Raw genomic sequence first — 72089 nt, forward strand, 5'->3', positions numbered from 1 at the left:
CAAGCCCGGCCAACAAGTTTCTGCCGCAACTGGGCCAGTATGTACATGCCGGCTCGATGCCATATTCAGGTAGTCTTCAATTGGCCCAATAATGGACCAAGTACGGCACAGCTTATCCTGATAAGAAAACGGCGGCCAAACATTAACCAATATCGGATTTGTACTGGCGTCATTCCGTCAGCCGTGTCCGGTATTGCCAGAAGTAGACCGGTTTAAGCCATTACTGGGCCAATATTACAATGTTTGCTGGGATAGGCCTAGTATCAACATCAAGTTTGCGGGTTTTAGAAAAGGACATCGTCAAACTGCAATATTTCACTTCAACACAGAAAATCTCAAAAAAATTCAAAAAGTAGGCCTACTATAAAACATTGTGTTTTTAGAGTAATTTTAGAGTAATAAATAATCATAAGCATGGTCAGCTATGGTTGATGAAAAGGATGTCGACCCCAGACACGGAAATGCCAATTTTCACTGCCGTCGTTGGTGGCGCGCTGTATTTGGAATCGCGAGAATTGCCAGCAGTATTTTCATATCCCAGATGAAGTAACAAGTTATGATCTAAAATATTATTTTAACAAGAACGTTGCAACATCTGCACTCTAGCATCTTTTATATGTCGGGTTATGTATCATTTGTATAGGGTATAAAACGTTTTTAAAACATTTAGAAAACATTTTTGAAAACGTTATGCAAAACATTCTAACAATGTTATTAAGTGTTGACAAAATATTTTGCGAAAATATTTGCCAAAAAACATTTTGCAATTACATTTTGACAACATTTACCAACATGACCAAGGAGGAACCTTTACAATTCAATCTTTTTAATGATTTTCAATAATAAAATGTTATGAATTTGTCAAATGTTCGAACAAAATGAAATGGGTCAGCACATTGTATGGTAGAGTGTATGCGATATTGTAACCTTATTGTTAAAATATTTTTTAGACCATAACATACATCTTTTGTCAATGAAATGATGCCAATTTACGAATTTGTCGCATTGTGACAACTAAGGTATATAAACTTGATTTTTTCATTTTAATGAAATATCAAAAAACTTAAATTTAATATAAACATTTTAAAACAAAAAAACACAATTAGAAACAATTAGAAACACACATAATTAAATTACTCACAAAATTACACTTTGAAATATCATGAGTTATTCAGTAAAAAATGTCCAGCCAAATAACCCGATTGTAATGTTATTTCCTTGTTACTTCACTGAGTATGCATAATTTGTTTCTTTAATAATGATGACTTGCCAAACATATTTAAGGAATACTTTTGTAAAAGACATGAAATTCATAGCCACAAAACTAGGAAAAACGATGATTATGATATTCAGAAAAGAAAAACAAACTTTGCGAGTAAAGGTGTCAGGACATCAGAGCCTTCCCTTTGGAATTACCTTAAAAAAAAAAAAAAAAATGCTATGAATGTTAAAACTTTCAGAAATCAATTTAAGAAATATTTATTGAATCAAACTTGGTTGTAAATTTCATGTACATGCTTCTTTAGAGCGATTAATGTCTTAATTTATCTACAAATTTTGTATGCTAATTCTATATTTATACATTAATGCTTATGTCATTTCAATGATGTTATATTCATTGTGGTGACATAAACATTATTTAAATCATGTTTGTTTATATTCTGTCTTAGGGAATGATCACTTCTGGCCTTCATGGCCTTTTGATCATCTCCTCCATGTCATTTTACTCGTCTTTTTTTGTCTTTCGTGTTTTTTATATATTCTTGCTTGTTGTTTAATGTTGTTGTTAATGTAGATGATGTGGAAAATAAAGACTTATTATTATTATACTTATTATTATTATCTTATTATAATAAGATTAATATGAAATACTTATACTTTAATTTAATATGATAGACAAATAAAAACGCTATTATAGTATTAGAAACAATTACTTAAAGGACAGTAACATTAAAAAAAAACTTCTGTAATTAAATCACTCTCAAAATTACACTTTAAATAATTATGACATCCCACCAAACACAAAAACGTTTTAAAAACGTTTTAAATAAATTATATTTTGGCTTTTGGTTAGGTAAAACGTTTTAATAACATTAAAATGTCGGGTTATATAAAGGTCATAATAATGTTTTAAAACGTTTTGTATGAAAACACACTACAACAATATTTTTTAAATGTTTTCAAAAAATGTTATTGTAAACTATTTTTGCAAACATTTTTGCCAAATATTGCGTCAATACTTAAATAACATTATGTTAAAATATTTGAACCCAGCAAACACAGAAATGTTCTTAAAATGTTTCTTTCAAAACCGTCTAATAACATTTAAATGTCGGGTTATATAAAGATCAGGAAAACGTTTTCAAAACGTTATTGAAAATATTTTGGGCAAACGTTTTTCGCAAAATATTCTTTCAACCCCAAAATAACATTCTGTTTAGAATGTTTTGTATCAAGTTTTCAAGAATGTTTTTGGAATGTTATTAAAACGTTTTTATACCCTTTATATAACCCGACATTTAAACGTTTTCTGTAAAACATTTTTGTTTGCTGAGCAGTAGATTATCAAAAAATGTTTTTAAGGTTATGAAAACGTTTTATACTCTTAATATACCCTTTATATAACCCGACATTTAAACGTTTTCTGACAACCTTTTATAACCTTTTGCGAATAATGTCGAAAACGTTTTGTGTTTGCTGGGATATTCAGTAAAAAAAGGTCCAGCTAAATAACACCAATTGTAATGTTATTACCTTGTGACATACAGTGACATTAAAAAACTCCTGTAATTAAATCACTCACAAAATTACACTTTAAAAAATCATGAGTTATGCAGTATAAAAATGTCTAGCCACAAACACCAAAAGTATAATGATATATCACTGTTGGATAGTCAATTATTATGTTTATTACTTCACTGAGCATGTATAATTTGTTTCTTTGATAATAATATTAAGCCAAGTCAAGTCATATGTCTACTTGATTAGATCCACCTGCAAGTGCACGACCTTAACCTAACTTGTGCTGGGAACAGAACCTTTTCAGTGGCTGCTCCTGTAAGTTTTGGAATAACCTTCCAATTAATATTCCAAAATGATATCAATGTAGAAAGTTTTAAGTCTCAAAATGCTTCTTTTCCTACCGATTACATGGTACGGAGATGCGACTGACACATATGCATTGACATTAGCTTATATTCTGATATTTATGACACATTTGTTTTAATGAGTTGATGTTCTTTTTCCTTTTTTTTTTTTCTTCTTTTTTTTTTTTTTTTTTTTTCTTCTTTTTTTTTTTTTTTGCTCATAAATGTTTTGTGTTCATCGGGGGGGGGGGGGATACACAACTTTTGAAGTGACGATATGTACCTGTCAATAGACCCACTTTTTTTGAAATTTGGGACTAGAAATAGAATTTTGCTACATTTTTTGTTCACAATTGTCTACCTGGACCTGATGACCTATTTTTTGACATTTTATACACAATGAGTAAAATGACCCCATTTTTTCACTATATTATACACAATGACCCCTTTTTCACTTTGTTTGAATTCAATGACCATCCTTTTTTAAAACAACGTTTTGTACAGATCGGCCTCCTATATATCATCGTTCTCCTCGAAGATGCTCACAGAAATGTGTGGAATATTATCATTTAGAGGTCTTTTCAAGAGCAGAAATTATCAAAATCATGGGTCTTTCAGCGCTCTGTTTTGGTAAATTCAGTGGTCTTTCGGAGCTGCGTGGTCCAAAAACAGGGGTAGCCTATAGGTTTTCCGGGAAGGATGTATACCCGTATATACATAGTCGTTTGTGTTAAGTGACAACCCCCCCCCCCCCCCTCCCTTGCCGAGCAACTTATGTCAATTATACGGGAAATCTGCAGTGTCCATTTTGCAATCAACAACAATACAAAACAAAAACACAAAAACCCCCCCCCCCTCAACTTTTCCAAAAACGTGTGAACGTGAAACTTATCTTTAATTTTGTGTTGCCTAATAGAAAAATACTTTACTTCATATTTCAGAGTTGCATTTACACCAAATTCCAAAGAACCATTGCCAAATTGTACAAAAATCTTCAAAAGTAAACAGTCGCATACAAATATTAAATTTTATTTAAGTTTAAGCTTTAAGCTTAATTCTGTTCAGCTATCACAATCTCAATAATTGTGAAGCCCTACAATGACATGTACTGTTCTGCGTTTTATGGAAATGGTTCAGTGGCATATAGTCAAACTCAGTTGTGGTCCTGACACGTACAAAATAACAAAGTATGACATACCTCAACGTAACACACGTTAAACCAACCTTTGTCTAATTAATAATTATTGCACTTAATGGTTCAATAAATTTGCCCTTAACTTTTCCTTTGTCTCCAGTCCACCCACTTCAAGGTTCGTGAGTAATTTTGGTGGCTACAAACTTCCATCGCTACAATACGAATTACCTTTATTTTGCTTTCAATAATTAAGCAAATTCTCCAACGGGCACTAAAATCAGTTTTCTATCAAATTTGGTGGTTTTCGTCAAACTTTGTAGCAATATTTTTACATTAATAAAAGTTTTAAACGAAGCAATTTTTGACGACGAGAACAAAGTACCAAAGTTATGAATAGGTGTACGAACCATAAATAATATAAGTTCAGATTTTTAGTAATGGCGGAACGAGGATTCAATCCGTAGCCAACTTGAAATGTGGACACCGCTTGTGTGGTTATAACACCAGCGGTGTACCAAGGAATTATCATCATGAAAATTTGGAAATATTATCGACTTATTTTTGTATTATTTTTTAGTACACTTTTTACGCAACAAATCTGCGCACAAGGTAAGAATATAAAATTACTATAATTTATGATACCGTACTTTAAAGCCGGATCTAGATTTACACATTATATACATGATGTACCAGCACATACCAATAATACGACTACTACTAAAAATAAAAATGATACTAATATTGTATTACAAAAATACGGGATCTTGGTACGATGATTATTATATATCATAGGCCTTTATTAAATATCATAGGCCTACACTTTCGTCACATAAAAGTTGTTAAACGATAGTGGTGGAAGTACCTAAGTGCAAACAAAATACAATGTAGTCTACAAAAATGTAGGTCATTTTTTACAGAAACGCCGAGTGGGTCAGAATTGTCAGTGTTTTGTGTATGATTTTATTTTATTTGATATGATTCAGCGTGTCAAAAACTGATATAAATTATATATATTTTTCCACTTACAGGTATAAATACATACAAAATGTTTACATCCACAACACCATGCCAAGAATAGCCCTTTAAGCTTAACAGAAACTTATTGTTAAAGAGGGTCTTTATAATAATATACAGAGAAAAGATTTTAAAAGTTAAGACTGATAAAAAACACCAAAATAGAACAGAAACAAAAACAGCGAAACCTACCAATTTATTTGGTTTAAAAGTTGAGCTTTGACATCACTCTTAAACTTGTGTACAGGTTGTTATGGTTGTAGTAGTGGTATTTAGTAGGCCTACACTAATTGTTATTCAATAAATCTGCACAATGTAAAATGAAAGTATGAAATAAAACATTGTCATTTTAATTGATGCCTATACAAGTATATTTGGTATATTTAAAAGCAAGCATGAATGTTTATGACTTTTACATTTAAAAGCTATTGTATTAGGCCCTTAAAACCCCACTAAAGGAGTACTGTAACAGTGAACCATTTTTAAAACCACTTGTTTCTGAACGCTTACATATAGGCCTACACTTCTTCCAAGTACTACATCTTTGCACTACAGCCTGTCTCAAAAAAAATTGTGCAAGTGAAAAGCGCCCTCTTAGGCAATAAGAAAACACTGTTGTGACATGATGCTTACATCAACATCAAGGGCGCAGTCTTAGATCTCCAATGCCGTTTGTTCTGTTCAATTTGCTTGTTTCAATCTCAAGATATGTTTATTTAACAACGAAAGAGCAAAATCACAATTGTGCCACTTTTACTGTACATCAATGATAGCTGAAGTTGATGCGTCTAATGCACTCCCCTCGGGGCTCGTGCATTAGACGCATCATTCGCATCAACATCAGCGCGCGTGCATTATTTTGTCTAATTTCTCTCCCAACATGTAATATAAACCTGGGTCTAAAGTTAGACCTGGTCTAAGTGGAATTTAATACCAAGAGAAAAGACATTTTCCTTTACATTTTCTTAAGTTCTTTTGTATTATTTTTGAACTTTGCATTTAAATCTTTAAAATTTGCTGCTACTTTAGGAAGGAAATGAGAGTAAAGGTCCATTCCTGGTGGAACTAAATTCTGCTTAGACCAGGTCTAACTTTAGACCCGGTCTAACTCTTTTGTGCATACGGACCATAAGGTCCGAATGTACAAAAGTGTTAGAACGGGTCTAAAGGTACATCTGGTCTATTTAGAACAATGAGAAAGGACATTTTCCTTTACATTTGCTTAAGTTGTTTTGTATTATTTTTGAACATTGCATTAAAACCTTTAGAATGTGTTAGCTACTCTAGGAAGGAAATAAGAGTAAAGGGCCATTCCTGATGGAACTTAATTCCAGGTTAGACCAGGTCTATCTTCTTATAGACCCTGTCTCACTCTTTTGTGCATACGGACCTTAGTGTGCAATATTTGTTTGTCTTTTAAAATGTCTTGAGTGACTAAGAACAGTATTTAACATGATAAAATCATTGACGAGCACATGTATTTAAATTTACAGCAGAATGTGAAATATTTATTCTTTTAATCTGTAGAAAAAGAGAATCATTATTCCTGCATCATGATAAAATAGTAAAAACAGTAAACAAAACTTATATTGTGTAATTGATGCATTCTTTTGATTTCTCGAAGGAACCTTTGATAAACTTGATACTTATCAGTGATTTACATGTAAAGCCCTCTTCCCTAGTAAAAGTGGCACAAATGTGATTTTACCCTTTCGTCGTTAACTATGCATATCTCGAGATTAAAATAAGCAAATTGAACAAAACAAACGGCATTTGAGAGCTAAGTCTACGCCTTTGACGTGGATGTAAGCATCATGTCACAACGGTATTTTCTAATTGCCAAAGAGGGCGCTTTTCACTTGCACAATTTTTTTTGAGACAGGCTGTAGGCCTATACAAGTTTATTAGATAGAACGTTGGTCCTAGCACCATAATTTAAATCAGGGGTAGCGCTAAAACTAAACACTCTAGGTGTACGAACCATAAATAATATAAGTTCAGATATTTAGTAATGGCGGAACGACAATTTAACCCGTAGCCAACTTAAAATGTGGACTTGCAGAAAATTAAAAAGTAGGGGTCCGGAGGTAGAGTTTGGTGAGTTCGAGTTGCACAAAATATGCAGCATAAATAGTTTGTCTGCAATAGCGCTAGCGCTAGATTGAAAAACTGGGGGTCTGCAGGGACCCCTGAACTTGCAGAAAATTTAAAAACAGGGGGTCCTAACTCTATTTTGGTGGGTCCGGACTACTTTAAACTGTTGCGATTGTAGTTCACAGCATCTTGCGAACGGTAGTGAGATTTGGCAAAAATTGCATTGATCATTACATAGCGAGTGTGCAGAGGGATTCAAATATCATCACATACTTTTGTAGGTCCTGTGGTTCTTGAGTTATTTTGAAAAGAGGGCTGAAACAACAACAATTTTGACAAGATGTAGGCCTACATATAACTCATTAACAACAATAAACCAAGCAAGTTTTCAAAGTATATGATTAGTATATAGAATGAACTTTTGCAAAGCATCAAAATGTAATTTTTCAATACTACTAAATACATTGATTTAGATAATGAAAATCGATATTTTTGCTGCTTCGACCAACAATACCGCGTCTACCCTTAAGTTAAAAGTCATATATATATATTCAGGTAAACTTCGTAATTTAAGGTAACATTCATGTTAAATTCGTGTAGGCCCCTACATCAAAACTAGTCTTTAATTCAGTCTCGGATTATCATTTCACCTTGACGAATCTATATATATTAATTCATTCTGAATTTCTACACTATATAACTTTCTACAGTTATTTGTGCTACAAGTGTGTCACATGCTAATGCTACTACAATGCACATCACTGCAAAAATTGTGTGTAGTCTGCAAACGTGTCCTAAGTGACATGTCTTAATTTTGCAATCTTAATGTAAGTAAAAACGCACTCTCCAAAAGAGGAGAACAGTGATTTAATCACTCCTAAAACAATGCCACCCCTAAAAGAGTGGAAACCAATCCTAAAAGAGTAGAAACCACTCCTTAAAGAGTGGAAACCACTCCTAAAAGAGTGAAAACCATTCCTAAAAGAGTGGAAAACACACGTCAAAGAGTAGAAACCACTTCTAAAAGTGCATTAGTAATGACTTCATGTATAGATTAGAGACATATATGAAACTGCTTTTTATATTATATAAGGCCGGCACGTCTTGATCAATAAGAGTAAAATAGTTATGCAACATTAAGGTGGTACTACACCCCTTGATAAATTTGTGACTATTTTTGCATTTTTCTCAAAAACTAATAACACACTGGTAACAAAAGTTATGTATGTTATAGGGGCAAGGAATCCAATTACTACACTGGAATTTCATGAGTGACTCAAGACAAGTAGTTATTGATTTATTGATCAAATATTGGTTTTCCCTCATTTTTTTTTTGTAACACCACAACTGTTGTCTGTGCTGAAATAAATTTTCCAGTGCAGTAGTTGTAGTTCTTGCCCCTATAATATACATATCTTACTTGTCACCAATGCGCTATAATTTTTGAGAAAAATACAAAAATAGGCACAAAATTGGTCAGGGATGTAGTACCACCTTAAGGGAACTGGAATGAGCGTTTCGACAGCATGTTTTGTGGGACATGAGAGCACATCAGACCTATCGAATTGCATTCTGAATACGAAGAATGTCTTTCTGATATCAAATAATTTTCATTTTATGAAATTCACGATATAATATAAATTTTATGACAAATTATTAAAATTTGATATTTTTCACATTTGGAGATATAACAGTCCTCGACGTAAATTTTATAAATTTAATGATATAGTCTTAAAGTGTATGTAGCTGGGAGGAAAAGCCGACGATCAATTGAAAATTTTGACCTTTTATATTGAAGATATGGATTTTTTTCCCAAAAAGACCTAATTTTTTTTGGTGTTTTGGGGAAAAAATCCATAATTTATCTTCAATACGAAAGGTCAAAATTTTCAATTGATCGTCGGCTTTTCATCCCACCTCCATACACTTTAGGTAGAAATCATCAGATTTATAAAGTTTACTTCGAGTACTGTTAAATATCAAAAAATATCAATTTTTAATGATTTGCCATAAAATGCGTATTACATTGCGAATTTCAAAAAATCAAAATTATTTGATATCAGATGGCCATTCTTCGTATTCAGAATGCAATTCGATATGTCTGATGTGCTCTAATAAATACTGTCCAAACGTTCTTACCCTCCCCTTAAGTCACTTGCAAGTGTTTTTTGAGGCACTCTACGGTCTAGCCCCTCATAATCCGTGTTGTTTTTCCTCGAAGCTGCTTAAAACTACTAACAAAGTCAATTTCACGCAAAAACTGCTGTATCAATGTCAATTTTGCAACAAAAAACAAACAAAGAATACTTTCCTCCTCCTTACTCTCAAAAATTGTATGTGGTCTAAACATACAAACGTGTTTTTGGTAAAAATATATATCCCTATATTATTGGCTCTTTCTTCTTATTTCTTTAACTAATATAATTATTATGTGGCCCGTTCCAATAAAATCGTTATAAATATGTTATAAACATGTTTTGGAGTTGGTCTAAGCATTAAATGTCGGGTTATATAACATGTATAATGTTATGATACGTTTTAAAACCTTTTAAACGGGTTAGTGTAGTGGTCTTCTCACTCGCTTCTCACCACTGTGGCCGGGGTTCAATTCCCCGCGGCGCCACATGTGAGTTTGGTTGCCGATCCATGCTCGTCCTCGCAGGTTTTTCTCCGGGTGCTCCGGTTTTCCTCCTGCATCTGAAATCGGACTTCTTTCCATATCCCTGTCCCGTCATATCCGGATGGCATCCCTTGAATTTATTAGCCTCTGAGCACTATTGGGATTAGCCTGGCTTCGGCCGAATGTTATAAATAAATAAATAAATAAAATTTTATATGAAAAACACTACCACAACATTTTAAAATGTTGCTGTCAAAAGAGACAAAATTTTAATTTAGTATAATATTTTTAGGCAAATATTTTGCAAAATAGTTTGTAACACTTATTGTGACATTATGTTAGAATATTTTGCAACAAGGTTAAGAAAATAATTTTGAATACACGTTTTATACCATTTATATAACCCGACAGAATTAAGTAGTAAACAAACATTATAGTAGAATACCATGTCTGAATACAGTTGCTTGCTCCAATGTACGCTTTCCACTTCTCAGGTCAATTTTTTTTTCAAACCTGATTTTTTTTTTTCATATTTGTAATGTTTAGGAGTGTTCATAAATACTTCGGTGGGGGGGGGGGGGAAATTGGAGCCTCGGACGTCAAAATTTTTTTGATCCCCCTAAAAAAGAGTGGATTTTTTTGATACCCATTTTAATGGTCTAAATGTTTTTGACCCCCCCCCCCCCCTTCATGTCCTAAAGAGATACCAAAAATATGCATCATTAACAATGGCATAGACTTCTTTTTGACATTGGGGTTAATGCCAACTTCTGAATTCAAGTTCAGGGAACTTAGAAAATAAACAAGGTTCAAAGAACCAATTAGTTGAGTTATTGTAACTCAACATGTAAGTTGATGTAACTCGTTCATATTAAGTTACTGGTACTTATTGTTTTGAGTTATTCCAATTTGGTATACTTTGTTACTTAATTCACGTAATTGGATCATTTTCTGCACAATTAGCAGTATTCAAATATTTATTTTTGTAATCAGTGCAAAATTTTGTATACTATAGCACACCTCTAGAAAATTATGCTAACCTAGTTTCATTTTCTGAGTTGTAACAACTCAATAAAGTAAGTGCAAATGAGTGCGACCAACATAATGATATCGAGTCAGCGTTACTCAAAATTGTACGCGTTGGCATTACTCGGAAAGTTGACGCAACGACTTACATCAACTTACTGAGTAATGCCAACGAACAATTTCTATGAGTGTAGGCTACAAATGCGCGAGAAGCGCGCAAAAAATTTGCCATATAATATAATACAAAACTGGAATTAATTTGCGCGAAGCCCAAATTTTAAAGTGCGCACATTGTGTGATTTCTAGCTTGAGATTACAAAATTTAATACGTAACATATATACTAAGATACAAAGATATACTTTTGTAGGTCCTGTGGTTCTTGAGTTTATGTTGTAAAGAGGGCTGAAACAACAACACTTTTGTAAAACGTATACATAACTCATACACAACAATAAATTAAGCAAGTTTGCAAAGTATTTGAATTGTAGAATGAACTTTTGCAAAACACCAAAATGTTATTTTTCAATAATATTTTGATGCAGTTTAATTCGCCCGTCGAATGAAACATAAAATTATCTCGCGACTGAAATTGCCTTCCGTAGTGAAGTCACGTGATAGTTTCACTATTTTCTCTATCGTTAGATAGTGCATTCCCTGTCTGTTAAGGGAACTTTTGGTTTATAGGCGCAACTGGCTTTCGAAGTAGTTGTTTGGGAGGCTAGGTCGGGTAATTACTCCGAGCGAAAAAGTTGACCATAAATCAATAAATATTAGTTGGCTGATTCCAATGAATTTTCTCAAAGCATTGCATGAATAAATTATGCGTTCTTTCTGAATGACTGACAAGATGTCCAAAAATTGGTGTGAGGCATTTCTTTATTTCAGTGTCTAGGGATAATTCAGATAATAAAAATCAATGATTTTTGGCTGCTTCGACCAACAATACCTCGTATACCCTTAATATAGTTTTACTATAGCACCTGCATAGAACACCGTGCGTGAATATTTGTTGCAATGTAAGCTTTCCACTTCTCGGGTCACGAATTTGGTAAAGTTTTATACTGCTTGAGAGGAGGTTGACTTGTCCTCATTTTACTTTATATTTATATGAAGCATTAGGCCTACTTCATTATTTATTATTTCAGTTTTTACTTTTTCAACTAGCAGTCATCGTGTCTTCGCAATAACGGTGATGTTTAGATAAATCACGATAGCTTAGTAACCGTATAGTAGTTGTTGGACCCTGGATAATGTATTTTAGGTTTTTTTGCACATTTTTGGACTTTTATGATTTGAGCAGCTTTTAAGCTGCTCGCCTAGCTAATTACAACAAGAAGTCCACGATCAGCAGCCGAGAGGTACAGACTACTGTCCGTCTTCTTCTACCAAACACCGTCTTCTTGGCCAAACACGCTGTCAGCGAAGGCACAAAGGCTGTCACCAAATATACAACCTCCAAGTAAATGTGCTTTGCATAAAAACAAACGGCTCTTTTCAGAGCCACCACAAGTTCCAAAAAGAGATATGATTATTGTGTTGTAAATGTATGACCTATCATTGCAAGAATGCAATCTACAAAATGCATCTCCATCCTTCGAGTTTTTATCGCGAAAAGTGTTCAATAATAAATTTATTATATAGATTTGGGCAAAAAAGTTACATTATCGCTACAAAATTGATATTCAGACACACCACAAAATGATACCGGTACTTGCTTTTCAAGTAGCAAAGGAACCAAACTAGCTCCTGTACCAATCGCATATGGTACGTGGGTATTTAAACATATTCTGTGTTCAATGAATCTCCTTTCGGCTTTTTGTAATTTTGTCCATGTTTTGGTAATTTGTTGATTTTCCGTATTCGTAGGCCTATCAATTGAATACCTGAGTGGAAGAAGGGCCCAACTCCAATTTTTTACAAAAATGAGTTAGACCCAGCATTTTATTGCCAGCAGACTGATCTTCCTTGTGTGTGAAAGATGAGCCAAAATCCACTCTCTAAATAGTCTTCCACGTACACTTAATCATGGTTTTCATGGAAGAAAGGCCCAACTCCATGGAGTTGGGCCCTTCTTCCATAAATATTGGATTAAAGAGGAATTTTGTTCATCCACGAAATCTGTTTTTCCAAACAACAAACTTTCTTGCTAACATATTACATACTTCTACTTATGCAATAATGGATAATTTCCAAATTTCTGTAGCTATTTATAACACATTTGCTAGCTTTTGCTTACGGAACTGGCACTTGCAGTATATTAGTGGAAGAAGGGCCCAACTCCAGCTCGTATAAAGACCTGTACCGTTGCCATGGAAACATCATATATGATTTCGAATGTATGTAATACTGTATGTTCATGCATTAAAGGTCCCCTGAAGATGAAAACATTCTATCTATAAAACTTTTCCAAATATTACGTTTTTTCTTAATATCTCAAAAACAGTTTTGATGGAGTTGGGCCCTTCTTCCACTCAGGTATTCAATTGTAAATTAATTTTTGCTCATTTTTTCGCGTGTGTATTCATGCCAAGTTGTGTGTTCCTTCGCCGCCCCTATACACCATGTGTACTATTTAGTTTATGCTGAAATATTAGCAACTTATTGCCTGTATCGGAAATTTCCCCAGGAATTATCACTCTGTTCTTGGTCTTTTAAACAGATATTTGTCAACAACCCTTAGTGACTGGACCATGCGAAGCTCTAATTAAGCGTTGGGGTTATGACGAGCAGCAAGGAAACTGTGTCGAATTTGTATATGGAGGGTGTGAAGGAAATCACAATAACTTCCCTAGTCTAGTTGACTGCCAAAGAAGATGTGAAGCCAGTGAAGGTACGTTCTAAATTATTTTGTAACTATAGACGAATCCAACGAGCCAAGTCATGGTCAGGATTTGGTCGGCCATTATTGGTTCCCTGCACGCACCAAACAGGTGTTGTGAGTGCCCAATTGGGTGGATTAAATCCGCTTAAAATTCGGTGTTAGATTCTTTTGTGTTGTAAACTGTCATCATTCGTTTGTCTACGTGTAACACGGGTGATAGAATGCAGTTTAAAATACCCTTCAAGGCCGCATCATTTCACATTTTAGGTGAGATAGCTGGGTCCCCGTCGCGGCTATGGCTGCCATTGAGGTGTAGGAATGCGTGAAATTGGATTCGTCTATGATAAAAATATGTTATTATTACCGGTATTTAACCATGGTGAACGCATTCCGTTGAACTCAAAATTATACTGATGTTTATTAAACATGTTAAAATTAAAGTGTTCAATAGTAAAATGGACATAAAGAGTTTATATAATTAGATGATAAGTCATTTTAGTGACTATAAAAGTTATCGAATTCAACATATCTTGCATAATTATAATAGCTCACTTCAATACTAAGCAATTCTGATTTTGGAATCTACCAGTTTATTGATCGCGAAAACCCGAGTGAACATCCGCCACCTAGGAAGCTAACAAACAGAGGAATTATGGTGACTGAAAATATCAGATGTGAAAATCTATCAATTGCACACAAATATACAAATCAGCGTTTTATCCTTTAAAATGTAATATAGCCAGAGTATGCAAAATGGGCAAGTGGACTACGGAGAAGTCCAAACACTTAGTGGCATGCATGCGCAGGATTTTTTTTTTACTGGGGGGGGCACAATCCTGTTCCCCGAATGACTGCGCCCAAAGATGATTTTGAAGCCCCTTCATCAACAGCCTAATTGTTTTTTAGACGGTTTGCAAAAGTGAAGAGCAAAAAACAAACAAAAACAAACAAAAAACAAAGAAAACACAACATCTCATCTTTATTTTCTGGATTTTATTTTTGGATGTCAACCACAAAATAAAAACATGATATTTATAATAACTTTTGTAACCTACGAATAGATGAACCATTCTAGGCGATTGATTGATTGATTGATTGATTGATTGATTGATTGATTGATTGATTGAGTTATTGATTTATTTTTATTTATTTATTTATTTATTTATTTATTTGTTTATTTTTTTTATTTGACAAAGGAGCTATTAAAAAGGCCCCGCCAGTGGCGTATAGGGGTTGTGGCGCCCAGGACTAAGGATACATAATGGCGCCCTCCCAATTCTTTAAACAATTACACGCGGAGCGCGAGAAAGCCGAGAAAATTTGCACAACCACTAATAATTAATTTTGAAATTATAATGAAGTTTAATTTCGGTCTTGAATTGATCTTTCAATGACTATTTGTGCTGAAATGCGCAGAATTGATGCTAAATTGGTCAATTCGGCGCCCTGTAAGGTGGCGCCCAGGGCACGTTCCCCTGTCCCCTCCCCCCTCGTCGCTACGCCACTGGGCTCCGCACTGCTCCATGTCCAATTGCCGCCCCGAGGCTCTTACTGCGCCCCTGGTTTTAATAATGTTAAAAACAAAACAAGAAAAATTGTGCAAACTTGCTGCAAAACATTATAACAAAATGGGTTTTGTTTTAGTTTTTTTATTTGCTCCACTTTGAAACACCTGTTCAATTGTTTTTTTCGCAACGCTTCGCGCGCATTTGTACAAACTTATTCTGTATACTTCAAGAATGTTTTCCCAACCACATCCCACTATGATTTTGCGTTTTGGAAGATTTTGTTTTTAATTTTCCTGAAATCAGCCGTTTTGGGGTCAACAAGTTTTGATTTTGACTGAAAAATATTTATGTCAAGACATATCAAGGCATTAACAGCTGTTATCATTATGATAAAGCTGACGGATTGGTGCCTAGATAGCTATTAACCTCCTTGCAAAATATTGTTCAGATTTTTCACAACTTTTAATGATATTTCAGGTTCATTTGAGCTTTCCACAAAAAAAAATGCGAACCGACGACCAATCATAGGCCTACTTCAAAAGTTTGTTTGCAAGTAAAACATACTGCATAATGCATATAACCTGTCACCATACCAGGTGGTGTGCGCAATGCATTCTCTAAATTCAGTAAATTTCCTTTGTCGGCCGTGTAATTGAATGGGATTATTTTGAAATTTTTAAACACTTAAAATATTACAAACAAGTAGGCCTATGTTAATAAATAATATAAATACAAGCTAAAACCGTCGGGGTTCTACAATGAACCCCACCAAACTATCCTTCAAATTAATTAAATACAGTAAAAATTTGATTATTATTGGGAGAGTTGCTGTGACGGTTTCAAATTCGCCGTGTTGGTTAGGCTCCGATCACTCAGTGTGCAAATTTAATGGCGCGTACCAGTGATCACGGCAGCCGCGAAATTCAGTCCACATTTACTTCCGTGTTCCGATTGTGTGGAAAGTGCAGTGCCAGACGGCTGAGCAGTTTTGCCGTCTCTCTATCATGTCATCCGCCGCCTGCACCATACTGCATAATATAACCTGTTTATGAAGTTTGAAAATCATTTTTGTGTTTGTGTTACGTCACTCAGTTGAATTACAATGATTGTTATATTACTTGAATATGATAATCATATACATGGTTTTGAATTAAATCAAATACTGGAACTTATAGCCTATGTTTTGTAACTTGCTACGTTCTTCTGAAACCATCATTTAATTCAAAATCTTGTGATTCTAACGACTGGATGACTGAGAATATTCACTATTTTATAATCATATATTATCATTATTAATAGGGTGATCAAATAGACGAATCCAATTTCATAAATTCCTACACCTCAATGACAGCCAAAGCTGGGTCCCCGTCGGCTCTATCTCACCTAAAACTGCATTATATCACCCGTGTTACACGTTTACAACACAAAAGTGGCTTTAATCACCCAATTGGGCAGTTATTATTATTATTATTATTATTATTATTATTATTGTTTAATTGTGTCTTCTTGTTCTTTATTATTAGGTTACATTCGCCTTATAGGTGATCAGCCATTACAAGGGAGGGTGGAGATTTTGCATAACAGCCAGTGGGGAACAGTTTGCATTGACGATGGATGGGGTATAGAGGAAGCCAATGTAGTATGTAGACAGCTAGGTGAGTATGGAACAACAGTGGGGTAGCCGGGGGGGGGCAGTTGCCCCCTGTGGGGCAGGAAATCCGAATGGTCAAGTAATAAACGATTCAATGACATTTGGCACAATGCGAAAGTTTTGGCGCGATTTAAAAACATTTTCCCGGTAATCCTTTTTTGAAAAGAGGTCAGCGGGAAAACTTTCATTATGTCGACGTATCCGTAAAGTGTTCAAAAGATTTGACCCTCAATTAGCCAGTAAAGGGGGTAATAAATTTTCTTTTCACTGTGGGAGAAATGTACCCGAGGTCATGGGATGTTCATATGTCCCCTCCACCTGTTGTTAACTGGTCAATAATGACATTCTGTATGATTACACCATAGAAATTCTAGCTGTCAACCTTTGCATTAAAAGTTTTAAGGATAGGTACACAGTCACTCAAAATTATGCCCATTACGTATACGCCACGTACGAGCATACACGAATTGAAAAAACAAAACACACACCAAAAAAATTGAGACATTTTCCATTAATTTGAACACCGCCTGAAACAGTTCCTTTTACCCTTCTTCTAATCAGAAAACCCTACCTGATCATAGCCTATAAGAGGCCTGTCGAGTGCAGATCCGCCGGAACACGCTTTTCAATACGGATACGGGATAAATGCTAACATCATCGTGACATCATCCAAGTTCATTTCCCATTGAAAAAGCGTTATCCGACGGATCTGAACTTATGGCCTGGGCCCATACCCCAATACGCTATAAATTAATTCATTGCGGCCGGGTCCATTTGGCCATGTAGTAAATTCGCCCTATACCAGGCTAATCATATCATGAAACCAAATAGGCCTACCCATTTAAATCAAATACCCACACCCATTGTTTCAAGCGAAATCTGCAAGCGTAGAGATTAATCTTATTTTCTGGTCATTTTCCAGGATCGCCATCATTGCGAGCGTTGCGCACCAGCTCAGTAAACGATGCTGGTCTTATAGGAGGTCAAGGGTGGAACCAGCCCATCTGGTTGTCTAACGTACTCTGCGATGGATCTGAAGACTCTCTCGATAGCTGCCAGTACCGGTTAGACGAACCTAACAACTGCTATCATTCCGACGATGTGGTTGTTGAGTGTGCGCGTAAGTATTGTAATATTTCTGCGGTTGAAGACTAATTGCTTTACGGTAAAAACTCGATAGTTAGCATATGTGCTTACTATCGAGCGCTTTTAAAACATGTAAACATGAAGAGCCCCATCCACGAAAGTGTAAAGGGTTTTGAGCAAATCATCGATGCACATAGTTATACAGGAACAAGTAAACCTGCAAATGTATGTCTCAACCCCATTAGCTCAGTTGGTAAAGCGCCGGACTTTGGTACCATTTCATGTTTTCAAAAGCGTTCGATATAAGCACATATGCTAACTATCGAGTTTTTACGGTATTTGAAACCCATCACTCAAAATGCCTCGATATTATCATACAAGGGTAAAAAATAAACATGCTCCAAATTGATTTAAAAAAATGAAAGTATTAATCTGGTCCTAAGGATCATGAGACTGTAACATGTACGTATATGACATGAAGTTACGAAGTTATGGACCTCAAAAGGTCCAAGGTCAATTTTCATCTTGTAGGTGGGGAGTGGGGGGGGGGTTGCCTCATTCCTTACCTTATTTTATATATGTGACTCCTCGCCACAACTGAGCCCGGATGTCGCCAATCATCATTTTTGAGATATTCAACCAAAATATTCTGCTTGAAATTATCTTTAAAATGATGTATATCATGTCTATAGTACTTGACATTTAAGTAGTGAAAAATCAATAAAACAGTCAATAAATCCTTTCTTTCCTATTGTTTATTGTTAAGTTCGATGGAGCATATCTCAATAGTGGCACTGGCGACATCCGGGCTCAGTTGTGGCGAGGAGTCACATATAGGCTATTGGCTGCCCTGGCTAAATGATAAACTGGTCATCATATACATGCTTGCTACTTACCTCAATGTCTGGTATAATTATATTCCCCGTCGAAGTGACGTCATAATCGGATTAACTACCATAGCAATAGATGAATACAACTCTTTAACAGATTCCCCTGCACTACAAGCAGATTGCACTAATCACCTGTGTATGTCAGCAAACATAAATTGAATATACAATAACGCTCTTTTCAAAGATACTAAATATTACATCTTACAGGTGCGAGTGATCAGCCTTTCTTTGACATCTATGTTCAATGCATCGGTACCGCGTTAACGTTGTAGTGCAGGGTGATATAGTCAAAATTGTATCAATCTATTGCTATGGTAGTTAATCCGATTAACTACATCACTTCGAAGGCGAATAGCTGTCGATTTAGGGAACTGCACAAGGACACATGATTAAAGCCATATTGTAACATTTGCTGAGGAGGACGCCCTCAATATTTGTCTACAATTTTGTTTCTACAATATTGTTATGTACTTTATAAAGCTAACATACCTTGCAAACATCAAGACTTCGGGTGCTGTAGTTTTTTCAAACCTACATTTTGGTCAAAAATGTGCTTGGATAGGTAGTTTTCAACAGATTTACCACATTCGCCTTGTTATAACATTGACTTGTGTTATCTGTTGACCTAGTGACGAAAAGTGTTTTTAGGGGGAAGTGTTAGCTTTCGTTTGATATATAAAACAAATCTGATTGGATGAAGGGAACACTTGAGGTTTCGACAAAAACCAATCAAAGAGGCCCATTTTTCAGCTATAAGCTCCACAGCTCTCATATTGCTATGTACTCAACCGTGTAGTGTAATCAAAGACTGTGGTGGATACATTCACTGCTTGTTGTTCTCTGCTTGGAATGTCTTGGACGAACATGTGTGCTGAGGTGTATCGAGGTGGAAACTGCGCGCATGATGGTTTATAAGAGAATCGTTTTTGTATAGAAACCTTTTCATATGTAAAAGTGCAGCTCGTGGATGGCGTGCCAAAAAACCTAGCCCACCAGATATATTTAATGCATTCATGCATGAGAAATTGACTGAATAATTATATACCGTAAAACCTCGTCTATAAGCATATAGAGTGCATTTGATGAAAGCTAACTTAATTCAGGCGCCATCATTCGACAACATTATAACTTTGTGGAGTTTGAGCAAATACATTACCGCTAAAAGCAAATACAAATAAGTACTATTGTAAAACCCATCTATTGTATTGGCATATTTACGATAGCCTCGTGTTAATTTAGCTTTCATCAAAAACACTCTATATGTTTATAGACGAGGTTTTACGGTATTTGTAGTTAAACAAAACTTGTTGCTACAACTCCCAAGAATGAATATTTGGAAAGTGTAACTATACCGTATGATCAGAAATATAAGCCTCATGTTAAATGAAATGGTATTTGTTTTGTTTTCTTAGTACCGGGCTATATAGGTTGCTATGGCAATGTTCCCCAGTCGTGGAGTCAGTTTGACATCTTCCAGCCACAACTTACCATCGCGTCATGTCTAACGTCGTGCCGAAACAGAGACTTTCTGATTGGAGCCTTGCAAGGACAGTATTGCCGGTGCGGTAACGATGGTGGCGATATTGGCGATTTGGAACTTTCAACCAAATGCGATACACCGTGTCCGGGTAATAATGGACAATACTGTGGCGGAAGTGATGGGGCGACAAGTTTTTACGCCAGTAAGTCGTTTGATTGTTTACAAACTTATTTCGTATGGAAGAATGGGCAGAAATAGTTACATAAAATTAATAATCTCTGCATACGTTTCATACACCCCTATTAGCATATCAAAGCAACCAATCAGAAAAGCGTTTAGAAAAGAACGCGGGGTGCAGTGATTGTGTACACTATAATGGCACTCTGTGTACTACGCGCAGTGCTTTTACACGCGTTCGTGTCTCGTAGGATTGATTCATTTTTCGGACGGGTTGCTGCATTTATATTTGGTTCTATTTCCCAATATTTTAGTGATAATTTTGTTATAAAAACAGCAATTACGGGTTTGTTTCTCTCGTGTATGAAATATGTTAATGGATGCGTATTACTTGTTGCTCGAGAAATTGTACAAAATAATGCACTTGTGCTGATATGTTGATGCATCTAAAGCACCACCACCCCGGGCTCATGCATTAGGACGCATCAACATCTCATTACGAGTGCACTATTTTATTTTTATAATTTCACTCCCAACAAGTGATACGCATCGTACGCATTTATTAACTTATTATTATTGGACTGTACACTCTTAAAACATGTAGTCAATTTTAACTAGATTCTTAGTACAATAAGAATTTGTCAAAAATTAATTTGTTCAATTGGCCAGAAACAACAATAATGGAACAAAAACAACAAAACTGAGGTCTACTGAGCTGTCAGGGAGCACTGAATTCACAAAAGAGCACTGTCACCACAAGGCGCAGTGCTCCCAACTCAGGAGAATTCCAAAGCAGATCATGCTATAGGCCAGATCGGAGCCTCTAATATCCGACGGAATTCCAGACCATAATACTAGAAATTGACTGCCAAATTTTGTAAGCATCCGTTTTAGGAGTGATTGATTTTGGTTTGTTATTGATATTGATTTTGATTGATTTGGTGTATATGGAAACGATGTAACTTGCACGAGAAAATATAGGAAAGACTGGATCTTATCACAAGCTCATTGTTTTAACGCTTGAATCTTTTCTTATTTCAGCCAATCTCGGCGGTGCTATCGGCGACTTTAACCTGATAAACCCGAGCTCCGGATCCCTCGCGTCACCGTCTTTCCCTGGACCATACACTACAAGCGCCCAATGGGACTTAAATTTTCCAGATTGGGTAACCCTAGAGATCCGTATGCCATATTTTGATCTCAACGGAGATGATCATTTGTTGTTTCTCAATGGCGAGACTGGATCTCCACTTGAGATTCTAACTGAAGATTCTGGTGGAGCTTCTACGTATTTTATTGTTGGACCAGTCAGACAACTTGACATCTTGCTGGAAGCTAATGATGTCAATAGTGGTGCTTTGGGATTCATTCTGTTTTATCAAGGTGAGCATGCTCAACCCATCTCACGATATTTATCATTCATCCATGGACAAGGAGGGTATAGGGCCAGAGTTGTAGCCCTCTTTCAATACTATATTACAAGTGCTAGTTCTGTAAGCAAATCTGTGCGTTATAAATAACTATAGAAATTTGATAATTGTTTATCAATAGTATAAGTAGAAGCATGTAGCTGTTAATAAGAAAGTTTATTGTAGTGAAAAGCAGATTTCACGGACAAACAAAACTCCTCTTTAACCCACTAATTGTGGAAGAAGGCATGCAAACAATTAATATCAGAATCCAAAATTAATTGAACTCTTGAGGCATATCGTTTGTCATATCTGTGGTATGAACTAAAATCGTGTCAAATATTGTAATTAATAGCTTTGTTTATTCTAAAAATTGTAATTTAAAAATGTCCTTAAGGGTGCGAACTCCTCCATGTAATCTCCTCCATTTTGATAGCGAATGTTGGTTACCGAATTACAGCTATAGGTTTCGATCATTCATGTACTTGTTCATCAATCACAAAAAGCTTCCATTCTCTTTTTTCCATTCTCAGTTTTTGATGCCGATGCACCCACTAGACCTCCAGCACCTCCTACAACTAGACAACCACAACCACAGCCAACAACCAGAACAACAACTACAAAGCCAACTCCCCCACCGCCAACTACTCCACCCCCAAGACCACCACCAACAAGGCCTCAACCCCCGACAGTAGCACCGCCGCAACCTCCAACAGCTGCACCACCGGAACCAACGACTAAAGCTACGACAACAACAAAAGCCCCACCACAGCCGACAACACGGCCCACTACACGGAGACCGCCACCTCCGCCACAGAGAACGACGAAAGAAACACCGACAACAAAGGTAAGTATAGGGGAGAGTAGGGAGTGTCCGAACTATTTTTTTCTGACCATCCCATGTTTGTAACGATGCCAATCTTAAGGTTAGGGAGGACCTGATTATCTCATATGAAAGCCCTAAACCTCAATATGAAAGCCCTAAAATATACCGTGTAATACGTCATCATGCAGTGCCCGATGCTGTTTCTTTGAATGAATAAATACATAAATTACAGTAATACAGTAAATATTTTATGGTTGTATTTTGCATTTTTAATTTAGAAAACTACCACTGCAAGACGTACCCAGCAACCGCCTATACAAACAACAGCAAGACAAACGGTCAGAGCAACAACCACAAAGGCCACAACAGGTAGGATTACTGTTAACTATTGTTGTATTTCAAACACTCTTTACAGAGTGCCATTACCACTCTCGCTCAAGATACACCTTCTAAACCATTACACGGTGGACATGTAATAATATAATAACCATCGCAGCCAGGACCATCTCCTTGAGTTCCATACACCTATACATGCTACACTGGGACGTATCAGAGAGGTTGCGATTCCCACACGCTTCTAAATTCTTCTCCTGTGATGGTCGCTTATTTCACCAGTCTTAAAGATTCTGTACGTACGGAATGAACGCGCAGACAACGCAGCAAATTCACAAAATTTGTACGTTTTACAATATATTAACTCTCTTCATGCGGGTGTCGACTGCAGACGACAAGTTTCATAATTTTTTTGAAAATTTCAAAAATTTCAAAAATGTAAATGTATATTTGGAATCAGCATGAAAAATGCATTAAAATGAGTACAAACAAGCCTAGTATAGATTCAGTAGTTCTTAAGATAGCTCTTGATATTTTGAGAAAATATTTCAAAACTTGAAATTTTTCCATTGAAGCGCATGGATAGCACGTAGAGCATTAAAGACAGTCAATGATATTGAACTTACACAAGAAAGTCTAAACAATTTATTATCCATTCTGTAAGTAACGGTTATAATAAAGCAACAGTGAGGTGTGATCAGTTACGTCAATTGCAATTGTCATAAAAAGAGGTCACAATTTGCATCTTTCATAAAAACGTCAACTTGTAACGCCCGAAAGACATTGGAATTGACAGTTGTGTACTGCGTCATGCGGGTTATGAAACGCGGCCAGTTTTCCCCACTGAATTTTTAAAATAAAGTCCCGATATATGCATTTAGTGGTCCTTAATCTATCAACATTTTTGTTGTTGTTGTTGTTGTTGTTGTTGTTGATGTTGTTGTTGTTGTTGTTGTTGTTGTTTTTTGTTGGTTTTTTTGACTACCAAAATATTCGGGAAGAACAAATGGTTCAGCTAAAATTATGACTTATCATTATTTAGTGTAAACAATTTCATTTATTCATGGCAAAATAATGATATGGCACTTAATCAAGTTGTTTTCAATGTTTTATTAACCATTAACCTTCAGCTTGTTTGAAGGAATGATTATGCTTTTTTTCACAATCACATTTTAACTTGCATAATTTATTCATTTTTTTCTCAGCCATTTCAGGAAAGGATGGCACCCGTCGAAGATTTATCATTGATTGGTGGTTCGAAGTCTGGAGTAAGTTCCAAATTCTATAAAAACAAACTCGATAAAACATTGCAACTATTAGTAATTAATATAGCAGGAAGTATGCAACATGGTCAACAGCGACAGCTTGATATTTATAACAATTGCCTTTAACAGCCAAAAGACAACAAACAAGTTAGGAATGAAATAAAATGTTTAGAAAATAAAAGAAGTTTATCAATACTGGTAAATAAACAATGTTTTTAGCTTAAGTTAAATGTTATAGATTATTTCATGATCGGGGAATGTTCGCCTAGAATGACTAGAACTTCAAAGTATCACAACAATTTTGTGGTATGTCATAATAATCACAGTAATAACTAAATAAATTAGAACACATTTGACCAAGTTTTAACCAAGACCAAGAACCCAAAGACTTACTACATCACACCTCAAGAACCTAAGACTTACAAATGTGTAACTGTGATATTTGAATTCAAAATAACGACAATAATTTTTACTGTTTGCTGGAGGTCATTACTATTCATGGGACACCACAATTATAATTCACACTCTAACTACTCTAACTAGCCTTAAACCTGATTTGTTTGCATATTTGTAATGTTTACACATGTCCCAACTTGCACCTAAATGGAATCGGCCAAATTTGTTGCCTTTGTATGTCAACAGAGCAAAGTTATCAAAATTCAAAAGACATCATAATTTAAAAATTATGATAATATGTCCTCCCATAGAACTGCGTGTTAAATGGCCAAAATAACCAGTGGGGTTTCTTTCACTTTACCTTGTTATTTCAATCTAAAATGGATAGCAACGCTTCCCATCAGTTATTACTAATATTATTTCAACATTTTGAATAAAGAATAACAAAATCAAAATTTGACTGAAATCGTACATTAAGGCTTTAACCTTTTTTCTTTTTCTTATTTAGCATTCATATGCGTTGGTGTGTTTGTTGTCGGTGCTGTGCTGATCACTCTTATTTGTTGGAAGAGCGGAAAATGGAAATGGCTTAAGGGACCTCGACGTAGGCAGTAAGTATTCTGTCAAATCTATCAATTAATCAATCAATACATCAATACATAAATCAATCAAACAAGCAAGCAACCAGCCAATTGAGCAATTGATTAAGCAATCACCAACAATCAGTGAATCAATCAATCAATCAACCAATCAATACATCAATCAAGCAAGCAATCAACCAATTGAGCAATTGACTACGCAATCACCGACAATCAGTGAATCAATCAATTAATTAATTAATTAATTGATTAAAGCAATTGAGCATTCGATTAAGCAATCACCAACAATCAGTGAATCAATTAATCAAACAATCAATCAACATATTAATTAATCAACCAATCAATCAATCAAAGCATTGATCAGTCAATCCATCACTCAAACAACAACCGACTCATAACAGATTATTGACATCCCAACAATGATTATCGATTGATCGGTCAATTAATCAGTTCAGGAGTTTTAGGCCCGATTCATATTTCTTTAATTCCACCTCGAATATTCGCTCCAATTCGTGGTTCAATTTTTCAAGTATTTTATCTTTTGTGTTTGTTGGCGAAAAAAATCTATTATATTCAACGTCTAATAAAGTGGCCACCATAATACTCTTTTTTTCGTAAACAAGTTATAATTATTCATAAAAGGATAAAATATGATTCAACAGATTAAAAACGAATACTTGTTGCATAAAATATTAACGTCAAATAAAAATGTATCAATCGGACCATAATACCCTTTCTGGCGCTTGCACCAAATGAATTGTTCAAGCTACCATTCAAAGTTAAAGGTATAATAATTATTGTATTTGGATATTTTTCAGTCACGTGATACATCGGCGATACAGCAGCCGTAGCAGTTGGAGTGACTTCTATAATTTTGAGCCGAAGGACGGGCTGGGATGGAACCATAAACACCGACGAACCAGTGACAGTAGTAGTAATTCATCGCACAAACAGTGAGTATATAATACCATCTAGCATCTCAAAGTAATCGCAGAACACTATAATAATTTGGGACCGAATTGAAAAGACAACAATGGGCTATTCTATTTCAAATCCACACTACCTCTGTGGAAGATTTTGGAAATATCTTGCACAGGGGGAGTATGTTATTCGACTGTATTATTGGTCAGGGTTAATCATTTTGAAACCCATACTCCCCCTGTATTATGATTTTACCTATTATATCTTCCACAACTGGAGTAAGTATTTCAAATAGAAGTTACCTAATTGTCTATTCTATTGTCACTCATACACCCCCTGAGGATGATATTTTCAAAATCTTCCATAGGGGGAGTGTGGATTTTAAATGGAATAGCCCAATTAGCGTCTAACGTCAAAGCCGCAGCGTGTTTGGTTGCTGAACTGCGCAGTACGGTCTGGCTGACAGAACGTCATTAGCAAACTAGTCTTTTATTCGACCTTTTTTATTAATCAAAATATCTACGTTAACTTTGTGAGGTTTTATAATGGACTTATAGAGGACGTACTAGGTTTTCATGAGCCATCAATAAAAAGTAACATTTTCGCTGCCAAACGACGCGCACGTTTACTATGTTCCATAAAATCAACTTGGTTCCATTAGTCATGTTAGTACGAACAGCAAAAATAAACCCTGGAAAAAACAAACGTTGTTTTAAGCTATGAGAACAGCTCAAAAAAATCCAACATTGTTTTAAGTAGTACGAACAGCTCGAAAATAAAAATAAGCTTTGGTTCAATTAGCACAAATAGCTAAAAAAGCGTTGGTTCAAGTTGTCCGAACAGTTCAAGAGTTGGGTAAAATTATTTGGTTAATTTTCGATGGAATTTTTTCCCAACAGTTGAGCTGTTCATAGTTGTAGTCAAGTTAGCTCAATCGATAAGGCGTTCGACTATGGTGCGAGAGGTTGCGGGTTTGAATCCTGGTGGTGCATAGTACGCTCTCGTGGAAAAATTGAGTTAGCTTGAAATTCCCCTGGACAAGGAACTTACTGCTTATTTGTCTCGTTGTAACCCGTACGAAACGCGGGAGCTGATCCTGGTTGCGAAGGTTATTTGTGGAATGTCTAGGGTGTGCGCTCTTGAAGCAGCAAAGTCCCTTCGAATTGTTGTTTAATGGTTTATGGAATGATGTGAGGCCGTAGTGGTCAGCAACAACCTGTAAAGTATGCAGAGGCTTGTGGATTAACGTCTATGCGTTGTGCCTGTGCGTAGCGCACTATAAATCAATGCGCTTTTTTTTCTACCAAAGTTGCTTAAATATTAACCAGTGTCTTAACAAATTGTAACAACTTCTTTCATTTACAGTCACAGACGCCACCGACGACATGACAGTCATAGTAGCTGGAGCTCCACGTGGGCACCAAGCACGCCCTCACGTATCAGCATTCCAAGCAGTGTCTCACATAGTTCACACAGTTCCTCACATTATGGCTTCCAGCAAAACGGATCCACCCAATATCTCATTGATCCTAACCATAGCTACCCAGGTGTCATTTACCATGAAGGTTACCCTGGGCAAGCTCCTGTGGCCTATCCCATTTCAGTCCCACACGAGGAACCCATACAAGATCCTATTGTCCCAGAAGTGGAAGTTATTGACCCATGTCCTTACGATGGACCTCCGATTCCACTACACGAAGTCATATTAGATCCTACCCCTACTCCTCCTTGTGACCCCGTGCTGCCACAAGATCTTATAATCCCACAAGAAGAAATATTCGACCCGTGCCCTGCTGCTTGTGATTCCACGCATCTTCAAGACCCGATAATTCCACAAGCGGTACCAGATCCACCGCCATGCCCTGATGGTCTTCCAGCAACCGAACCTATAGGTTCTCAACCTTCCCGACATTCATCAACACCAACACAGCGGTCTGGGTCTTTATATCACATTTCTAGCACTCATGCATCCTCACACGGTAGTATACACGATCATTCTTCAAGACGATCGTCACACGTTTCATCCAGGTCAGATGTCGTTCCTGATCCCCCTGCAGCGCCTCCACCACCACCACCACCACTGACGCCTTTTGGTTCTCCACATATACCAGAAGCAACACCGATGCATATTGGCGAGCCTGATTGTGGTCCAAGTGATTATACCAGTCAAATTGACCCACCATCGTTGCAGCTAGATGCGGGTCCTGAATCACATCCACCTCCCCCTCCCCCACCAGACCAAAGTTTTATTATCGTTGCAGACGTGGAGCCTTACATCGTAGAAGAAAACACCGACAGAGATATACGGAAGAAGATGAAGAAGAAGAAGACGAAGAAAGACAAAAAGTCGAAACACAAAGACAGATCAGAATCCAGCAGTAACAGTAGTAGAGAACAACGGTTCAAAGGATTTGGTTTTGGAAAGTCCAAGAAAATCACAGAAGAACAGCCAATAGAGCCAGAACAGGTATTAGAACGTGATTGTGGCCCAAGTGAGTTTCTTGATATGTCAACGGAGGTACCACAACCTGGTCTAATACCAACGTCAGAATCTACTAATGAGGACTTGATCATTCCCGAAGTGGAACCGTACATCATGGCCGAATCTGATCATCAAGCGAGATCTACTGATGATAGCAACAAACATGGAAAGCGATCCAAAATATATGGGAATGGAAAATCAAAGAAAAAGAGTAGGAAGAAGAAGTCTAAAGATGCTGACGTACCAGATGATATAGGAGAAGATGAAATCGAAGCGGTTATATCTGGACTAGATCAAAGTATCCAACAAGCTGCAGAGAGATATCACACACATAGCATTGCAAGTTTGTCCGTGGCATCAGATATTCCTTCACCAGATGGCATTGACAATCATGGATATGTTAGTAGCAGCTACACACACGAATCCTCTGCAAACCATAAACAACACATACGAATTCCATCTGAAGTCAGCGGCATGGGTCCGCAGGTCTTAATGTCGGCTCCAGTTTATTGGCCCCCTTTCCCGCAGTCCCCGATACGATTCCAGACGTTGATGAAGTGTTCGTAGTAGTCCAATCTTCGGATGGCAATCGTGTGGATTATGTATCTAAAACAGAAGAAAATCCACCTCGTGATTTTATTCTGCTTGGAGAAGGCTCCGATGAATTGCCGTGTGATTTGGATATGTTTGGTGGTGGAGACACGGGGAATTATGTTCCACCACCACCAACGAGCTTGGATATGTTTCATGATGGGGTACCAGAGAATGGTGTTCCGCCTCCTCCATCGAGCGCTCCGCCTCCACCACCGCTTTAGTGGTTGAGCAGTGGCAGTCATCCCGTCTTCACTACTAAGTGGATAACCTCCTCATCACCACCACTTTAGAAGTTCCGAGCAACAAGCCAATATATTCTTAATGATGGGGTTACAGATGATCATAATCCACCTTCCCCAACAAGTGCACATCCTCCATCTCCACTTTTGTGGTGGCGGGATGATCAGCCATGAGCCCTCGGTCATGAGTCAAACTATCAACAAGCGTAGGTGGTATAATCATGTCTTGCCTCCTTCAACAAACATACCTCATGTACTTCCACTGTTTTAATGACGAGTAAGCATGTCCTACAATAACCTGATAGTTTAATGTAGTAACAGGAAATATGCCACATGCAACTAGTACACCACCTCCATTCAACACCACTTCAAGGGAAAGTGTCCAATTATATCATCTTGCGATTGATTGCGGACATGTTAATCTTGAAGAGTGTATGCTCTGGCGAGATCTTGGCAAACACATTTTAATATGTAGCCCTTCATGTAGACAAAATACTCATTCAATACATCGAACTCTCACCAGATTAAACATTATACCAGTATACCAACAATTGAAATAGTGAAACAGGAAATTGTTTTTCCTAATTTTTGAGAAAGTATCACTCTGACATTTTATAGGTCTGTATCACTTGTTCATACTAAATTTAATCAATTTGGTTTTTACTATGTGGCCTTGGAAATAAATGGGCTATTTCAGTTGAAATCCATACACCCCTTATGGAAGACATGACCTTAATCTTCAACACAGGCAGTGTAGATTTCAGATGGGGTTACCTAAATGGGTACCTACATTTGAAATTTACAACCCATGTGTTGGAGACCAAGCTCAAGACTTCCATAGAGGATGTATGGATTTCAAATGGAATAGCCAATCAGGGAGACGGGTAGAGAAACTATAATTGAAGACCGAATTGAAAAGACTAGTTTGCGTATGACGTCCTGTCAACCAGACCAAAAATGCCGTACTGCGCAGGTCAGTAACCAATCACGTCGCGCCTTTGCCCTGACGTCAGACGCAAACTAGTCTTTTTAATTCGATCTTCAATTATATTTAGGTCATTGATGATGTTTAACTCGAATACGAGAAGGAAACTCGAAGTCAAATGTTACATTTTACATTAAGTATTTAATGAGTTGCTTTTGATAAGTATATATGTATTCAGAAGATTGTATAATTGCCACGCAACAAACAGGTTATGTTGAGTATTCATAAACTGGTGTACTTGCGTTTATGCTGTACTCAAGATAATGTGGTATATTACATTTTACAAAAAAACCTTGTACTATAATAAGATTATAATTTTAAATAACTATGTCACAAAACAGTACTATTCATAGAAAAAGTAACTATATTTTTGTATTTATATAATTATATTGTATTTTTGTATATCTAAGTTAGAATAATGTAAGTGAATGCGGAGTACGTATAGACCCACTATCATAACTACATTAAGCCAAATAATTAAGGTACCAGTTACGTTCACCCCCTGTATATCCTAAACAAAGGCAGCTATGTCATAATTGGAACCAACAGCCAATAGCTGCATCTTTTAGCTCGAATTTAAGACCACATTCGTTGAAATTGTTCAAGAAATAAAGACATGAAGATCAAAAAACCCAAGGAAGATGCAAATGTAAAAGTTGCAATTTGCCACATTGCACGCCCTATTGATTCGCACACAAAGTGTTCGCGAATAAGAGAACTAGCGCCGTGCTTTCATTGATTAGCACGAAAAACTAGCGTCGTGCTTTCATTGATTAGAACACAAAAGTGCAACTTTTTATTTCGTATCTTCATTAGGTTTTGGATCACCATATCTTGTTGCTTGTTTTAATGTTGATACATTTGTCTTTATGTAGGATATACAGGGGTGAACACAACTGGTACGTTAATTATTTTGCTTTATGCAAATTTAGGGTGAATATTTCAAGAGCTGTTGCAAAAGCCCTTACATCCACATCTGGCTGAAATTGAGTTATTGTTATGACATTGTAGTGTGGGTAACACTACACACTTTGGTGATTGTTTGACCTTGATACCACTTTCCCTATAAAATTTTAGGAAAATTCTTTTTTGATGTATAATAGTAATTGTAATTAAAAATGTTGTAAATGCTCAAAAATGGCATTTGACGGATTTAATTAAAAAATCATATTAAAAAAGTAAATGAGATATTTCTTTTTATTTTATTTTGAAAGCATTAGTGAAGTTACATAAAGTTGTGCAAACAATTGATTGCTTGCAAAGGTGGTTTCTAGAAAAGGGGTAAATTTATTTTGTTGCAAAATCCCTTACATCCACAAAAGGCGCGATATAAAAGAAGTAATAAAATAAATAGGAAGGCTTGAAAATTGTTCCAAACCTATTCTTTTAGTTTCTATTCATCAACACTTTATCCAAACTCAAATTGAATCAAATCTAACAAGTACTACTTGTACAATTAAAAAAGCCCTTTTTTTCTCAAAAAGTAAAAAAGTGGATGTAAGGGCGTTTGCAACAAAGCTCTTCATTTGATCAACAATGTGCGACATTCCGAAAATGGTAAATGATAAGTATATTATACCAAATTATTACATCTCTGGCCGGCAAGCACTTCGCCAAAGAAATTCAAAATCAGTATTGCTCAATTTTGCGAGAAAAATATATTCCGCTTGTTTGCCTCTGGCCACCGGAAGTTAAAGAACTGCTTACCCGAGTAAAGGCCTGCACTGCAGTATATAGATGTTAATGTTACTGATCCAATTTGCATCCTTATTTTATTTATGCGTATATTTCGGCGTCGTACTCGTGACGAATCTATGTTTGAACCAATCGGAATAAAGAGAATATTTCATATCAGAATATTGCATGTGTTATATCATTTGTTTTATCCAATGAATCATGTTACCGCTTTGAGTATGAATTAATTATACTGAACTATTCCAATATACTGCGCCAAAAAACTATCCTTACACTTGGGGAAAATCCCAATTTTAAAACTAAACCATATTTGGGTAAATTTAGTTTTGGAAATAATGCACAGACTAGTCCTGCACATTATGACATATCCCACTGAATCCAATGTGTCCCCAAGAAGTAAAAGTAACAAACATTATTTTGATTAGTTTTAAAAGTGCAAACTGGCCGATACACATCGGGAGCATGCGGTGGCAACTTAAATAACAGGACCTAAAGAAAACTGAAACAAAAGAACTCGCCATGTATAAGCAAACCTTCGTCCAATCAGATGGTTATGACTTCACTTCTTGAGGTCACATTGGATTCAATGGGGTATCATAATGTGAAGGATTAGATAATGCGTCTATTAAAAAAATGAATTTACCCAATTATGGTTTGGTTTTAAAATTGTCACTTTTTTCAAGTGTAAGGATATCTTTTTGGCGCAGTATGCTAGATAAAGGATGAGAAACCAATCAAATGGTTGTAACTTTAATTCTTGAGGTCACATTGGATTCAACGGGGTGTCATAATGTGCAGGATGAGAAAGGATTGTGCAGGACTGGGTACCTTTGCCCAATTGGGCGCATTAGTGAAAACCAAGATTACTGAAAAGGTACCCCAAATCCCGGCCCCAAACCGCCGCACATCCCCATTTACTTTCAACCCCCTCCCGGATTTTATCATGTATTCATTCCTCGCGCCGGGAGGCGCGAGGTACGTATTAGTGTTTACTTCTGAATCGAACATGGGGACATGGAGAAAAGGCTGAACATAGTAAACTATAGTTACCTCCATTTAAATATTTATGATAGTTTCATTGAAACAAATATTCAAGCGATGATAGTGTGTGATACAAAAAATATAAAATGTCACTATTTTAAGAGAAAATGGTGTTTTTAGACAAAATTGATAGTTTCTTTTCTGGATAGAGGTTGATTTGTCTCGATCCCAGCCGGTGTGTGTCCCTCCCTCACTGAAATGGTTTGTTTTGACGAAGGAGCACAATTCGGCTTGGACCGAGACTAGGTTTTTTTTTTACTAATTGTATTGAGCATGCGTGTTGATAAATTGACAAGAAATTCTTTCATTAAAAATATTCCCTTTAAAAGGAAAGCCCGGAAGGAAAGCTAAGCAATAAATATACGTCACTTATCAGTGCTTATACACCAATTTTAAAATACCAGTTATTGATCAAATAAGGGCCATGTCTGTCATTTTATTTTAGATCTTTGGTTCTCAAGTGCCATGATAAAGGACTCTGAAGGTGAAGTGGTGTCGGGGTAGATCATGGGGTGTCATGGCTTGGTCGAGAGGTGTCGTTGAGAGTAAGTGGGTGTCATGGTTGGTCAAGGGTTTCATGGTTGATTAGGGGTGTTATACTGGGTCAATCTATAGTTCTTTTTGACGTCGGTGGTCAAGGCCTAATATCATTAAAGAGATATAGACACTTTTTGTACTTTTGTGCACTTAACCCTCTTTCATCATAGAGAGTCATGCGATATGTCAAACTTTTCCTTTGGTCTTAAGGAACAAAAAAGTCAGGGTCATAATCATTATTTTATCATATATCTGTAGCACCGTTGGTTAATGAGATATAGTCACTTTTTTTAATTTTGTGCACTTAACCCCCTATCTTTTTAACGAAATATCCTAGAGAGTCGGCTATATTATGTCAAACTTTTCCTCTGGTCATAAGGAACAAAAAAGTCAGTGGTCGTATATCTGTAGGATCATTGGTTAATGAGATATAGTCACTTTAAAAAAATTGTATGCACTTAACCCTCTATCTTTTTAACCAAATATCCTACTGAGTCTTGCGTTATGTCGAACTTTTCTCTGGTCATGAGGAACAAAAAGGTCAGTGGTGGCATTTCTGTAGGATCATTGGTTAATGAGATATAGTCACTTTTTGTACTTTGTGCACTTAACCCTCTATCTTTTTAACCAAATATCCTAGAGAGTCGTGTTTTATGTCGAACTTTTCCTCTGTTCATAAGGAACAAAAAAGTCAGTGGTTGCATATCTGTACGATCATTGATTAATGAGATATAGTCACTTATTGTACTTTGTGCACTTAATTCTGTATCTTTTTAACCAAATATCCCAGAGAGTCGTGTGATATGTCGAACTTTTCTTCTGTTCATAAGGAACAAAAACATTCAGCGGTCGCATATCTGTACGATCATTGATTAGTGAGATATAGTCACTTATTGTACTTTGTGCACTTAATTCTGTATCTTTTTAAGCAAATATCCTAGAGAGTCGTGCGATATGTCGAACTTTTCCTCTGTTCATAAGGAACAAAAAAAGTCAGCGGTCGCATAATGATTAATGAGATATAGTCACTTATTATACTTTGTGCACTTAATTCTGTATCTTTTTAACCAATTATCCTACTGAGTTGTGCGACTGGGTGAAATGTCGAATTTTTCTCTGGTCATAAGGAACAAAAAAGTCAGCGGTTGTATATCTGTAGGAACATTGGTTAATGAGATTAGTCACTTTTTTTGTACTTTGTGCACTTTTAAGTACCTTTTTAACCAAATATCCTAGAGAGTCGTGTGGTATGTCAAACTTTTCCTCTGCTCATAAGGAACAAAAACGTCAGTGGTCCCATTATCTGTAGGATCATTGGTTAATGAAACATACGTACTGACGACACTACCGAACTTGAGGCAATACATAGTAAGACCCCGGGTGGTGTCAAATGAATGAGAGAGAGAAAAAACTTGAAAGAAATACAATAAAAAATCCTGGGGGTCGTACATCTAATAGTTTTATAGTTATAGGAAAAATCATAAAATGTGGGTCCCTATTTTCAGGGCTACCTATTTCTCCAATGCTTAAGCAATAAATTATTATACGTTGAACACGGATCGATTGGCGCGAGGTTCATATTGGTATCTTGTTCATATTTGAGTCTCGGGCTTGAGTAAAGGGCCCGTGCGTAGGAACCGGTTTTATGCTTTTAATATTCAATAACGTCCAAAAATTAATAGATATAAATTAATTGTGTTATATTTGAAGGTGTCCGTAAGAGAGCATTCTACAGGAATTTAGAATCAGGTTCCCTTTGTCATTTGCAAGGGGGGGCAAGGATTTTGGCAGGTCGACATTGAGTGTGTTATTTATAGAAGTTTTCAATAATGGGAAAGTTCGACTTTGTTTTTGCATAAATATCGATTATTTGCTCTATTGCACTTTTTTTTACTCACCCTGTATTTTGTGATTCGTAGTGATTTAAAGAGCAGACCAGAAGGAACCAGGGCTGTCAACTTTTTGGAATTGCTTGGCGTGAGACAGAGGCGTACCAGGATTTGCCGACTCCAATGTTCATTTTGTACCATGATTATTTGAGCCACGGCGCTCGAGAATGTGAAAAGCGGGGGAGGGGGGAGGGGGGGTAGTTCAAAATTTAGTTTTAATTAACACTACATGTAATACCCCCTACAAAAGTATTTCTGAACACTCCCTTACCACTGCATCAGACATTGCGTGAACGGAAAGATACCGGGGAATCCCTAAAATAATGAATGTATGGAAGTGCTTTGGGGACACAACTGTGAATTCGCGGGAAAAACAGAACGATTTTTCCAAATTTAACACAACCAGAGGAACGAAAAAAAAACCCAACCCAACATAATAAACTATGTGTTTCCGATCGATGTTAAAATGTATTGCTGACAGTATTCTGCATCGCTTTGTCTGATATCTAAAACGAGTTGTCTGGTGTATAAGCTTTACCCGGTGTACAGTCATGTCCTGTACAGCTTTCCGTCGTGACATGATGCGCCGCCATCAGCGGTTCATAGTTCATTAGTCCTCCACTCGACATCTGTGTATACATGGTATACATGTATTTTCCATTGCAAGCCGAAATACGGACCAGGTTTTCATGGTTTTGGAAGGAAAATAATCCTGAATTCAGTAAAACCGACACCACACACATCCCTCGTTTAGTTGCAGAGCAGGCGTTAACGAGTATTTTCGTAGAAGTAGAAGTAGAAGTAGAAGACAGTGCATGGTAAGTTTATGCGGCTTCATATATTATCATTTTAATGGTTAGCAAGACTGAAGAAAACACCGTATCGTTGTATACTTTTAGTAATTCCATTGATATATTAAATTACCCCGGAAAATACCGTACTGAATATATATATGGGGCCGTGCAATAATTGTCACATATTTACAATAAACCCTGTGGGGTTGATCGGGGCATGCTATAGGCCTAAGCTATACTAAATCGTAAGGGGCTGTGCAATAATAAATGTGTACCCCCGGGGTGGTGAATTTTCAAAATGGTCTGCCAAAATCGCTTGCCCCCCCCCCCTTTGGCCGTGCCAAAAATCCTTTCCCTCCTTTCGACATGTCAAAAATTCCTTGACCCCCTCCCCCTACACATGCAAGATTTTGGGGAACCTGAATTTCAAACCGTAAATTGTCTTTCATAGAATGCGAGCAGGAAATTTTGCATATTTGAATGTGTTCCTAACGTTTTCCTACACCTTTTAAGGGCGTAATATAGAAATGGTGCCCAAAATATATGTGCCAAAAATTGCTTGCCCCCCCCCTTGACCTGCCAAAATCGCTTGACCCCCCCCTTTCGACCTGCCAAAAATGCTTGCCCCCCCCCCTTTTGGCCTGCCAAAAATCTTTGCCCCCCCCTATAATTCACCAGACCGGGGGTACACATGAGTATTGCCCCACCCCTAATCGTGTAAAATTTTCTCGTTTAAAACAATGTGCACCCAGGTTGTTTACAAGTTATCAGGCCTAGTATTTCTCATTCATTTGGATGAGAAAGCATATACAGGGTTGAAAGTTGTCCAATTCTCATCGCTTTTGAAAGAATTCTCATTTAAACTTCCACTAGTGTATGAGCCCGGGCGTAAAATTTCAAAATTACTCCCCCCAAAATAGGGGGGGGGGCCTACCTGCCTCCCTCGGTCTGCCAAAAAATCTTTTCCCCCATACCAAATCGGTTTCCAATTTCCAAACAGCTCCAAACCTTACATCATGGTCTATATGTCTAGATATAATTATGCAATAGTGAACAGGAAATGTTATATTTTTACGTTTGTGCGCCAAAAAATCGCTTAACCTCCCCTTCTTGGTTTGCCAAGCAATTCTTGCCCCCCCCCCACATTTCCTCACCGTTATCATAATTATTGCACAACCCCTAATGTATGTTTACACTGCAATGTTCCTGCTTTTTGCATAGAATCTGATTACCTTGCTACTAAAAAGACAAAAGTCTTGATCCCGATTCTTGCTAAATCGATAGGACCTGGGCCCTATATATTGCAGTTAGGCTATACCCAGAGAAGATGTAAAAGAAGGAGATAGATCCAGCTATCCTCAAACAAAATATGTGTGTTGCCGCTCATTCAAAAGCAATCACGCTATTTAGGTTTAACAATAAAATACAACAAAAGGGTTCGAACCCATGACGGGTGTGATACACAAGTTGCTGCTTACTGGTTTTAGGGAAAGGTCAGTGTCTGTATACCATCAATACCATGCATACCATGAATGCAGATCCTAACATCCAGTTTATTTCAAATAAAATATGACCGAAGTTCCATGGCAAATAATAATTTTGCACGCTTGGTTACGCTTTCAACCTCTACGATTTATGATACAGACTATTTTCAATTATCAAAATATCTTTATTAGGTTTGCAGGAAATGACAGGAAAATACATTAAAACAATAAAATATAGATGATCAAAAATCATCCCGTTTCTAACAAAATCCTAAAACACTCTCCTAAATAATTAATATATATTCCAAAATGGGCGGATTTTTTTTTTTTTTTTTCAAAACTACATTTCTTTCTTATAGCATCCACGTGCGGTATCCCTGCAGAGCAACATCAGGTACTTAACACACACGTGTCATACTTTCAAGGAATTATCTATAGAAACATTGGATATGGTTTCAATTCTGGAGTGAAAATTAATCAACCGTAGTCGGCAAGGCACATCACATCAAAGGCTACTTTCAAGTAGATGTGTAGCTACTTGAGAATAAAGGACTATGAATAGGTGCGACAGGATAACCTACGGGATTATCTCAAGGATATAATTCCGTTCTTCCTCCTTCTTTTTCAACTTTCCTGGCTATACCGTACTCATACTTGAGCTGTTGTTCATATAGTTCATGAACATCTTAATTCCAGTTTGGCGAATGTATACAGGAATATTAATGAAGCTTAAAGAGAATTAAGCCCCGCCAAACCAGTTCTTCTTGGGTGAACTAAACTTGCCTGGTTATCAAATTGAATTTGAAATTGAATTCACTGAATTTGACAGGTGCTAATTGATGTTTTAATTGCATGAATTAACACCTGCCAAATTCAGAGATAACCTTGTCACTGAATAATTTGATAAACAGGCGGGTTTGATTCACCCCAAAAGAACAGTTTACACTCAAGTTAATTAAGATAATTATAAGTAACTGTTACGCGAATGATTAAAACATGTACTTTGCATGTCAAAGGAACATTTACATATTACAGAATCCGTGTACAAAACAAAATACAATTTTACCTCTAAGCAACAGCATGCGAACTACACATTGGATTTGAGTTTGTGGTCATTGTGTACAGCTCGTTAACTCCTAAATTAATTGACGTGATTAAGTTTAATAATTAAATGTGACCGTAGAGCACGAATAAGCCGTAAATGTCCTAAATTTTATTCTGAGTTACAGTGTAAAATGTGCATGAAGGTCGTATTCATCGGTACCTCAAGTTGGCGCGACATCTATTTTCATTTTGATGGTCAAACACCTTTTAAACCAATCAATAATCCTATTGTTGAAGAGGATAATAAGCTTTTACCTCAGATGTCTATAGAATTCTTAATAGCTCTGGTCTTTGTTTGCTTTGGCTAAATCCTGTTCAAGTAGTGGGTTACAAAGTATTGTATTTTGTCTAGGTATGTATAACCAACAATTAACAATGAGAGAACATTCTTGAACCTCGTTGACTTAGGGATGATCTCATTGATCTGAAATGACCGCCAATTATGACGGTTTGATATTTATTACATGTACCAGCAATGTGCAAAAGAGACACACGTAGAAACGAAAAAAGCGACCATTTTGTTGAAGGTTCACAAACCATAACCCCGCTTCTGGATATCGTTTGAAGTCAAATGATATACCATTTTAAAGCTTTTGATATAAATTTATATTTTCTATACACGAAATAAAACAAAATTGACCGGGGGGAATTTACGGCTCATTCGTCGTGTAGCTTCGTGTACGGTCACAAATAACAGTTTTATAAGATTAGCTGTTGAGCTGATATTGAAGTTCCCGTTACAAATATCCAGGTATTATCATTTATTATTATTTTGATTCATTTATTTTCCTTTAATTGAAGAACAGAAAATTCTGCATATATGAGCTTGTTTGAGAGTGATAAAGAGAGAGAAAGAAAGAAAGAATTCTCAATCTTTTACATTTATTTGAGAGGAAACACATCTATAACAAAAGTTATACTCAGTTATTATTATCATCATTATTATTATTATCCCAGATTCGTCATGGCTGCCTCGATGACCTCTCAATCATGTGACCTTACCAAGTGCAGTAAATGTCATCAACTTCTGAAGTCTCCCCGTAGTCTTCCTTGTTTACACAGCTACTGTGCAACCTGCTTAGACGACCAAGCCAAAGATTCACCTATAAGCAAAGTGAAATGTGTTGAATGTGGAGAAGAATTCGACATCCCACCAGGTGGCTTGAAAGAATGGCAACCACTAGCGATTGTCCACCGGCTAACGGAACAGAAGGCCATGCAGATGGAATTGATGTCTAAAGAAACGATTCACTGTACTTCGTGTACTTGGTTCGGCGGAGAAGGTACTTTTATCCTTATTGTTACGTTTACAATAAATTTAGGGGAAAAAACGTCAATTCGTATAATACTATAATTGAAAACTTACATTCAATAATGCGGAAATTAAATTAGGCTCCAAACATTACATTATAAAGTAACGGTACTTATGTTTCTGCACACATAGACTAGACAAAGTTTCATCCTGCTGAATAAAAAAAATGTGGTGAGCAAGCGTTATTTTGAGCCTATGACCCTCAAAATGACCACAGAAATGACCCCATAGGATTGTACAGGGTTCAAAAATTAAGCCTGCTCCGATTTTTCCCACTAGCATATCAAGTTACGCGTCTGGGCGTCAGACTCACAAAAATATTAATTTTGTGCATGTACGACCTGTGGTTGTGGAGTTATGTGCCGAAAAGGGTCGAAGATCAATTTTCCCAGTATTAAATACAGGGGTCAAAAATTAAAGTTGCTCCGATTTTCATGAAACTTGTACCAAATTGTTTGTCTAGCTTCAGGCAGTGAGAAAGAAGTTTTCACATATCTGTGTTGTATAGTTATTATGTTACGTGGTAAATTGGTTTCAATGGCAATTGTCCTTTTAAATAGGCTTAACAATTCTACCTCAGTAAGGGGGCTAAATAAATATGTATGCGAAATATTCTTTACACATCAAAATTTCCGCATCTACTTTACACTTACAATCAATATTTTGCACAGTCTGTACTTTAGTACCAACAATGTATAATTTCTCTCAAGACTGTGAAAATTCAAACCGAGTTAGGTGGGTCATAAAAACATTTAGTTAGCGATGGGGGGGGGTCACTGATATATTCATGACCCCTTTCCGAAAAAATATGACATCCCCCTTAACTATACATTACAGATATAGTGGAAACCTATCTTTTTAATTTTTGACCCCTGTACAACTTGAAAATTGCCCTTCGATACTTTTTGGAACATAACTGCGCAACCACAATTTAGATATTTGCAATAACGACCAGGCATATAATTTGACATGTTAATGAATGAAATCAGAGCATTTTTCAGCAGGTCCAAATTAGTAAATATACTTTAAAGATCAACTTTAAAGATAAAGAATACCTCAACAATTTCATACAAACAAATTTTTGAGATTTTCCACTAGTCTAATAAAAAAAAGTGTAAGGGGGAGACGTATGTAGTTCCACTTTTCTAGAGCAAAATGTTAATATAGACCTTTCAAAAGAGAATCCTGTCTACACCGGTCTATGAGCCTAATAGCTTTGCACCAAAGCCGACCTATTTTCCATCAGATAGAAAGAAAAAGAAAGGAAAAACCATGCCATATCCCCTCTGACACTATGGTCTGAAGACCGGCCGTAGACATTCGCGGTTGGTAGGATGGGGTAGACAGTGCACTACAGTTTATACTGTGGCCCTGTGATGTTGGTGATCAAGGGATAGTGGTCCAACTTCTGAGCACAGGTGTGTTGGTGTAGCTGGTATTGTAGCTTGCCTTAGGCAAGCTTCTATAAGCGGTACTCGGAGTGGTATTAATTTTTGATAGAATGGTTTACCAGGCAGGGATTGGCCTTTACTGTACATTTTCTTTACAGGTCACTTGCTTGGGTTTATTTTAAAAGGAGATCACTGGATCTTCTAAGGTACTGCGAGGGCTCTTATCTGATCAAGAGCTATGGGCCTGAGTCTAACCTAGTTTTGGTTTTAAACGTTTATCTTATACAGACGAACAGGACGACAAGTCACTTCCACCTACTGCCGTAGCTCGATGTACGGAGTGCGATGACTACTTATGTAAACAATGTTTTGCCATCCACAAGTCACAACGACACAGCAAAGACCATCCTGTTATTACCCTTCAGGAACTTCGCGAAGGTAAGGTCCTGGATGCCAGTGCTTATGAGCAGAAGATGTGCGTGAAACACAAAGGTGAAACCCTGTTGTTCTATTGTGAAACCTGCGATGTCCCCATCTGTCGCCAGTGCGGTTTTATTGCACATCGACATCCAGTACATAAGCATTCTGAGTTAGAACAGGCCGCCAAGGAGAGAAATAAACAACTTCAACAGTTGCAGGAAAGCTCTGGAAAGAATGAGGAAGAAGTCAATAAAGCTTTGAAGGATATTCGTAAGAAAAGACGGGATTTTGATCTAGCTGTTTCCGAAGCCAGGATTCAGATTAAAGATACCGTCCAGAAATTGAAGTCTTCCTATCTAAAACGCCTTGAGGAGGCACGGAAGGTAGTTGAAGAAGAATTAAACACCATAGAGAAGGAAGGATTAGAAACCATCAAGACCGCTGATAACCAGCTGCTTTCCATCACATCCCGCGTATCAACAGCAAAGGCGATTACAAAAATACTGAAAGAAAGTGGATCTGAATTTGAGCTTGCGTCTGATTACGGGAGTCTGAAAGCTGTATTACAAGAAGTTGTTGCAGCAGAACCTGCTACGATCATTAACGCTGGGCAAAGTTTGACTGAAGTAAAGTTCGAGGAAAACACGGCTCAGAATTCAGAAAAGATTGTCATTGGTCGTGTTCGGTCGCGTGGTACACGACGTAATCGTGAGTTGAAAAAGACGCCTGTCTTGAAGATGGAATTCGGAAATGCAGGAAATGAGAAGCTAGCCCATGCACTAGATGTTACCGTGACACCAAGAGGAGATATCGCAGTATCGGATCACCATGCAGCGAATGTCAAGATTTTCGGCGCTGACGGTGCATTCAAGTCTATCTTCAACGTCAATGTAGGTGTCGACGCAGGGAGATTATCCAACCCATGGTGCATTCAGGTCGGCCCTGACAATTTGTTCTACGTCACCGATTTGCAGACACCATATGTGAAAATCTTTGACTTGCAAGGTACTTATAAACGATACTTCCATACGGTATCACCAGATAACGTTGCTTACACAACGCATGGATCAAGTACAGTGTGTGGCTTAGCCTTCAACTTACAAGGTCATGTTCTTGCTGGGAATATCACTCACAAGTTCATAAGCTGCCATTCACTAGACGGTAAACACCTGATGAGTATCAAGCTGACAATATCACCATGGTTTCTTAGCGTCACATCAAAAGGAAGTATCATAGTTAGTCCTTACAGTGGGTCCAGTGATGTCCAACTCATAGACAACACAGGACAGATCTTGTTTAAACTTCAGATTCCCGTCGGTGTTTCATCTTGGAGTCCTGAGGGGCTTGTAATAAGCACATTGTTTAAGGTTGGCGAAGACGAAGACGAGGTGTTTATAGCTGATCGAGGCAACGGATACGCCGTCTATCGATATTCCACTTCTGGGAAGTACATCGGTTGCGTTACGAAAGGTGTTTCAGGCGTACACAGCATGACGTTATCTGGTGATAACAATCTACTTATTGTAGCAGATACCTCATCAGTAAAATGTTTTGAGGTTTAAGAAATACCCAGAACTACAAACTATACACGTATATGTCTTCACATAAAGGATATTTCTTGCCCAAAACAACCGTTTTGGAAAGCCAATGTGGTGATTCATACATTGATATTATCTATTAGCAGAATTCGGGATAATAATGTATATTTTAGGTGATTTTGTGGATTTGTTTGATTTGCTTGGCCGAATATTAAGTTAATGTTATTAGCTAAGTTGTTTAATTCAATGAAAAGCAGTATCAAAACACCTGTTCTTTCGAACCACATGTAGGCAAGAGCGGGGTGAGTTGAGCCACCAGATAAGTAGAGCCACCCCAAAGAAGGGAAACTAACAATTTACTTAACTTTATTCTGCCCTATAAAATCACTCAGACCCCCAGTTTTACACTCAACTCAATTGCACACATGATATAGTAATAAAGATGCATTGGGCTAAACGATGTTGCTTTTTGGGCGAGAAGCGTGCTATTATCATCATGTGAATGAAGTTGAAGATTTGAAATGAATTCAATAAATTATACGAACTTTTATTACAACAAACTTGAATCTTATACAGCGTGATTATAAAATATTGAGCCATAACAAGTACATAAAGAAGGAAACCCAACCCGGCCGGCGGAGGCTTTGACTTGAAATACTAGTATTAATTATTAATTTATCACTGTTCATCGAAAGTTGCTAGTGGTAGTGCAGCTATAAAAAGAAATGGTTATTTGCAGGGGTGTCTGAGGTGCCTCTGTCGTCGTCTGTCGTTTACAAAATGAGCGCCAAATGATGGCATTTGGGGGACATTTTTTCCACAATTATTGTGTAAAATCATAAGGCCCAATTGAAGCAGTTTGCAGTTCATCATTTCTAGTGGCGTGCCTGGACTTTTTATCCAGTGAGCATTATTTTGGTCCGATTTTTCTGCATGATTAATGAACTTTAAGAAGGACATACCAGGGGTAAGAGTAGGCAAAGCTTTTTTACTAGTCACGTTTAAGGGGACAACTGCGGGTGTTGTTCACGCAAAGCTGGTTAAATATTTTAGTCCCCAATCAAGGTGAATTTATGTGTATAGAGGATGAAGTGCGCGCGGAGCGAGAGAAAATTTAAATTTCATACTATTTTTGCCAAAAATCAAGGTATACTGCAAAAACAGTGTCTAGAGATTAAACACTATTCTACACACCACTTTGTCCTCGATTTGTAATCATGTTTGAAAGCTAATCATTGGTTGGACATTGGTGTTTAGATTTTACACGTGTTTACAAATCGATGGCAAATCTCTAGACACAGTTTTTTGCCGAAATATTGCCTGCATTTTTACAGTAAGCCTACTTAGACCAGGGAAGTATTTGCCGAAACGTAGGGGGGGGGGGTGACATTTGATATTGTGTCCCCATCCCAAAATGTGGAGGGGACATGTCCCTCCCCACCCCGGATTACCGCTCATGCTTCTAATATGACTCAGTATTTGATGTGAAGATCCACTAGCCAGTTATCTGATTACTAGAAATTAAACCAAATACATGGCCAATGGATCTTCCATCTGAGACGGGGAAAGACTCAAACAGAAACAAACGTAGAGCAAAATATAACTTCACAAATAAACTTTGATTACTCATCAACCAAGTGGTCACAACATAATATAGCTGAGTGAATATTCTTAGCCCCATCCTCGGCTGTGGCTGGCTGTCTTCTACCACGAATAATAGGCCGGGGTAATTGATGACACGAAGCCGCGGAGCGATATATTTAAATTAGCTATGGAAAGCAAATAGCGTCATAACACACGCCCTGCCTTTCTTGAATTGGCGCCTGACAATTCTAATTTAATAATATAACTTTTTAAAATAGCAATTTGAATTGATCAACATATGATTTAAATATATATATATATCTTTTTAACATAAACTTTAACATCAGACATAACATTTCATCAAGTAACTGCATGACTAATAATTAACTGCATCTTTTAATCTGAAACATTTAACTCCAAAACACGATTGGATGGGGAGAAAATTATTTTTAAAAACAACATCTTTTAAAACTCTGAAGCTCGTACAGCAGACAAGGAAAAAGGGGAAAAGGGGATGACATACTAACACAATTCTGAAAGACATCGACCAAGACCTTGCACAATCCCCAAACTGGGCATTTACAATGTCAAGTTCCATGTGTTTCAGAAAGTGCGAAGATCTTACTCTACACCTTAAACTACACCTTAAAATTAACCCTAGAGTTCATAATCTTGAATCGCTGAATCCCTGGCCAGTAGATCCACCGCTGTCGACTTGAACCCATTCGCTGCACTGTACTTGACGCTGATCTTGACGTTGAACTTGACACTTGCGTGATGAACTTGACATTCAATTTGTCGGTGTGATTCAGATCATGTTTTCCATAAAAATTTTAAACATGACGTAACAAGAATTGCTTTTGTTTTGCAATTAGACGATAACTGATGACGGATGTCAATATAAATAACAGAAGAATTGATTTCTTCATATAATTGCAGTTTTCAATGCACCAACATTGTGAAATAAGACGCAGTTCCTCCCGTAGATACAGTACTTGACGAACACGACGAAACAATTCCACACGACGAAATTGCACTTAGACATTCAGCGCTGAAGACCAATACCTTGATAATATTTGATTCAGAATATAACGGGCTTACATGAAAATCGTATGCAAAGTTCTAGAAAAAGGTTTTATAAAGTTGCGCACCATACTTTGCATAGAATGACGTCATGTATCAGATCACAGTTAATTAACCCGTATAATATTTCTTTATTTCTGAATCAAATCTTATACTGGAATCACACAAATATTGTACTGACGAAAATTCACAATCATTTCAGAATCACACATATTGCATACCAACTGGAACAAAATTCTTCTGTGTCAAGTTCAAATCCAAATGCACCTATTGTTCAGATGATTGACCACGAAAATGACCGAAGAAGTCCATAATCCATTCAGCACGACTCGAATTCTCTGAAATATAAACTCAAGCAAAATACACAGTATAAGTATAACACATACATACTATCTAATTTAGCATATTTCTTAATTCCATAATCATAAGAATACCGTATACCATATATAATATAACATGAAATACAGTATTTCATCATAACATAACACACGCTGCCTTAAATTCTTCACAAATTTTGAAAAATTAATACAGCCAAAATTCTATAAACACGCAATTTTCAATTCAAAAATTCATAATTGAAATTACAATCTGCTTTATTCTCCACATAATTTGAAAAATGAATACAGCCAAAATTCCATAAACACACAGTTTTCAAAAATTCATAAATTACAATCTGCTCTATGCACAACATTAGTATTACAAAATTCAATTGCAACACATTCATCTGCTTTTGCCAGATATCTTCACAGGATTACTTTTCAAAAATTCCAAAGCAGCTGGGTTTAAATTATCAGCAGGCTCCCAAGTATTTCTGGAACTTGGGAAATCACGCCACTTGATAAGATAATGAAGCTTGTTGTCCCTGTACCTACCACGTAATATCTTCTCTACTTCATACTCACTACTTGTGGTAACAGGAGTCAAAGGTAGACCCGGTATAAAAGATGTGCGCTTATCCAATTCCTGGGATGCCATAAGTGGGGCAAACGAGTCATCTGGACAATCAGCATCTATAACATCTTCTAGAGGATCCCTTTGCACAAAATCTTTGGGCATGATATGATTTTCTGGTCTGGCATATCGATCATAGGCAAACTTCATTCGATTAGCATGCACTGGGGCTGACATCAACTTATTGTTTGTCAGATTTCGAACACGGAAATTCACGGGCCCCGTTTGCTCTACGAGTAAGTATGGTCCTGACCAAAATTTCATAAGCTTCTTGGACAAGCCTGGTTGAGTGGCTGGAATATATAACCAAATTGTATCACCCACCTGAAACTGTACATCACTTGCATGTTCATCATAACGGTCTTTCATGCTAGCTTGATTAAGTTCAAGATGTTGCTTAGATATTGCACGGAACACTTCTAATTGAGATACCAAATGATGGATATGTTCTCTCACTGTCTTCTCTGGGTATTCACTCTTAGCCATCAATGTCACATCCAGGGGTAGTCTTGCTTCCCTGCCATATAATAAAAAGAAAGGGCTAAATCCTACAGAATTGTCTGCTGGTGTAGACCTATATGCAAATTGAATGGCTGGAATATACTCATCCCAGTTTGTCTGATACTCATTAGCATAGTGTGACAAGGTATCTAAGATAACAGAGTTAAAACGTTCCTGAATAGCATTACACTGTGGATGATAACTACTTGTATTCAACTTTGATGTACGCATAATTCTACACACTTCAAGCACCAGTTTACTGAGGAAATTTGTACCTCGATCACTAAGCAAATATTGGGGACAACCATGTTGACATATAATATGATCAAAGAATGCTCTAGCTACTGTGGCTGCATCAATAATCTTAATTGGAACTAAGATAGGCCATCTGGTACAGTGATCTGTAAAACACAATACAAACCGATTACCATTGGTTGTAATAGGTAGAGGACCCAAGATATCCACACTTACACGTTCAAATGCACTGGGGACCTTCATGGTCATCATGGGAGCTCTAACTTTGTGTCTATGTGTTTTTATCTGAGCACAAGATATACACGATCTTACCCAATTGTCAACATCTCTATACATACGTTTCCAGAAATATCTTTGGCGGATTTTGTGATATGTTCTCTGAAAACCAAAATGAGCTGCTAAAACATTATCATGACAGTTGTTAAGTATGATATCAATCATGGTTACAGGTACATAAAATTGCACAGTATTTCTTTCTGGCATGTGACGTTTGGCGGGTGTGTGCCATATATGATACAAAATACCTTCATGGACATAGTATTGATCTGACTGCAATAAAATATCACGTGCTTGTCTTTGATTATCAGGCAATATGTCTTCATCCAAAAATCTTATCAATGGGACCAGCAAAAGGATCAGCTAATTGAGCATCTTTGAAATGGTCCACATTAACATCAGTTGGTAAAGAAGGAACTTTTTGAATATCTACATACTTTTTGTCTCCATCCAGTCGTCTATTCCTCTGACATCTCAGATTTCGAACAGTATTCACTTCTGGATCTGGCTTTGTCTCTGACGTAGGAGAGTCATTGATGACGTCATCAGTCATCGTCTCCAAGCCACATTCTGTCCAGTTTGAATCTGTTGCTGAGGAAGTAGGGGAGTCAACATGATATGAGTTACATGAATTACAAGATTCTGACACTTGAGTTGGTATTCTACTTAGTGCATCTGCATTACCATTCTTATATCCTCTTTTATGGACTACTTCATAAGTATATGATTGTAACTTCAGTACCCATCTTGCGAGGCGACCTGTTGTACGCTTTTGACCAAACAACCATTTCAATGCACAGTGATCAGTCTGAATTATGAACTTTACAGTATGTTGAAGGTATGGGGAATATTTCTTAATCCCTTCAACCACAGCCAAAGCTTCAAGTTCAGTAGTTGTATACGTCTTTTCGGAATCATGCAAAGCTCTACCTCCATAACAAATTACCTTCTCTTCACCATCTTGTACCTGTGCTAAAATGAAACCAAGACCTTTTATACTGGCGTCAGTTTGCAACCTAAATTAAGTACCATCAAAACGAGGGTAGGCAAGAATTGGAGGTTCTACTAGCTTTTGTTTCAGGATTTCAAACGCTTCTGCACACTCTTTTGACCAAATAAATTGAACATCTTTCCGAGTGAGATATGTTAAAGGTGCGGCTATTTTACTGTAATCTCTAATGTACTTCCTATAATAGCCTACAAAACCTAAAAATGATCTTACTTCCGATACCTTCGTTGGAACTGGATACTCTTGGACTACTTTGGTTTTCTCTGGATCAGTAGCTATCCCATCTTTACTTACAATGTGTCCTAAATAACGTACCTGTTCTTGAGCAAAAGTACACTTTTTAGGCTTGAGCTTCAAATTGGCTTCTCTCAACCTCTGAAATACTTGTCTCAAATGATCTACATGTTCATTAAAAGAATTGGAAAACACTATTACATCATCCAGATATATTAATACAAATTTCCAATTTAAACCTCTGAACACTTCTTGCATAACTCTTTGAAACCTGGCTGGAGAATTTGTACATCCCATTGGCATTACATTAATCTCATACAAACCATCTTGTGTAATGAAAGCACTCTTTTGTTTTGAGTTTTCTTCAAGTCCAATTTGGTAATAGCCTGACGCTAAATCTAGTGTGGAAAAATAATTTGGTGTGCCTACGCCTAAGCTATCTAATGCATCATCTATGTGAGGTAGAGGAAAATTATTCTTTTCCACAATTTGGTTACATAATCTCATATCACAACAGAATCTTAGTGTACCATCAGGTTTAGGAATCATTACAACAGGAAAACTCCAACTACTGGTGGATTCTCTGATTAAACCATTTTCTAACATCTGGTTGACTTGTTTACGTATTTCAGCTTGCACATGAGGAGGTTGTCTATAAGGACGACATTTGATTGGCGGATGATTATCAGTTCTTATGACATGCTCAATTTTCGTATATCTTCCTCTAGGACTATCTTTGGTTTGAAAAACGTCTACATACTCAGATATAAGATCAGATAACATATCAGAATCGGTATCAGTTAAATGAGAATCATTGAAATTGACCTGAGAAAGAACTTCACGTACCTTAGGATCTGGCGAATTCTGTGCATGACTGATGATACAGGTACTTCATCTACTACAGAGTCATCTATATCAGTAAAATGAATGATTTCACTGTTATTTACAAGTGTAAATGTACCAAGTTTTGTTCTAGGATACAACACAATTGGTTCATTGCTAGTGTTTAACACAAGTAATTGAGTACTACAACTAGATTTGTTAGCAATAGGTTGAACACTTGATACTGTATTGGCAATCAATACTCCTAAAGCAGTGACTCTCCGTCCTCCCTGACATAATCCTATTGTGCCTTTTGGAAGATTATTTGATAACCTCGCACGCACCACTGATTGTGAATGAGGCGGAATTTCTTGCCTTTCAATTACACGTAAATTACTTTTCTTAAACAACCGCAATTTCTGTGTTTTAAAATCTAATCTGGCCTTATGTTGTTTTAGGAATCTCTTTCCCAACATGATTTCCTGACTAAGATTTCGAGCAATATACATTGGCACGAGAAATTTTGAACCTTCAATAAACAACGGAACAACAACAAAACCACTGATTTGCAACACAGATTTGTTAGCGGTACGGGCTTTTGTTAATCGCGGTCTTGACACTGCAATTTGGTGTGACAATTCCAAAGAATGCCAGTACTCATGATCGATTAGATTCATTGTACAACCAGTGTCAATTAAAGGTCTCATATGGAGGTTTTTTCACCGACGGAAAATGAAAGAATTTGCTTCAGAAATCAATGATGAACAGACTGGAGTATGATTTATAATCATTTTTACTGTTTAAAATATCATTTTTTGCAATAAAATACATGCCCTTCTGAGCCCCACATTTGAAACGATCGAGTCTGCTGGCGCAGAGCCAACATGACCCGTGACGTCATAATGGGTACTCGTCAGATCAGGGTCAGATCAACAATAAACAACAACACCGATCGCACGCGTTTTTGACAACAGAATGGGATAGCGCAAAATGTTAGCCCATGTCACAAAATGTATAATAAATTAGTATAATTATTTAGTAGTTTATTTGGGCATTTAAAAAAAATGGTCGGGGACTTTGTGTGTGCTTTATTTATGGAAATCTTTTCTGGTTTGTGAGACCGCCTCGCCGTCCAGGTCCGTCATCAGCCGGCGAGCGAGGCACACAGCTGACAGCGGGGCTGACAGTACACGGCGAAATGTCATGACTAGCTTGTAAATATGGCTTCAAGTGTCACTACTTCCGAAAATATTTTGAACATATTTTAATATCTATGTAAATTATTGTGTCGGGAACAAAATGTGGTATTAGGCCTACGTTCATTCTGAGAGTGAATATTTAGGACGAAATTCAGGCTTTTCTCGTTTCATTTCACGTAATCATTTTGAATCTGTCCGTATTCACAGTGCATGCAGCGCAGCGCGAGTAGTGCTAGTGTCACGACTTGCGATGTGAATTTGACCGAGGAATTTGAACAGAATGTAAGTAATTGTATCAGGAACAAATGATGTATTACGCACCTTCTGAGAGTGAATAATCGGGACGAAATACAGTTTATTCTCGCTTTGTTTACTCCTGGTGTTTACCATAATTTTACGGAAGTTATCTCGTGTTCAGGAATACAGAACACTTCGCCCACAATCTATTTCGCCACCATGCCATGCCGCCTCCACGCTATTTTGCCTACATGCCATCGGGGATTTTATAAAAGGAGCTGTCATTTTCTTCAGAAGGGGGTCATTTATTATAGGGGGGTCATATAATTTTTAGACCTAATATAGGGGATTAAAATTTTTAACACCCAAAATAGGGGTCATAGAATTATTAAGGGCTGGTGATGGTGACGCGTGCATTTTTAAATAATTTAACAATCAAAATATGCACAATCTTTCGTTATATCATAATGCAAAATGTGTGTGTGCTCCGCTCACCTTCTTCAGACACGATCAATTTGAATCTATAGTTTTGGTGTGCTCCTTGCCTTTTTTCCAGCAATGAATAATTTGTCTTGAGTCTGCGGAAGGGGGGATCGTAAAAAATTTCAACCCAAGATAGGGGAGTCGTAAACATTTTTTCCCCGCAATATAGGGTCATAAAAAATTAATCCGGTCACCTACATATTCATGACCCCCCCCTGCCAAAGAAAATGACATCCCCCAAGGCCTAAAAAATAATATTGTTTAATTGGCGTAACCTGACCGACCCTAAAAAAGGCCTGACCGTAGACTTTTTTTTCCGATTTGTTTGCAAAAAGAAAAGAAAAAGAAAAAAAGTTCCAAGGCCTTTATCATAAATACGCAATTTACAGATTTGCCTTAAAGGGGGGGGGGGGCAAACTGGATGGGGGGCAAAAATATTTTGGGGGAATGCCCTTCCCACCCCGTAGCGGTTGAAATGCAGATGAAATGGGTTATCTGTTACAAAGTTATTGTACTTTGCATTAACTATGAATGAAGGGGAAATAATATTTCAAATTGCAACAATTGTGAATTGAATGTAATTTCTTATGTTAGGGGTAGGCCTATAATTTGAAACTAGTGAAATCGGACCAATTAAAAAATTTGACCTTCTTTTGTGTATGATTTATTATGTGACCTATTTGACGTTTTAACCCAAGAACTAAGAACCAGAGAAGAACACAATAATTGACTTGATTATTTCTAGCGATGAGAGTTAGAACCATTTTTGAGTTTTAGTCCCATTCTGACCTTCGACCTTCTCTGGGAAGCATTTTATAGGGGAATATAAAAGAAGAATAGACCTAATTCTACTTTTATTATTGTAGGTGTAAGGTTGCCAAAAATATTGGTTCCATTTAACATGTTTAACATTGGTTCCATGTAGCCAATTAACACCCCAAACACTGAAATGGCGTATAGGCGACGTGGCGTGTAGGCATGATTGCGTGTAGGCGAAATGGGTTGGGGGTGAAATGTCCTTCAACACAGAAACCCGAGGTGCAAAAATCATTTTTCCTGCCGTGTGTTTTAGGGCTTTTTAAAACATTATGCCAATAAATTGTGACGTTGAGGATAGCTACAATAAAAAAGACAGCCTTGTACATGTATACAAATAATACAATAATAAACCAAATAGGCGAGCACTCAGAACAGAATGGAAATTAGAATGGCGATTGGACGTCCATGCAGTGCGCAGTAAGTTCGTATGTAAGCCTACAATAATAATTTCCCCGACCATTTTTCAACAGGATTTTCAAGGATTTTCAACCCTCATATTTCACAATTCGAAAAACCACAACCAATTTCCAAAGATTTTGAGAGTCAGTTTGGTATTTAATGTTATTATGAACTATGTATGATTGGCCTATTTGCTATCAAATAGACCTCAAATTAACCCTTCGCCGAGCCAGTACCGAGGCATGTGCCGAGGTTACCATGCCGCGGCTAGCACGGGTAAAGCAACAATGCATGCATAGCGCATAAGTTCATGCGTGTGCTTCCCATGACTCGAGCAAGAATAAAGCCAAGAAGGTCGTTGCTTTTGACACGTTTGACATTCGGTAAAATGATATTAAACTTGGCCTATAATCCTGCTATTTAAATGCAGCTATGCTTGTTTCGTAAAAAGTTCGATTGCCTATAAATCTTCCATTCTTCCATTAAAAACATGTAATTTAGCTTACCTGTGCTCACGAGAAAAATAATACGCGATCATGCGGATGGTTGAATTCCCGTCGCTGGCCGGATTGATCTAGGCGGCTAGGCCTAAGCCTGGGCGCCTCCGTCTCATGCTCACCTTTGTTTTGAATTAAGTCATGCTTTGTTGTGATAATTACTACAAAAATATTTGATAAAATATAATATTAAAAATACTTCCAAAACTTGGCGAAGACTGCGTTGGATCATGGACATGATGCATAAATGCCTAGTAGGCACGAGAGATTAATCAGCCTTGGCGAAAAGCTGGAGCGAAAAACTGGATATGCACCGCGCAAGTTGTGGTTTATTTTGTTCAATATCTCAGAATTTATAAAGAGGAATTTTGGAAATGATACCATACCAGACAACATCACATGATGATGTAACGCGAAGATATAGGCTTACTGTTAAATGTTAAAAATTGCGAATTTCCCTTGGCAATGACCATTGATTGAAATGGACAAAAATTGTAATTTGTTCATGACCTTCACCTTCAACCGGGCCTTCAACTCCCGTATTTCTTTAAAAACGCAGCGATATGCCTATAGACTTTCAATTCAAGAATTGTAATCATGTATAATATATCTGTATTTACAATGGTATGTGATTCTGTGATTTTGTGACATGTTTTAAGAGATATTTAGGTTAAAAGCAGGAACATTCCCCGAAACATTCGTGTGTACGTGCGTGCACCACCGCGGCGTGTCGCGATAGGGACTACCCATTGTGACGTCATCGGGTCATTGCTCTGACATGTAAACAGAAAAAGTTTTCCACAAATGAACTGCGCGCTGATTCCAAAGACCCCAAAAGCTAGTTTTGATTTTCACATTTTTGCACCTTCCCGATGAGCTTTTACAAAAATTCAAAAAGGAATATTATCCTTGATATTTGAACTTTAATATTTTCAACAAAAATAATATAAACTTATTTGCTCCATATGAGCCCTTTAAACAGTCAATGTTTTGGCTACCAATAGTGACAGAAATATAAACTTCTTCATCAAAATCTGTTTCAACGTTATCACTATCGCATTCAGACGCGGCAAAATTTGAATCAAATTTTCCATTGCGCGGAACCTGGGCTGAATTACACGGAGAATTACTGCTCTTGTTTACATTACAATCATTCGAACTAAATTTCTGTACAGTTTGTGCATGTATTACCTGTTCATCAGTTGGATACAAAGTATGACTCCGATCACAAACATCTTCACACGGAGAGTAATTGTTCACAGGAGTTTGACAATTTAATCGTTCAGGTAAGATACCTATTTTCCAGGAAAGTTGAAAAAGAAGGAGGAAGAACGGAATTATATCCTTGAGATAATCCCGTAGGTTATCCTGTCGCATCTATTCATAGTCCTTTATTCTCAAGTAGTTACACATCTACTTGAAAGTAGCCTTTGATGTGATGTGCCTTGCCGACTACGGTTGATTAATTTTCACTCTTTCACTCCAGAATTGAAACCATATCCAATGTTTCTATAGATAATTCCTTGAAAGTATGACACGTGTGTGTTAAGTACCTGATGTTGCTCTGCAGGGATACCGTACGTGGATACTATAAGAAAGAAATGTAGTTTTGTAAAGATTCCAAAAAAATCCGCCCATTTTGGAATATATATTAATTATTTAGGAGAGTGTTTTAGGATTTTGTTAGAAACGGGATGATTTTTGATCATCTATATTTTATTGTTTTAATGTATTTTCCTGTCATTTCCTGCAAACCTAATAAAGATATTTTAATAATTGAAAATAGTCTGTATCATAAATCGTAGAGGTTGAAAGCGTAACCAAGCGTGCAAAATTATTATTTGCCATGGAACTTCGGTCATATTTTATTTGAAATAAACTGGATGTTAGGATCTGCATGCATGGTATGCATGGTATTGATGGTATACAGACACTGACCTTTCCCTAAAACCAGTAAGCAGCAACGTGTGTATCACACCCGTCATGGGTTCGAACCCTTTTGTTGTATTTTTATTGTTAAACCTAAATAGCGTGATTGCTTTTGAATGAGCGGCAACACACATATTTTGTTTGAGGATAGCTGGATCTATCTCCTTCTTTTACATCTTCTCTGCTATTTTCCCATCTGAATTTTCCTGAACTTGTTCTGAATCAACAGTTTGGATAGTATCAGATGGGTCATTTAGTTTAAAGGACGCCCATCAATGTGGAACCTTTCATAACAACGACGACGCATATGATTATATCGTCCACATCTATACGCCGTAGAAGTGACGTCATAATCGGATTAACTACCATAGCAATAGATGAATACAATTTTGAATATACCGCGCTGCACTGCAGCAGGTTGCACTCATCACCTGTCTTCAATCATATAATAGATTGAATACAATACCGCTCTTTTCAAAGAGACTAATCTTACAGGTGCAAGTGATTAGCATGTCTTTGACATGTATGGTTCAATGCATCGGTACCGCATGAACGTTGGTAGTACGGGGCGATATAGCCAAAATTGTATTCATCTATTGCTATGGTAGTTAATCCGATTAACTACGTCACTTCTACGGCGTATAGCATACAATGGGCGGCCTGAAATTTCTGGACTGGCCTGAGTTGAATGACCCATTTGCATTGTTATGTGCTTGCTGAGGCGACTGATATTGATTACGATGAGTTCGTTCAACCCTTTGTTCAGCGTCTCGAACATCTTTTTCCAAACTCCTGAATCTATCGTCCATACTATGGAATTTACCTTTCATACTCTGTATTACAGCCCTAATCACATTTACTTTTCACCATTAATATACACTGTATCAATACAAGAATATCACGCTGCAATATTATTCACAAAATGGCCGAAAACAGAAAACACGCAACAAAATTCTTCGCGCCAAAAAAACAACTTTGGCGGGAAACCACTAGAAGCGTATTTCACTTAATCTATCAAAAATATCACATAATATATATATATACAATGAATCAATCCAATATTGCTATAAATAATAATACCAAATTAACTTACCTGGGGGCAGGGGCGGCGCCAGGGTATTTTGATAGGGGGGGCAAAACATTTTTTTAAATTTGTTATGCGGCGCGACCGCGCCGCCTGTCGCGCAAAAGGGGGTGTCTGAGGGGGGATGTGCCCCCCTCAGAATTTGGAAAATTTTAAAAATGAAAGCACAAATGAAGCCATTTGATGCACCTTTTTCGGGTTATTTATTTCTTTTCCAACCGCATATTTTTATGGATTTCATTCACGGGCCCGACTTTCAGCCCGCTGGTTTTAGGCATGGACTTACTCAATTAGTAAATCCAGCACCTTTTGGCAACAAAATAAGTTCATTGTACAAATGTGCACGAAGTGAAATATGGTGGAAATGTTAAACAAAGTCGCGCGAAGGGAAAAATTGGCACTTATTAGGCTAAAAAATGGCCAAATATGAGGTTACTTTGGTCAGAAACCCACATACAGATCAACATTAGGGAATGATTGTATGGACCATCTACCCTATCAAAATATTGGGGGATTTATGCCCCACACCCGGGTCGGATCTCTACGCCTCTGGTCGCAACGCGGTGTATGTTAAGTCAGTTGCATTGTATATGATATGCCCGGTTTTTTTTATTATAAAGTGGCACGATAAATTATATGAAGGGGGGGGGTCTTAAGGTTGGAAATATTTCAAACTGAAAGCCGTAATCAGGAGCGTAGACGGGAGGTATAGTCGCCCCTATGATCACTAAAAGCCCAAAACTCCACTTTGCGAGCGTAGCGAGCGAAAAAAAACCCTGTTTTTTATGCTTTTTCAGTTAGAAAAGGACAAAATTTGCCCATTCGCGAGTGTAGCGAGCGAAAAAACTAGGTTCTTTATGAGTTGGGAGAAAAGGCAAGAGAAGCCATGTGACTTTTATGGGGAAAATTTGCCGAAAATGGGCCCAAAATATAAAAACCAACAACTTTAAAACCGCGTAGGTCAGCATTTCACAAGGGGCAAGATGTCCGAAGGGGAGTTTCTCCTTCTAACCATGGCCAGGGAGGGAATGGCTCCTTTTCTTCTTCTCCTCCTCTCTTCTCTCCCCTCTTTTCTCTCCTTCTTCTCTTTCTCTTTTCCTTCCTTTTACCTCTTTTTGAAAATCATAGGGGGGGGCAATTGCCCCCCTTGCCGCCCCTGCCTGGGGGTTGGTTTTTCCCACCAGGGGTAGCTGACAGCCAGTCACAGCTGCTTGGTACCGGAAAAGATCGGATTCTCCACCATTTAATATGACTCAGAATTTGATGTGAAGATCCACTAGCCAGTTATCTGATTACTAGAAATTAAACCAAATACATGGCCAAAGGATCTTCCATCTGAGACGGGGAAAGACTCAAACAGAAACAAACGTAGAGCAAAATATAACTTCACAAATAAACTTTAATTACTCATCAACCAAGTGGTCACAACATAATATAGCTGATTGAATATTCTTAGCTCCATCCTCGGCTGTGGCTGGCTGTCTTCTACCACGAATAATAGGCCGGGGTAATTGATGACACGAAGCCGCGGAGCGATATATTTAAATTAGCTATGGAAAGCAAATAGCGTCATAACACTTCCAACAACAGCCTTCCTAGTTCAATTATTTCGATCAACATTTCACTCCTCTGCTAATGATGACAAATGAAAATCGAAGTAACACTGTATTATCAATATCATAACTACACCTTTATCTTGACAGTTCCTAATTTGCTCGCCCTATTCCTTTTTAAAGAACTTTTTATTTCACTTCACTTCTAAATTTTTGGAAAAAAAAGAAGAAAAATTCTTATTTGCCTTGAGATTATTTGATGAACTATATTGTGGATATTGGGGAACCCCTGAAATAAAAATTCTACGGAAGTGCTTTGGGGACATAACTGATAATTCACTGAAAAAACAGAAGGGATTTTTCGAATTTAAACAATAGCCGAACAGGTAAAAATCAAGAGCACCTGACGATAATAAAAATGCCTAGGCTTGCTAAAGGTTCATTCAAATATCACTCTGTTCTGTTTCAACAAGTTTTTTTTTGTGTAAATGTAGAGCCCTGTACAGGCCTCCGTAATGAGGTGAGCCATTTCCTGAACAGGAGGTTCATACACAGATATTGGAATAGTTCACGGATGTGCAATCAACTACAGTCAACGCCACGAATCACTCGCGTGTATTTTCTATTACGTTGTGTACCACTTTTGGCAAAAAATAACCTCTGTTTGGTAAGTTTATGTTATTTTTACATTCATGTTTCTATTGTACGTTTGTACCTTTATGCTTATCATAGAGTGTAAATTTAAGTTATATTGTAAAGCTTATTACGAGTATTGTATTTCAAATTATAATTGGTCAATGCTGGTTGCTCAGATGACCATGCTTTGTAACTGTCAAATGTAAATTATATAGCTCACAGGTATACAGCGAATGAAAATCGCCTCGTCAATGTATCAATTCGGAATAGTTGTCTCATATCCCCGGTGTAAGTATCCGAAAAGGAACGAAATAAAGATAGAAGTAGGAAAGAAAGAAAGAAAAAAAGAAAGACAGAAAGAACTAGACTTAGCTGTGGTCTAACCCACGAACACAGCCGTGTTGTGACCCCTAATGACCTTTGACCCCAAAATATATGAAAACGCACATAGACATTAGCTAATGTCAATGCATGGGTGCACGTGGCACCACTTTGCTATGTTACTTGTGGCATTTTGAAGGTTTTTCGTCTCAGACCGGAAGTGACCCCTTAATGACATTTGACCCCAAATAAAAAAATACCACATATTGGGTAACCACAATTCATGTGTGAACATACCGTTACTGTCCTATGTTTTTCTTAGCAAATAAAATTTTTGAAGGTTTTTCGTTTTATACCGGAAGTGACCCCTTAATGACCTTTGACCCCAAATCTATGAGGACCCCATAGACAATGCATGTGTGCAAGTGGGGTCACCGTCACATGTAATCTGTAGGAGAAGAAGCATTATGAGTTGAAATCACGTTTTTGACCCCTATGACCCCAGCGTGACCTTTGACCCCACGAGTTTCATGGTCAATGATGGTTGTGACCAAGTTATGTCCAAATCGGTGTAAGCATGTAAGTGCTAGAGCAAATGTAATGGTCGGCAGAAAGAAAGAAAGAAAGAAAGATAGAAAGAAAGAAAGAACCTGTAAGAAAAAGAAAGAAAGAAAGAATCGTCATCAAACATCATCATCATTATTATTATTATTATTATTATTATTATTATTATTATTATTATTATTATTATTATTATTATTATCCCAGATTCATCATGGCTGCCTCGATGTCCTCTCAATCCTGTGACCTTACCAAGTGCAGTAAATGTCATCAACTTCTAAAGTCTCCCCGTAGTCTTCCGTGTTTACACAGCTACTGTGCAACCTGCTTGGACGACCAAGCCAAAGATTCACCTATAAGCAAAGTGAAATGTGTTGAATGTGGAGAAGAATTCGACATCCCACCAGGTGGCTTGAAAGAATGGCAACCACTGGCGATTGTCCATCGGCTAACGGAACAGAAGGCAATGCAGATGGAATTGATGTCCAAAGACACGATTCACTGTACTTCGTGTGTTTGGTTCGGCGGAGAAGGTAGTTTAAAAAATTTAATGCTCAGATTAGGGTAATACATTTTTCAATTTGAAAAATTTACATTCAATAATTCAAACATTCGCTTGTGTAACTGAAATTAGGCTCAGAATATTATTATAAACCAATGTCATTTGGTTTATGGATCACAAAGTGTGTTCTAAACGTTAAGGCATTCCATTCACAAAGAAATCTTACTTTCTTAGTGCAAAACAAGATCTAAAATGTCTGGATTTCACACCCCCCCACACACAAAAACGTAGCTCAAGACTGTCAACTATTTACCCCGCCCACCCCCCCCCCCAAAAAAAAAATTCTAACCTATTTTTCAAGATTTTATAATTTTCCGTTTTTAGAACAACGGGTCGACAATCCACTTCCACCTAAAGCAGTAGTTCGATGTACAGAATGCGATGACTACTTATGTAATCAGTGTGTTGCCGTCCACAAATCACAACGACGCAGCAAAGACCATCCTGTGATTACACTCGAAGAGCTTCGAGCAGGTAAGGTCCCGGATGCCAGTGCTCATGAGCAGAAGATGTGCGTGAAACACAAAGGAGAATCTCTGTTATTCTATTGTGAAACCTGCGATGTTCCCATCTGTCGCCAGTGCGTTGTCGTCACACATAGTCATCCAGAACACAAGTATTCTGAGATAGAACAAGCCGCTAAAGAAAGGGATCAAAAGCTTCAACAGCTGCACGAAAGCTCTGGAAAGAATGAGGAAGAAGTCAATAAAGCATTGCAAGAAATTCGTAAGACAAGACGTGATTTTGATCTAGCTGTTTCCGAAGCTAGGATCCAGATCAAAGACACCGTCCAGAAATTGAAGTCTTCCTATCTAAAACGCCTTGATGAGGCACGGAAGGTAGTTGAAGAGGAATTAAACACCATAGAGAAGGAAGGTCTACAAACCATCAAGACCGCCGATAACCAGCTGCTTTCCATCATATCCCGGATATCCACAGCAAAGGCGATCACCAAAAACCTGAAAGAAAGTGGATCCGAATTGGAGATTGCGTCAGATTACAGGAGTCTGAAAGATATGCTACAAGGAGTTTTTGCAGCAGAACCGGCTACGATCATTAATGCTGGACATAGTTTGACTGAAGTTAAATTCCATGATAACACTGCGCAGAATTCAGACAAGATTGTCATTGGTCTAGTTTGCTCACGCGGAACAAACCGTGAGCGCGAGATGAGGATTGTAAAGACGCCGGTCCTGAAGATGGAATTTGGAAATAAAGGAATTGAAAAATTCGGCTGGGCAGTAGATGTTGTAATGACACCTAGAGGAGATATCGCAGTAACGGATCACAATGTAGCGAAAGCCAAGATTTATAACGCTGACGGTGCATTTAAGACTACATTTAATGTCAATGTAGGTGTCGACGCAGGTAAAGGATCCGCTCCATGGTGCATTGAGGTTGGCCCCGACAATTTGTTCTACGTCACTGATTACTCATCACCATATGTGAAGATCTTTGACATGCAAGGGACCTATAAACGATACTTCCATACGATATCACCAGATAATGTTGCCTTCAACACGCATGAGTCAAGTCAAGTATGTGGCTTAGCTTTCAACTTACAAGGTAAAATTCTTGCAGGAAATATCACTCAAAACTTCGTAAGCTGTCATTCACTGGACGGTACACACCAGATGAGTGTCAAGGTGAAAATACCTCCATGGTTTCTTGGCGTTACATCAAAAGGGAGCATCATAGTCATGTCTTATTGTGCTAACAACAGGATCAGTGAAGTCCAAATCATAGATGACACTGGGACGGTCCTGTCCAAACTTCAGACTCCCGTTGGTGTTTCATCCTGGAGTCCCGTGGGTCTTGTAATAAGCACTCATTCTAAAGTCGAAGATGACGAAGACGAGGTGTTTGTAGCAGATCGCGACAACGGCACCGCCGTCTATAGGTACTCCGCTTCTGGGAAGTACATCAGTTGCGTTACGAAAGGTGTGTTTTCAGGCGTATGCAGCTTAACGCTATCTGATGATGACAATCTACTGCTTGTAACAAACCAGTCATCAGTGAAATGTTTTGAGATCTAAGGTAAAATACGTGCGTCAAACCTGGAAAACAATTAACAATGTCATTGGAAGAACAAAACAACAAAGGCTCTCATATTTATGAAACCAATAGCTGGATCGGAGATTCTGAAGATAATTGCTATAAAATTTGACCAAATTGATCACAACGATATATCCTTATTATTAAAAAGGTAGCAAATGAAATTGTTCGGCCTCAATACAAATATCTTTAATTTTCCCTTGTCGACTGGATATGTTCCTAGTCAATTAAAAGTAGCTAAAATAATTCCAATTTACAAAAAAGATGCTGCTGAAATACTGTCAAACTACCGCCCTATATCAATCTTGCCATGTTTCTCTAAAATCCTGGTTTAAACAGATCGATTGAATTTATTGACAAAAACTATATTTTAAAAGAAAAGCAGTTTGGTTTTAGAGCCAATCGTCCCACTCATAATGGCGATCATGCATCTTGTTGACAAATTAAACAATGCAGTAGAGGATCATAAATCCATAACTGGCATGTCTATAGTCTTATCAAATGTATTTGATACAATAGATCACAATATTTTACTTCATAAGGTGGAGCACTAAAGATTCAGGGTTTACATGGTTTATGACTGGTTCATGAATTATCTATGCGACAGAAAACAGTATGTAAATTATAATAAACGTATTTGATACCTACAAATTAGAATTAGGTGTATTTATGTACAAATAGTGTCTTATCAATTACCAACCTCGTTTAATAAAATCTTTACAAAACGATCTGATATCCATAGCTATCACACGAGAAACAGCAAAAATATTATATTTAAAGAAGAAATAAAAAGGTTTTTACTGATCAAGCAGTCTGAACCACAGGTCCAATCCTGTAGAACTCCCTAAACGAAAATAGCAAAGAAGCTAAATCATTGAAAAACTTTTCGAAAAAAAAAATTCAAATTCAATATTTTCTCATCTTACAATTAATTCTTGGAGCAAGTTTTAAGTTTTATCTGGCTTGTGTGATAGTCTCTCATTTTGCTTTTCTTTTTTCTGTCTTATAAAAGGGGTGGTCAATGCTGGCCTTATTGGTTTTTCGATCATTCCCTCATTCTTTGTAGTAATGTAACTAATAAGTATTTGTCTGTTTTTATTTTGTTTTGTTTTGGTTTGTTTTGGTTTGTTTTTTGCTTGTTTTTGTTGTTGTTGTGTTGTTGTTGTTGTTTTTTGATCGTGGAAAATAAAGTTGAATGAATAGTTGAATGTAATGAAAATACCTAGAGCTCCAAACTGCACGTAGATTCCATAAAATAAACATATCTTTTTCTACACTGGTACCATGTTACTATATTATAGTCTTTTTTTGCATGGTTAAGGACTCGCTTGCATTTTCCAAAACATCTTTTTTGGGTAAACTATACACGGTTCATATATCCCCTTTAGTGAAATTGTGCATATGTGTTTGGATTTAAAAGACGTAATTCTGGATAAATAATTCTTTGTCTTAAAGACAAAGGATTGGAATACAGACTGAATACACTGTAGTATTGTTGTGTTCCAAGGATGTCCACAATACACTGTAGTATTGGTGTGTTCCTCACTGCAAAGTGGTCGATACAATTGGCGTAATGACCAAACCTTAAAAGCCATAGCATCTGGTGTGATGCCCTTCATCGATGAGGCTAACCAAAGGAAACATGGTTTGCCAGACAATACAAACTACATCGCTACTATCGCATTCCGCACTGCAGATTGTACAATCTACAGGAACCCAGCCTTGCCTCTTCCAAAGAAGGAATGTATATACAAACATCCTACAATAGGCTAACGACTGAGAAGTCCTAACGGTTGAAGAACACAAGTAAATAGTGTTCCCTCCCCGAAATAGCAGAGACAGCTAAACGTCCTGACATTACCATCTACTCTGAAAGGACAAGAACAGTAATTGTAATTGAACGCACTGTTTCAATGGAGGAGAACCTGTTCAATGCATATGCCAGGAAAAGTGCAAATATCAAGATCTTGTAGCTGAGCTGCTAAGGCTGAGGTTGGTGCTTCCACTACTTTCCAATTGAAATAGGAAGCAGAGGCTTTTAAAATACCTCACCGAGCAAATGCGTTCCAAGTGGGAAGAGAAAAAGCATCATGGACACAGCCTCCAAGACTGCACTCAGAGCTAGCTACGTTATCTGGCTATGCCGTCAAAACAAAGCATTCAACCAGATGGACCTAACTTCACCAATAAAACACTTGGATGGAAGAGGCATGGTTGAACGCTCATAAACCGGTTCGCTAAAGTCTGCCCCCAAGCCCTGAGACCACAGTTTACACTATACTGAGAAAATAGGCTTCGATGGTGACAGAGTTGATGTTCTACCAATGAAAGAACTATTCCCCAATGACACTTTTTATATCTCTGCACTAGTCCTGCCTGTTGCCTTACATCACCCCGGGTCGACCGTTGCAACGGTATGGCACTTGCTAGTGTAGCTTAAGCCTTGTTATTCATAGGGTTAAGTATAAGCTAAGCAAAGAGAAGAAACTCATTCCTAAGCCACCTTCACCATGTTCACAAGAGGAATCTACAATGGAGTGCTCATTATACAAAGGTTGATAAATGGCTCCGAAGGTGACAGCGCTGGTGTTCTACCAATGAATAACTTCTCTCTTCCTCCTCACAAAGAACGTGTGGATGGCGAAAATGCGTCATCATATACCTGTTTTCAGTAATCACCTATCCTATTAAAGCCATATTGTTACATTTCCATAAAATAAGATTTATATTTCTTTTCCACAAAATGTTAGTTGTCACCGTCAGTCTGTCACACCTCCGTATGAGGGTAAAATGCGCTCTATTCTTGTCTTGTTACATAATATTGTAATAATGTTTTTGGCCTAGTGTAGTCATCATCACTTGCCTTCATTCAAATTTCAAAGGGTTGGCTGTTTAATGACGCTGAAATGCGAAAAAAGCTACATTGACGTCATTGATGGGGGTGGGTACGTGGGTGTAACACTTCGATCCGAAGAGCCGGAGAAGATCCGGGACGTTGTTGTTGTTGCACTGCCCAGGGGTCAGCAAAAGGTGAAATCTGGTCCTGGAGATATCATAACTCATTCTTAAAAATACTTGTATGCATAGGCGTAAATCCGGGGGTGGGGTGGAGGGGGGGGGCAATAGCATGATAAGGGGGGGGGGCTGACCAAATTAACCTCCTATTTAGTCATTTTATCCTTTTATCGCTCCAATGTTTCATTTTTGCACGATATTTTACCATGTTATACGCCACTGCTTTTATGGCTTGTGTTCAGACATCTTGAAATTGTTGGGTATGTTATTAGAATAGGTGTATATTGCCGATTATGGTTAAAAACGGCCGCAAAAATGAATACAGGAAACGTTATATTCGAAAGTGCAGTCCATTTTTAAGCGATATAGCCAGACATGAGTAGATAGGGGTTGTTTCTCATTGTTTGACAGCAATAAAAACTGATTTACTCACTTTTTGTAATCCTGTTTATAGGGAATCGGAAGTTTAATTTACCACAAAATCATACAAAATAATTGAGACATCGTAATTAGGCTTTTATAGACCATTTGAGATCATTATTTATCAACAAAGCGGAGGGACTGGTCTATCGATATGCTTGAACGAACCGTTACACTGTTCAAGGGCTTTCTGGTACTTTATGAAATGGGATGGGCGATTTAAAATACACCTGCCCTGAGCAAACTACAATGCTTTCGCACACTGCAGAGCCAAAAACAATGGAAATTGTCATAATCCGCTCGCACACTGCAGGGGAATGACGTCACATGTCAAGTGGTCTATAGTCCATCTGACTTTGTCGAGACAGTAGCGTTCCGCGTGTGATATACGCACGATCACAGCCGGTCATCTGTAGCGTGTGATGCGTCGAGGAGTGGCTGCGCCCTACCTTTGATCGCACATATATCACACGCGGACACTGCCACGAAGAAGCCAAATGGAATATAAGCATGTATTATTTCGACTATAACTGCATTTGACATTGCTATATAGTATTATGGAAAATGTTAGTAGCATATATATTTATAGTTAAAACTATATTATTGATTAAGAAGGATTGTGTTTTTGAGCTTTTTTAACTACAGGGCCGGCCCATATAAAGGGCCATTGCGCGCGAAGTGAGGAACATTTTGCAATTTCACTATATTTTGGTCCAAAAGTTGGCGTTTTTGTGCTTAAAAAAAGGAACATTCACAGGGCATTTTCGGAGGCCCCAAACTTTTTGGGCCATGGGCCCGGGCCCATCTGGTCCAATGGTATATCCGGCCCTGGTTAGAAGTAAAAGCTATCGAAAAGAAACAAAGCATTCATATAATCCCCTCTGTGGTTTATCATTGGGGTGGACTTGGCCAACAGGTAGTAAAGCTGGCCAAAGGGGGTAGTCATGGTAATTACCTAGTAATTGCCCAGATTAATATCCTTTTTTATAGAGCAACTGGACTATACACAGTCATGTACATGTACATGTACATGCTGCAGCTACTAGTGAACTTGCCGTTCTTGCGATCATGTATTGCGTGAGCGGGAAGAAACTGGGGAATCCCTATTCAATAAAGAAACTGTACGGTAGTGAGGAACATAACTGCTAATTTGCTAACTGCTGCTTTAAAATGTTTCCGAATTTAAATTTAAAAAAAACACAATATGTGTGGAAACGCTAAAGATTGGGTGTCATATTGCCGTGATAAATAACTTTCTGGGCAAAAATGTGCAAAAGTTTGAGAAAATTTGCCATTTTGAAGCTAACATTTCAAAAAATGTAAAAAAATTTCAAAATGCAAGGTCACATTTTACAGATTCGGTGTGAAAAAGAGGGTCATTGGGTGTAAGCTGATGAAAAATGGGGTCATTGGGTGGCAGATTTGCTAAAAAGGGGCGGGGTCTAGAGGCAAATTATACGTGCCAATAATATTGCTTGTGCCGCGCCGGAAAATCTCTAAAGTACATGTGATATTTGTACAGCCCAGTACTGTACAGCCTTCCGTCATGAAGCGATCAATCTCCTGAGCAGGAGGTTCATAGTTCACTGATAAAACATGCTTTGAACAATCAACGCCCTGAGTCAACGATAGCGTGTATTTACTAGTACATTCCCAACCAGTATTGGCAAGAAAATAACTTTGGATTTGGTAAGTTCATGTTTTGTTTACATTCATATTTCCATTGGTATAGTTTATTAAAAGAAAAGATCTATTATATACAGTAAGGTAATATTTTTAAGCTATTTAATAATACGAGTATTATATTTGAAATGTATTGAGGCTGGGCAATAATTATAAGGCCTGGGGTGAAGGCAAAATTGTGAGGAATTTTCGTTCTGCCAACCGAAAGGGAGCAAGCAATTTTTAACAAGCCGAAAGGGAGAGGGAGGGGCAAGCGATTTTGGGCACATATGGCACGCCAAATTGGCCCATATTTATCTTTGTTTATACTATTTGTGTATAGATGTTTTATATGTTACTTCATGTTGTATGTTGGCAATTGGATTTATTGTATTGGTTACTAAGGTATACTTAAATGATGCTTACTGCTTATGTTATGACACTATTTGTATGTTTACTACAATGATTAATGTGATTCCTCAGGTTGAATTTATTTATGTTAAATAACTGCAACTCCTGAGATTGAATCCATTTTTGTTCGAAGAAAATCTCCACACAACTGATGATTCTAGACATCTAAATGATTATAATGTCACAGCTTCATGTAAATATGTTATTGATAACAATGATTTGACTGGATTATGTAATGATGACTTTTCTGTTCTACATCTTAACTCTCGCAGTTTTAACAAAAATTTTGATAGCATACATAATTTTATTTCAAGTTTCAATCATGCATTCAGTATAATAACCTTATCTGAAACTTGGTTTTATGAAGATAACTCTAATGTAATTGATATTGAAAATTATATTCTTTTAAGTGCCCCTCGAAAAGAAAGGAGGAGTGGTGGAACGGCTATTTATGTCCACAACTCACTTTCTTACCGTATCAGAGATGATTTGAAACTTTGTACAAATGACATTGATTTGCCCCATTCTGAATCTGTTTTATTGAAATTCTAAGTCCCACCACCAAGAATACAATTATTGGTTCAATTTATCGTGCACACAGAACTGATGTTAATATATTTATTACCGATCTTGATCATAGCCTCAACACTATTTCTGCTGAAAACAAATATTGTTATATTTCCGGCGATTTTAATTTAGATCTACTAAAACACAGTGAAAATAATATTATTAATAATTTTCTGGAAACATTCCATAATAATAGTATGTATTCATTGATTGATAGACCTACCAGAGTGACACCTACTACTGCAACTTTGATTGATAATATTTTTACGAATGTTCTTGACCATCAAATCAAATCTGGTGTGTGTGTAGTGGGTCTAACTGACCATTTTCCAATCTTTCAATATACAAAATCAATGCCACTTCGATTTATTCAACCACACATTGGCACTACTCGCACTTATAACCAAAGTTCAATTGAACATTTTATAATCATTTGAAATTGATTGATTGGAAGTTTGTCACTGATATGACATCTGCTGATGGTTCATGACGAAGCATTTATTAGTAAATTCCTTCATATTTATAACATTCATTTTCCGTTAAGGCACGCGGTACTCGAAATTCACGTAATCGGCATATACCACGTAAACCATGGATCACATCTGTAATTCTCAAATCAATTCACAGAAAAGAAAAGCTCTATAGGAAATATATTGGTCATCCTTCATCAAGCAATAAAAATACTTATATTTCTTACCGCAACAAACTTACTTCCCTTAAAAAAAAAAAAAAAAAGAATTATTATGCAAACAAACTCGAAAATTGTAAACATAACACTAAACTTATTTGGAATACCCTAAATGATATTCTAGGTCGCAAAAAAAACCACCCTCTACCGTCATTTTTCTACGATGATAACGCTCACCATGCGCAAATTATAGATCAAAACATAATAGCTAATAAATTCAATTCTTTTTTTTTATTTGTATGTCCTAACCTAGCCTACAAAATTCAAACTGATGCTAATTTTCATACTTTTCTGCAATATTAATTCCCCAAATAATTCTCTGTTTTTACTCCAACTGACCCCGAGGAAATGATAGATATCTGTCGTTCATTCAAATCAAGTAAAAGTAGTGGCTTTGATGAAATACAACCTGATATTGTTAAATCCGTCCGCACAATCATAGCTTCTCCTCTTGCTCATATAATTAATTTATCATTAACCACCGGCATTGTCCCAAATCAGTTAAAAATGGCCAAAGTCATTCCTATTTTCAAGAACGATGACCGGCACAAATTTTGTAATTATAGGCCAATATCCGTCCTCCCTGTTTTTTCGAAAATTCTTGAGCGAGTTGTGCACAATAGATTATATGGTTTTATTTCAAGTCTCAATATTTTGCATCAATCTCAATTTGGTTTTCGCCCAAATCATTCTTCTTTTATGGCTATTATGGATGCATACAACAAAATTGTCACTGACTTAGATAACAATCAGCATAGTGTTGGGATCTTCCTGGACCACTCGAAGGCATTTGACACGCTAAACCATGACATTCTTTTATCTAAACTAACTCACTACGGTGTACGCATGGCGTTGCCTTCGAGTGGTTCAGGAACTACCTCATGAATAGGTCGCAGTATGTTTCGTTTAATAACGTTAAATCATCATTAATTCATCCCACTTGCGGAGTTCCTCAAGGTTCAATTTTAGGTCCTTTACTTTTCATCTTATATTTGAATGATATTGTTTACTCCTCAAAGTTTTTCAAATTTATAATTTTCGCAGATGACACTAACCTCTTGGCTTCCCATAAAGACTTCACCTATCTTATCAACACAATAAATCAAGAATTATGTAACATTTCCAACTGGCTTAAGGGCTGGGGTAGCGACGTTGGTCAGGGTAGCCCCTGTCGAAAAGTAAAGATGCCCTACACTCATTATCATGTGTGATAACTGCCATGGGTCAGTACATGCCATGTATACTCTTTTTTTACTAACTTTTATATCTGGTCAGATTTTTGGGGCAAATTAGTGAAAAATCGGTTTTTGCACATTTTTCATTAAAGAGAAATGTCAGAAACAATCGCTGTTGGACAGTTATTATACATACATACACACAAAATTTCAGTATGGTTTTAGCACCTGCGAGTTTTCCATTTAAATATTACACTTGAATTTGTCTTCCCATTTTGCTGTTTTCTGTCGGTTTTATGTATGTTTTCGCATTAAGAATCGTTTTTCACAATGACATGCTCAAAATTTTGGTCTGACCGTCGGCATTTCTTGCAAACATTATGCGCATTACAACCGAATTTTATTCAAGTCACTCTATGTGTATATTTTGGTTGCTACCGAAGTTTGCAAGTGATATAAACACAGTGAGACACATGTAAAAAGCGAGAAAATTGTTTCTCGTAAATTGGCAGTCTAGATGTTTCGTGAAAAACGTCGGTTTCTGGGGTAATTCTGATATTTATACTCACATTGTTTTTCCTCAGAGTGCCTGCAGTTTAGATATTCCATTTTCTTCTGATATAGACTATTTTTATAGTCTATTTTGAGTCCAATTCTGGTAGAAAGTCGAGCTAGCTCGTATAATTAATATGGTTTTAAATGGCACGCCATTTTATTTATTCGTCCTTGACCCATGATGACACGTGATCTATTTTGAGGCAGAAAGTAATTCCTTATGACAATTCTACTTCAAGTGTGCATAGTAAACCTAATTTTTATTGTTGCTTTTTGCAATATTTGCAAGAATTTAGAAAAAAAGACATTTTTCAGCCATTTTAAAGCCCAAAAATATAAATATTTATCAGTATCATTACGTACGATCTCAGGTCACGTCCTATTGACGTCCTATTGCGCTTAGCGTGCACAAGTAATATGAATGAGACTACATAGTGGGAATTTCCCCACAGAGGTCAAACAGTTAGATCACTCACATCATGATCATGCACTAAACATGGCAATTCTTTCCTACTTTTCTGACTGTTTGCTGCTCAAATTTGTTGTCCAGTTATCCGTGAATGTTAGTCCCTATAATCATTCAATGGAATTATTTTGCCTAGCTATAGCATAATGTTCAAACAAGACAAGAGAATCACAAACGTTGCGATCAAAATTCGGCAGTCTTTATCATCATGATCATAGTTATTATAACTGAAACATG

The 72089-nt window shown here is 37.2% G+C and overlaps 3 protein-coding genes across 4 annotated transcripts; all 3 read left to right on the forward strand.

Moving 5' to 3' along the window:
* Positions 1 to 4657: 4657 nt before the first annotated feature.
* LOC140140083 (uncharacterized) lies at positions 4658 to 30732 on the forward strand. 2 transcript variants are annotated; one of them, XM_072161902.1, is made up of 12 exons: positions 4658 to 4830; positions 13636 to 13806; positions 16829 to 16960; positions 17879 to 18076; positions 20345 to 20614; positions 21631 to 21972; positions 22532 to 22845; positions 23103 to 23193; positions 24363 to 24425; positions 25327 to 25429; positions 26236 to 26370; positions 27704 to 30732. In XM_072161902.1, exons 1-12 carry the CDS (start codon positions 4752 to 4754, stop codon positions 29385 to 29387), a joined length of 3582 nt encoding a protein of 1193 aa, XP_072018003.1. In that variant the 5' UTR covers positions 4658 to 4751; the 3' UTR covers positions 29388 to 30732. The 2 variants fall into 2 exon arrangements, with proteins under 2 accessions (XP_072018003.1, XP_072018004.1); XM_072161903.1 differs by lacking the exon at positions 13636 to 13806.
* A 5667-nt stretch (positions 30733 to 36399) lies between these two features.
* Positions 36400 to 44472, forward strand: LOC140140084 (uncharacterized). The gene is made up of 3 exons (XM_072161904.1): positions 36400 to 36618; positions 40140 to 40465; positions 42174 to 44472. The coding sequence occupies exons 2-3, from the start codon at positions 40147 to 40149 to the stop codon at positions 43865 to 43867; spliced, it is 2013 nt and encodes a 670-aa protein (XP_072018005.1). The 5' UTR covers positions 36400 to 36618; positions 40140 to 40146; the 3' UTR covers positions 43868 to 44472.
* A 16728-nt stretch (positions 44473 to 61200) lies between these two features.
* LOC140140085 (uncharacterized) lies at positions 61201 to 63866 on the forward strand. Its single transcript, XM_072161905.1, has one exon. It carries the CDS (start codon positions 61348 to 61350, stop codon positions 62872 to 62874), a length of 1527 nt encoding a protein of 508 aa, XP_072018006.1. The 5' UTR covers positions 61201 to 61347; the 3' UTR covers positions 62875 to 63866.
* The last annotated feature ends 8223 nt before the right edge of the window (positions 63867 to 72089 follow it).

This window comes from Amphiura filiformis, chromosome 18 (genome assembly GCF_039555335.1).
Source record: "Amphiura filiformis chromosome 18, Afil_fr2py, whole genome shotgun sequence".
NCBI lineage: Eukaryota > Metazoa > Echinodermata > Ophiuroidea > Amphilepidida > Amphiuridae > Amphiura > Amphiura filiformis.

Coding starts and splice junctions, on each gene's coding strand:
- LOC140140084 (XM_072161904.1), top strand. CDS start 40,147: ATGGCTGCCTCGATGACCTCTCAATCATGTGACCTTACCAAGTGCAGT. Junction 40,466..42,173: donor TACTTGGTTCGGCGGAGAAG/GTACTTTTATCC, acceptor TATCTTATACAG/ACGAACAGGACGACAAGTCA.
- LOC140140085 (XM_072161905.1), top strand. CDS start 61,348: ATGTGCGTGAAACACAAAGGAGAATCTCTGTTATTCTATTGTGAAACC.
- LOC140140083 (XM_072161902.1), top strand. CDS start 4,752: ATGAAAATTTGGAAATATTATCGACTTATTTTTGTATTATTTTTTAGT. Junction 21,973..22,531: donor ATTCATTCTGTTTTATCAAG/GTGAGCATGCTC, acceptor TTCCATTCTCAG/TTTTTGATGCCGATGCACCC. Junction 24,426..25,326: donor TTGGTGGTTCGAAGTCTGGA/GTAAGTTCCAAA, acceptor TTTCTTATTTAG/CATTCATATGCGTTGGTGTG.